The sequence below is a fragment of the Lagopus muta genome, chromosome 1 (assembly GCF_023343835.1).
Source record: "Lagopus muta isolate bLagMut1 chromosome 1, bLagMut1 primary, whole genome shotgun sequence".
Lineage (NCBI taxonomy): Eukaryota > Metazoa > Chordata > Aves > Galliformes > Phasianidae > Lagopus > Lagopus muta.
Window position 1 is genome coordinate 114,708,016 of NC_064433.1, and position 59,500 is coordinate 114,767,515.

At 37.7% G+C, this 59,500-nt stretch overlaps 1 protein-coding gene across 7 annotated transcripts; it reads right to left on the minus strand.

Annotated features, from left to right (window-relative positions):
* Positions 1-9,295: 9,295 nt before the first annotated feature.
* Positions 9,296-46,220, minus strand: GK (glycerol kinase). 7 transcript variants are annotated; one of them, XM_048929718.1, is made up of 22 exons: positions 46,010-46,220; positions 38,233-38,306; positions 37,496-37,602; positions 36,870-36,947; positions 35,796-35,875; positions 34,653-34,790; positions 33,065-33,174; positions 32,430-32,496; positions 31,579-31,596; positions 29,958-29,993; positions 29,326-29,393; positions 27,750-27,792; positions 27,070-27,150; positions 25,452-25,530; positions 23,470-23,566; positions 21,676-21,760; positions 18,726-18,846; positions 17,502-17,645; positions 16,449-16,529; positions 14,859-14,945; positions 12,871-12,954; positions 9,296-11,791 (listed from the first exon to the last, which is right to left on the minus strand). In XM_048929718.1, the coding sequence occupies exons 1-21, from the start codon at positions 46,085-46,087 to the stop codon at positions 12,914-12,916; spliced, it is 1,713 nt and encodes a 570-aa protein (XP_048785675.1). In that variant the 5' UTR covers positions 46,088-46,220; the 3' UTR covers positions 9,296-11,791; positions 12,871-12,913. The 7 variants fall into 7 exon arrangements, with proteins under 7 accessions (XP_048785675.1, XP_048785701.1, XP_048785683.1 ...); XM_048929744.1 differs by lacking the exon at positions 14,859-14,945; XM_048929726.1 differs by lacking the exon at positions 12,871-12,954.
* Positions 46,221-59,500: the final 13,280 nt, after the last annotated feature.

Below are 59,500 nucleotides of genomic sequence, written 5' to 3' on the forward strand. Positions count from 1 at the left end.
CAGAGTTTAAAAATATATAACTATACCTGCAAGCAATAATTTTAATCCAGAACTCTATAAGCTACTACTATAAACTTGTATTAAAATCATTAGAGGTGACAACAGTGGCAATGCCATTAGAACCGTAGGATCTTAGAATGGTTTGGGTTGGAACAGACCGTAAAGATTATCTAGTCCCAACCTCCATCCCTGGAGGCACTCAAGGCCAGGTTGGATAGGGCCTTGGGCAGCCTGAGCTGGTGGGGGGGCAGCTCTGCTCATGGCAGGTGTTGAGATGGTGTGGACTTTCAGGTTCCTTGTCCCCAAACCATTCTGTGATTCTATGATTCTGTGAATCTCTGTCACACAATGTCAAAGGATGCACATGTTGGCTAAAATTCTGCAGAGTAGTCTACTGAGATGTAGACTGAGTCAAAATCTTGTGGAAAAACAAGCATTCTGCAAAATTTCAGTGCACTTGTCCACCACAGTCTTCTCCTACCCTGCCCCCAAAATTCAGGTTGTTTTCCAGATTATACACCTTTGACAACCCAGAATCAAGCCAACACAAGTCCTTCGCACTGCCATAGCCTCAAGCAGTATCAGTGAGTAGGAGGGAGGCTCCAGAGCTGCACACCAAGGTCTGAAACCTCAGAGCCAGGTTTTGTGTGTGGAAAAAGAAGGGAAAGCTTCTAACTCCTAACGCAGCTAACTCCTGATGTAGAAGCCACAGCTTCACAAGGAGTTTCCTGGGGCTTCTCTCGCTCTTGTTTCTGCTCAGGGGCCTCACGCAAAGGGAGGGGACATACTCCAGTGGAAAAGAAGAGCTCCTGAATGTTACACATCTGTGTTTTGCTTGACAAAATATTGAGAGAAGAACTTGCTTAGAAAATAAAGTTCCTTTTTGCAAGAAAGCTGTAATTCAGAGAATGTTAAGGCAGAACAAGGAAAAAGAAGCAATGGCTTTGAGCAGGATACAGAAGGCACTGGGGAGGGGAGGGAAGGGAACGTATTCCTGGAAAGTGGTGCAATGAGAGCACCACCTCCCCTCTCCAGACGTAAATGATGCCCAGCTGTTGCTCACCACTGAGAATATTACTTTCCTCCCTCTGAAAGCCATAGTAACACATTTTATTAATCAGGGAGCAGTATGAAGTGGCTAATATCTATTTCTACACAGACATTTCAGCACTGTATTTTTATTTCTCTCATTCCCCCTCCATCAGGAAAGCAGCAGAGAAGGCTATGTTGAATAGCCTTAGGTGATTAATGCAATTTAAGCCCTAGCATTTTCCATTTAAACCCTTTTTGCCAAGGTTTAATTATCAAATCTGGTTGACTTATTTTATATATCAAAATAAATTTTAATTAAAATTTCTGTAGTGTTTTAAATCAGTGCACTTTACAGAAATTACTTGATAAACTTGACAAATATATACAATTACAGCAGTCCGGATTTTTAAACTGCTTTCATTTTGTCAGGACCCCGTAATGGGTTTTCAAATGTCACCTGGGTGGAGGTGACATGATGTGAGAAGGGCTGGGTGGGAGTCGTCTGGCTGTTGTGCTGACTGAAGGCTCATTCTTTGACTAAACTGCTTGTATCTACAAAACAGGCTGTGAATGAAGGAAAGAAGATGGTTGGGTGGGATCCAGAATGCCCGGTTATCAGACAGTTGAGCTGCAGAGTGCTGGTAGAAGACCCGTATCCTTGGAGGTTGGTTGTCCTCTGACTGGTGGTAAGGTTGGGAACTCTTTCAATATCCAGAAAACAGGTAGCTACCAAAGCACAGAGAGTTGTCTCGGTGGGCACCCTGAGACCAAAATAAGTGGTGAAGATTCAATTGGCATCAAGAAATGGCTTCTGTGCATAGGGGAAACAGAGAAAGACTTTTCTGCCCCTGAATAACTTACTGTGTGAATATACTAAGGGCTTCTATTTGTCATACTGTCAAGTAAGCACTAGTAATTATATATGAATTGAGCTTTCCTGAGAAATTAATGCAGTCAGCCTGTCTTGTTTATAATTTTAAACAGGTGCTACATGCTTCATTTCCGCAGTGGCAAAATGTTATTAAGAAAGCCAAAACAATTCTCTGCTCCTTTGTTCAGAAAATGCAGTTTATGCTTTAAATTTCTCGTCAGTCTAAAGTTTCAAATTCCATTTGAATTCATAACCAGGCAAACATTTTTCATCCAGCCACTGTTCATAAACTGCCCAATAATTCAGTATTTTCTCTCGTCACTTGTGGCGTTAATTGCTGTCCACGTAGGCAGTGCTGGCAAATGACAGAAATGTCAAGAAAGCAAAACAAATTTATGTTTGTTGAAAATGAGCGTAATAAATACCGCATTCGTGTAAATGGATCCTGAGGACAAAACATACCTTAAATAGATAGTAAGAGTAACACGCATGGCCATAACTCAGCAATGAACAGAGACACCTACAGCTACATCAGGTTACTCAGAGCCCTGGCCTTCAGTGTCTCCAGGGACGGGGCATCCACTGTCTCTCTGGGCAATCTGTTACTGTGTCTCACTACCCCCATTGTAAAAAAAAACCCAACAACTTATTTCTTATACCAAGTCACAATCTCTCCTCTTTTTGTTTGAAACATTTCCCCTTGTCCTATCACAACAGACCCTGCTAAAAGAGTCCATCCCCTTCTTTCCTGTAGCTCCCATTCAGATACTGAAAGGCCATTCTCAGGTCACCTCGCAGCCTTCTCTTCTCCAGGCTGAACAGCCCCAGTTCTCTCAGCCTGTCCTCATGGTGTCCCATCCATTGGATCATTTTTGTGGCCCTCCTCTGGATGCACTCCAACAGGTCCATGTCCCTCCTGTACTGAGGACTCCACATCAGGACACAGTACTCCAGGTGAGGTCTCAGCAGTGCAGAGCAGAGGGACAGGATCTCTTCATACAGGTGCATGCATCCAAATAAAGTGATACAACCATTTGAAGGCTTTTTATTTAACCCTTGCCATTAATTCCTTTCTGATAATCTTTAAATGTTTGTCTTCACTGAGGAGGTATTACTTTAAATAATCTTTATTTATTCTACAGTGTTTAAATTAGAAGTACTCTCTGATCTGGCCTGAGCAAGAAGCTATTGAAAGTGTTCTGCTAACAGTCTTTTTTCAAGCCCAAGATGCTAAGGCTGTGTCTGTAAATGCAGAATTTCTTAATGTGCAGAAATAAGAAAGCAGTAAAGCAATTTTGCTGTGGTAATAGAGAGATTTCAGATCAGTGCCCATCTAAAATATCCATGTTGCCAATAAAAGCACAGCATTGCCACTATCTGGTGTGTGGGACTGCTAGGATACCATCCAAGCAAAGCATCCTTACCTCTGTGGGTAGCAGAGCTGTGCTGGCAAAGGGCCGCAGCGTGGGCCTGCCTTCACCACTGGAGTTGGAACAGAGAAGGAATGTATACAAACTCAACTATGCTGTGTATCATACATAAATATTTTTTTTCTCCTCCTGATGCTCATTTCCTGGCCAGGGACCAGAAGCAATATTCTACTATTGTCATGGTGTAAACCAGACCCATAGAAAATCCTACAAGATGCTATCCTGAATCCCAACAGACATCCAGTAACATGGACTTCAGTGCAACTCTTCATCATATCACCCCTCTGCACAGTGCATCTTTTGGACTGTAGCAATGGGCTATGGCTGCCTGTCAAGATGTAAGACGAGGAACACCTCTGCAAAGGCAGATAAGGAGTACAGGCGCTGCAGAATGACCCAACAACATTAGTAGCCTTCCGGGTGGATGTAAAATGCCTTCATTTTTGCCAGGGCTAGAAAAGAGAGAAGGTAATAATGAAAGGCTGTGAAAAAAAAAAGAAAAGGTGTTTGCCACCGTTCCAGTGGGAGGTGCATGAGGGAAATCAAACAGAGCCTGCAGGATCCAGAGATAGATGAAATTCAAGGAAAAGCAGGCAGCAGGGAAATCTGAAAAGTGAATCAAGGGCTTCTCTTTTAGCTTTTTATTTTCCATAGTACTTAGTTTTAAGTTTCTGGCGTGTTTCAGTGTTTAAAAAGCTGTTTTCAGAATAAAAGACAGGAGACACAGGGAAGAAAGGGGGAGAGGTATCTCTGAGACTCCTGTGAAGAAGTTGTTGCTCAGTGTAATTGCCAATGAGCCTTCAGAAAAGTGTTGTGTGGAGAGAGAAAAACCAAGGGGAAGCATCATCATAAAGAGAATTTGTGCTTCACATACTGCAAACCTTTAACTTCCCTAAAAAAGTTAAAAAAAAGAGGCATGGGTCTCAGTTACATTCATTTTCCTCCCTAGGGAACATCAGTTCATTCCAAGGTCAAGGTGATGTCCGAGATAAGGACACAAGATATGGTTTAGTAGCTTAGTGGTTAGTAATGCTGATAGGAGAACGGTTCGACTAGATGATCTTGTAGGTTTGTTCCAACCTTGTGATTCTATGATTCTATACGAAGATGCCACAAAGAAAAAGAAATGACCTAGTTCTAACAGCTCTGCTGTGCAGTTGGACTGTTAGGTCCATGTAGTGCTGGAACTTTGTGACCTTGGTGTGAAAAATGCACAATGTTAATAGGGTGACTCCTGCACAGAAGAATTGCCACTCCTTATGTTTTTTTTGTTTCTTTATTATGAAAGAGTTCACCGTCTTTCTTCATATGTGTTTAGTGCTACATACTTGCTGCAAGCTAGTTTGGTGTTACGATACGCAGCTTGTAAATGAGTTGCTCTTACGCTGATCTTACTGCTGTTTCTATTGTAAGGTAATATGGCTGTGACTCATGCCTTTGCATAAATATTTAAATGATGGTTTCAACATTTTCATTTTGAGGACGCTGTGCCAAATATTGCAGAGATAGCTTCAAAACATGCCACTTTGAACGGCAAGAAAGAATGTTTTTTTTCTTTTACATGAAGCTGTAACAGAATCCTTCAAGATTTTCAGATTACAAGGGCATTCTGCAGGGCAGCATCACCCCACTGTTATGACCTTCAGCCGTCCTATTGCTTGCTGAAGTGATCACTGTTGCGTTACACTGCGATCTGGCCTGCTGAAATTCTTGTGTTTCTTCTGCCTTTCGTAACAGCTTGTCACATGCACCAAATAATAAGGCCATACCGGGTATTCCAATACAAAGAGTGCCTCATCTACACATCAGTTGAGATGTTTCACACACTCATTAATAAACAGATAACACATTTCGGGATTAACAAACGAGATCTTTCAGCGCTATCATAATATGTTTCATCTAATGAATTGATGTATTTAATATGGAGATTCTTTTAATTAATGTAATTGAATATTTAGTAGCATGACACTTCTCATGCTGTGTACTTCCGTTTGTTGGTCAGTGTCAGCAGGAAAACAAAAAGAACAGCAACCATTGAAAAATGATCACACGAGCTGAAATCCAAACCAAACGTGGAGCAGAGAGCAATGGAATAGTCATCATGTTGCATGTGCAGTGGTTTGAACCTCCTTGAAGACACCAGAACACAAACAAGAGTACAAGCCTATTTCCTGTGGGGAGTGTCCTACGGAGGCTTAATAATATGTCTTTAGTTTGACAGAGATACAGTGATAGTTATTTAGAGGACAATATTAGAGCTATCATCTCATATTTTCCTTCATGAGAAGGAAGAGGTTCTTGCACATTCCAGACATGTCACTAATCATCTCTTTTCCCTTTCTTCATTAAAGTAAAACCAAAAATATTGTAGAGCAACTGATGCCTCCAGTATTTGTGGTGTGAAAGCATTACAAGCTTTTCTTCTTGCTAAAGCTTTTTTTTTTTTTTTTTCTTCAGAATTGACAAATGAAGAATCAATGATTCCCCTGAAGAATCAATGCTCTTACAAACCTGTCCGCAGTTTGGTCATTGACCTTCTTGGAATCTTCCACAGAGCGTGCCCTGTTCTGATTTTTCTGAAAATGCAGTCTGCTACTGAAATAGAGGACAGGCAGATGAAGAGGAATGTTGTAGATCAGTTTGGGATGCTGCTACATTTTTGTGGAGCAGTGAGATAAGTGGGTGCTGGTTACTGCTGAACAGTGTTGGAAGTATGACACAAAGCTAGGAGTAGGGAGGCCACTTCCAAGAGCTGCCATAAAGGCGGACAAGCAGCGCTGCCATGTCCATTTATAGAAACAGTTGTCTACTGAAGAGTTATTTTAGATTCCAGTTATAAGCAGATAGAAATTGAAGCCATATTTTTATAGTTTTTCAAGTGACCTTCCTTTAAGTGGGGCAGTATACTCAGCTTTAGTATTTATGGAAGAAAGTGAGATTAATACTGAAACATCATGCAGATTATGTGTGTGTGCCTTAATATTTGTGTCACACATCTTCTCATTTTTAAGTGGATCCTACTGTTGGGCATGCATTAATATACAGAAGGCATTTCTGTATCATTCTTGTATTCTGCCAATGGCAGTCTACAAGCCTTGAGCCCTTCTGTATCAAACAGCACGCTTTATGTCAGATTTTCAATAACCTCTCCACCTACAAGGCAACATATGCAAGAAAGATGGATAGGTCTGATGTAGTCAGAACATTTAGGAAAAAAAAAGGAGCTGAAGCAAAATCCTCAAAAGATCCTGAAGTTGTTTGTGAAGTAGTATAGGAAACGTGGGTGCTGTTGAGCACACTGACTCATCCATCCTGTTGCCAAAACAAAAAGATGACAACTCCTTTAGAGCAGGGAGGGAAAAGCACTAGACAGCGACAACCAATCACCAAAGTCATCCTCTCTGCAAGCTCTTTTCTAGTTGCACAAGGACCAAGAAGTTTATCTGGCAATCATCATGCTGCTTGCTCTTCAGTTCTCAGAGCACTTCATCCCCACAGAACCCCACAGTAATGATGCAGCACATGCTCCTAACCAAATTGATTGGGCTTTCATGGACAGTCAGGTAGGAAACTCCCAGCTCAGCAGTCTACGGATTTCAACTAAAACACAAAAATAAATGGCATCCAAATTGATGTCTAGACATAATAAAAGTGTAAGGAACACATATTTTTAGCTTTTGACAACCACAATTTTCCTATTGTGTCTTTAGAAGTGAGTTATCCCATACTTGCCCTTTGGACTGCTTTGAACCATCTGTTGGTACTACTCCACGTGGAAAACTTAGTAATAGGATAGAGTGATTTGGAATGTGAGAAATATTCCCTCTACTTAAACTTTCACTAGTAACTGCTTAGAAACTTAGCTCTCAAAATTAAAACACAGAATAATAAGCCCAAGAAATAGGGCAGATTCTTCCAAAGCAAAATATAGATAGGATAACAGAGTAATAGTTTGCTGGTTGAATAATGCAATAGTTGGTTGAATAACACTGAAATGCAACAGAGGGTGAATACCAATTCATACAAAACGATCTAGTTATGTACAAAATAGCATTTCTACTACCCTGATCTTTAACGTCAGCTGGCTCAAGTCATCAGCACACAGTGGAGACAAAATTGTGACCTAATCGCAGACTCAAAAAGCAGCTGAGACTGAAAGCATCTCTGGAACTCATCAGGTCCAACCCCTGCTCAGGGCTATGTCCACTCAGTATTTGAAGATCTCTGACGATGGAGATTCTACAGCTTCTCCAGGCAACCTGCTTCAGTGTGTGTCCAGTCAAAGTGTATCCTTACATTTAAACAGGATTTCCAGTGTAAGACTCAGTTTTCCTGATAGGAGTCCTAATGGCTTTGTTGCCACTGAGCATCACTGGGAAAGTCTGGCTCTGTTGTCTTTTCTCCCTGCATCAAGCATTTATGTCTCAGCCCTCTCCAAAATGAGCAGCCCCAGACCTTTCAGTTTCTCCCTGTATGACAGATGCTTCAATCCTTTAGTCATCTTTGTGGCATCTCAGAAGACCAGCTCCACCATGTCTATGTGTCTCTCACACGAGGGATCCAAACATTGGATTCAGCACACCACATTTAACCCAGGGCTGGGGAAAGGATCACCTCCCTCTACTGATGTGACAGCCTGCTTGATGCAGCTCCAACTGCTGTTGGCCGTCTTTGTTGAATTTGCTGCCTCATGCTCAACTTGGGTCCACTGCCCACTCTGCTGCCAACAACTTGGTGTCTGCCAGGGCCCTTCTGACAAACCTGCTTCCCAACTTGCTGGTCCTCAACAGCCTGAGCTGTTGCTTGGGATTATTTCTTCCAAGGTGCAGGACTTCAACACTTTACCTTGTTGAACTTTCTGGTTTTCCTGTCAGACAATTATTTCTCCAGCCTGTCAGGGAAAACCATTTCAGCTATGTTCCTGTGTCATTTCTGAGCTCTGAAGGGTCACAACCTATTTGCCTGCCCTTATCTCTAGCACTGATACACATTACTTTCATAAATGGCAGTCAAGTAATAATAACTAGAAAAAAAAAAAACAAAAAACCAACACACTGTATTAGTTTTTATTGAAAAGATGCACATTAAAAGTATCATCACTAACTACACTAAAGATGTTCTTATATCTTAATATGCCAGTGAATGAATCACAAAATTTGATTATGCTATCGCTGAGTGCAGCTAATAGCAAAACTGCAATTTTGCCATGTGAAAGAAAGACCAGAACCTCATGAGCAGATATGGTCTGATAATGAATAACACATTGCCCAAGGCTTCTGTGCTGATACGGTAGTTAAAGGATTCTTGTGTTTGTTTCTGACTCATACAACTGATGTTGACACATGGACACTATGTAAAGACTATGGATGAAGGGCATATCCTTGGCATAATTAAGCACCAGCAGATGTGTAGGATACAACTGGGAGCTACAGAGACAGAAAGAAGAAACTGGCAGGCATGCTCCATAAATGCTCCCTTCACATACACGCATTCCTTCACACTTCTTTCTTAAGAGAAATGCTGCATGATTTGAGATAGCGTAGCCAGCAGTGGTTTCTAAATCATGAACACCCTTCCACTCTGGCTAATAGTGGATTTATTTGTAGCAGTCACCAGAGAAAACTATTAGATGATGGGCCGTTTGGCCTAGTGGTCATTGATGTTATTTGAGACCACTGGTGCCTACCTGTGTCAGGTCTGTGCTCCTTTTTGCTGTTCTCCTTGCATCTTCTTGCTTTTCCCTGAACTGCGAGTCAGTCCTAATCCAACCCTTGACACTGAATAGACTACTGAAAGCAGAATGCACTAAAAGATGTGTCCTAACTGTATATTTGAGCAAACTAAGGCATGTGCCTGTGATACTTAAAGAGGGGCTTTCTTTAATATGCCTCAGCATACAGTAGTGTCTTACGCAATAAACATTAGTGAAAATGTTTCTTAAAGATAACGTGCAAGAATAAACTGACAGTTCAGAACAATTTATTCATGGTATTTTAATACCAAGTAAATGCATTTCTCAAGTAAGAATTTATAAATCTGGCAATTTATAGAAAAAAATAAATCACAGCTTCACAAAAAGCTAACTTTCAACAGTTTGCTCCCCAAACCCCCAACACACAATTTACAATATAATTCAACTGTAGGTAGAAAGTTAACAGCGGTGTGAAATTCTTAAAAAATATTTGCAACAGCAATTGAAAATAAAATTATGATATTTACTCAGTGAAAAAGTAATAGGAATTATGTTTCCCAGTAAAGGATACATCAGAAAAGCAGCAAAAAATCCTCCTTCTACTTATTATGTGCCATCTTTCTCCCTGCCAGAGACATCACTGGCAAAGGCAATACTTCAGTATTAATCATTGCCACGTTCAGTGTTTTTGGCAAGAAGTCATACTCAGAAGTCCAGTGTTTGAAACGTGTTTTGTCCTCACCCTGTGTGCTCCAAAGGTTGCTTTTATTCCTGTTCTTTGGTGCAAGACCGAATCAGTGACAGCTCAGAGAAAGGTAAGTATAACGACTTTCCTATGGATTCATGTCCACTGTCCACTCTTTCTTCACCTCCCCAGCACAAACTGGAAAACCCAGAAGTTTCAGTTTCTACACCTCACATTTGAGTACTTACAAAAGATGAGGGATTTGAATGTTGGTATTATATTTTCACCTGTGCACAAAAACCCAATGCAACCAGAGGAGGAAAAATGTTCCTCCTCTAACTGAATTAAAAATCACATTTTCAAAGGTCATTGCACTTGATAACAAAAAGGCAATTAATATGCATTTGATATTAAATATATTGTACAGACCTAAAATTCTGTGCAATCCATTGCTTCAGACACACACATACTTAACATTTTTTTTAAAGCTAAGCTCCTAGTTGTAATTTACTGAAGAAAAACTTTTTAAAGAGCATTTTTTCAAAGACAAAAATTCCTAAGAACACATACACACACACTTATACACTCCCTTTAACTCCTAGTGCATTGAAACAGATCTCTGTTTTGAAATTCTCCACGTTGTTCCCACATTGAACTTTGCTCTCATTCTAAACCAATCCAGTTGACACTACACAAGAACGCTTTTTCTCTGGCCTATCCAATAAGGCTGGCATTTATCATGCTGTTGGTACAGACACGAAAGCTGAAGATTATTGCCTCGCTCCTTTACCTGAGGAGGATTTAAAGTTTTCCAAGTGGACGCAACTCATTTTTCGCTCCTGCTGCCTGCAAACTCCAAAGGCCAGTTTCAGGTGCCAAGTGTTTACTATCCCAAAGCCAGGGTTTTGGGTTGTCTCTGCAAATTTTGTGACAATTTGCTGTTAAAACCACAGACATGGAATATGAGAGGGAGATATTGGTCCCTGAGATATACTAAATGAGAACAACAACTAATCACTGATATTTAATTTGGAGTGGACCCTCTTTAAGGAAAACTACGTTAGCTTCAACTTTCGAAAGTTTAACAAATAATCACTAAAAATACCCTTAAATTGGACAACAGAATATATACAGTATTGGTCAAGAAAAGCATATTGTACAGAGTAGTTTTAAGAGTTATCAGTTACTGAGAACTAAAGATCTGTCCTGTGAATAGTGTGCTGTATTTCAGATTTGTCTTTCAGGCAAATGTTTGTCTTTCAGACCAAACACAAAAGGCTGAGAACAACAAGCATGACCTTAACCAAAACATCTACTTACTCCTACTTCTTTAAATGTACAGTTGCAGGACTTAGTGTCTTAAACACTTATAATAGGCAACTTGACTACAATTCCCAGAAGCCAAACCAAACTTTCAAACTTTCTGATTGATCAATTCAATAGTGCTCTGTTTGTCATATCAGTAACCTTTTCATTGCCAAACCAGTGGCAATGTTTCTTGTTGTCAATACATTTTGAGCTAGTGCTCGAAGAACTTCTACCGTTGAGGGTGTTTCAGAACAGAGGCAACTAAAACAAAACATCTTTGGCAACCACAGATAGATGATAGATAATTCACAGCAGCTGGAAGAACAGTAAGACCTTTACAAAGTCCTATAGTGCACCATTCACTTTTTGCAGTTTGTTGTATAAAGTACCAAAACTCTGAAAATTTTAGCTAAACATTTGAAATATTACCTATCAAGTTGCAGGGTTTTTTATACCAACTTTCTCAAACAATGCTAGGGCTTGTGAAATTTGAAAGGGTGATGTGAGATAGTCCACACAAAGGCCTCCAGTGCAGTTGGAGTTGATTGGGAAGGGAGCAGAGAAGTGATGGGCTAAAGACTTAAGTTTCAATGTACCACTTAGAGGTTGCTCAAGGACTGACAACAGATATATTCATGAATGAATTTAGTCACACAAGTAGTATCATCACACTGGTAGTGGAATCTCTTCAGACAAGGAAACAAAATGAAACAAACAAATAAACAATTCAGCTGCATCCAGAGAGTCCATTAAGCAGTCTCATTTATCTGTACCTTAAATAAGAAAGAACATCCATTAGTAACATAGAAATTAGTAATATTACAATACTCTGAATTGTTTTTAACACACTATAACACAGCTGAGCTATAGGAAGAACTCGGTATAGCCATCTTTTGTTTTCAATTAAGTCAATTATAAATTGAATTCTGCAAATATAAGCTAGTTCTTTGTGTGTATGAGAGGAAAAAAACACTAATAAAGACGGGTAAACTTTTAACAAGTAGAAGAATCAAAATATACTATGTTTATTTTTTTCTGAAAATGAGCTTAACTTTCAGAAATGTGGGAAATACTGCAACTAACTTGTATAACTTCATTGTGATGCCTGTATGTAAATTAGTACACAATGCAGCAGTAGCTATCACAACTCAAGAAAAATAATTCTTAAAAAAACAAATCAACAACAAAGGAATGTTTAAGCAGCAAAAATATGGTAGTACTATCAGCATTCTGTGAGAATAAGAACTTCATAATCCAGATGTAGCATAAGATGCCACTCACAGCCAATCTTTTGGTTTTAGACCTCATTTGAGATATGCCCACTTAAAAGCCTACAAATGCTTTTCTTTAAATTTGAGTCTAACAAAAATTGTCACTTTCAGTTAACCTTCACCTCTCACAAAACAAATCAAAACAAAACAAAACAGAACAAATACAACAACAAAAAACCAGCTATAGCACATGCTGAAATCTCTCAGGTGTCCAGATCCAACACACTTAAGCGAATCTTAAGGACCCCAGGTGCTGCATACAACTTGCTTTAGTAGTTAAATGAAGCAATATATTGTCCCCTTCTGTACTGGGGGAAAAGAATGAAGGTTATAAAATAAAGCGCAATAATTGACCCAATTTTGATGAAATTATGAAATGCAGTATTGTTCTTCGTATTCAGCCATCAAGTGCTGCGTGAAAAAGCAGTTAGTTCAGGAGATCTCTAAACAGTTTTTTGCCACGTTAGTGTTCTCTATTCTGCCCCAGCAGATTTCTGCTTCACATTTCAGCAGCTGTAAAAGCATGGCTCTGACCTACAGAGGCATGTTCAACAACAGCACTATTGCCATGCAAGACTTACTGCTGTTTCAGCACATGAAGGATGAATTCAATCCTCAGTAGATTCAATCCTCAAACTTATTATACTGATGACTGTGTTGCAGTTCTATTGTTTTGTTAAGAGATAAAATGTAACAAGTTAATTAATGGAGTCACAGTACTGAAGTTAGAAGGAAATTCTGGTCAGCTAGTTCTGGCATTTAAAAGCAAAAAGGTATTTACCATAGAAAATGTCTCAGGGGGACGCAGCCTTGCTTCAGTCAGCAACACAAACGTAAGGTACCATGTTCTACCCTAACTACAAAGCTGAGCAAAACTACTTGTAGGTATCATCACTAATGCTGTTCCTATTTAGATAGTGCCATTTTTTGGAAAAAAAACACAAGAGCTGGAAATTTCTTGCAACTTCTCCTGTCTCAAGCTTACCATGTGAAAATAAAACAAAATACTCAGTAGATACTGTTTGAAAACAAGGGTAAAAAAGGTTCTGAAGGCCACTATTTGATGAGATGTTTTCCACTTGTGGGTCTGAAAGGCACAGACAAGCTTAGGGAGAAGAAAAAATCTGCTTCTTTGAGATCCCACAGTGTAAGTTTAGATACATATGCAGATTACTGATTAGTTGATTTTAAAAAGCAGTAAATCAAGAATTTCAGTTGCCTATTTGCCCATTTAATATTGATCTTCATATTAATTCAAGCATCCCCATGTCAATTCTAGGATCCTCACCTAGAATTAATGCTCAAGTTGCTTAGTTCAGCTTGTTAAAAATTTACCCACTTATCACAGTTGGTTTTATGTTATATTTCGTAATCAAGACTGTTCTCATTCACAAGATACATTCCACATTAGTAAATCAATGTCAAACCATTTATTCAGTTTGATTTTTACTTAGCATTTGTTTAGTTTTATTTTAGTTCTCCTATGAGCTCAGACAGTCTCTTCCATGCAAGGTAAATTACAACTGAGTGACTAATTCAGGCTGAGTTGAGTAGAAACGGAGACAAACACATCATAACATCAGCATGCTAGAGTCCTCAACAGCCTGTTTAATAAATATCCCATCTCCCCAGAAAACAAAATAAAGAAAACTAAATAACCACCCCCTAAACAACCACCTAGAACCAGTGGTTGTACTGTAAAGTATTTTCCTTGAAAAGACATTCTGAAACAGAACAACAAAGAACAAATGACATCACCATATAAACTTCTTTCTCTTACCAAATGAGTATCTTAATGCAGTGTTTCATTTCTGGCATAAGTACCATCATCCATATTAAGAACTTTCTTTTAAGTAAGTATATTAATAGGTTGAAGATGCATCTTCATTGCATATGCACACACAGTCCCTCTACACAGTTTTTGTAGGTTTCAACCCCACTTTACTGGGGTTTCTTCTCTTCATACCTAATCAATTCATTTATCCACCAGAGTAAAGCACTAAAAGAACATTCTAAAGATTAAGTAGATGAAGGTTTCTAACCATGCAATAATTCCAAGGACAGCAGAAAAACAAAGGGTTACATGAAGATAGGTTCCAAGAATAGAAGTCTTCCCTTTACTTGGACCAGAGCCTCAGAATAATTAAAAAGGTTATGAGAAGAAATGCAAGACAAAGGATGGAACCTACTTCTAACTGCAGTGCATACTGCAATGCAGATAATGCAAAATTCTGCTAGGTTGCTCCAAGCTATATCCTTTTTATAAACTGTATACAGTCTGCATAGCTAAACAAAGGGAAGTGATAGCATTAGGATTAAAATGCATCCAACAACTATGAATTCCATGGCACATAAAGACGAATTCAAGATGGCATTCACTTTGTTCCCTTAGGCACTATATGACTAATTAACACCCTTAAACATTTGTGTGCATGAACAACAAAAAAGCATCAGTCATTTTTGCTGAAAATAAACAGTGGGGAAAAAAAAAAAGCCCAAAAAACCAAAACCCAACACTTAAACTAGTGTAGATAGCTTTTTAAGTGATCTAGTTCAAATAGTAACTAACCTGAGACGAACTTTGCTCCGATTAACATTATCATGCTACTCATAATAAAAAAACCCAAAGGCAGACTACAGAAGATACTAGTGTCACCTGATGTCATCCAGAGGAAGGTGTTTCCAGTCAAGCAAATCAAAAGAGAAATATATATATATAAATTGCAATATATGTGTTAAAAAATCATATGAACAGCAAAAAGTAACAATAGCAGTGACATTTGTAGAAAAATTTAAAAAGTTCATGCATAACCCCCCACAATAATTCAAAACAGGCTCTCAACAGGAGGTAAAATCCAAATTCCACCAACAGAACTATCTAGGTTGAGCCCATTTCCAGTATTATTCAATCTTACATGCTTCTAGCAGGCAGAAAACAAAGATCTAAGAAAAATGACTCTTTTTGCCCCAGTGTTGACACAAATAATGACTGAGGTTATGTGCTGATAAACATAATCCTTTTCTAATTAGCTGAAGAACTAATTTAATTTTCTGCTAGGCAGATTTTCTAAACTTCAAAAGAAAATAAAGATATATAGGTAAGATACATATCGAGCACTTGAGACTTTGGGAAATGTAACAGAGAATCTAGATATAAGGTGACTAAATCATACTACACAGTACTGAAGTGAATCTTCTTAGTCATGCTGTTACCTATTTCCCTTCCAAACAGCCTACAGGGAATTGTTTCTATAACCCTGATGTCAAACAAAATACCTAAATTTATGCACAAAATTTTAAAAGGAAATATTTAGCTTTAGCCTTCAACAATAATGTAAAAAACTTAGGCTGCAAGTGTGGGTTTTGGTGGCTGGGTTACATTTTGTAGATTCTTTACTTAAATCTCTTAATTTGAGTAGTAACTCCAAAAAAAGTGAAATGAAATGAAATGAAATGAAATGAAATGAAATGCAAGTCAAAGCCCACAAATTCTGTGCAGTAGGATGATTCAGGCCTGAAAACTTAACCTGAATTAGAGCTTAAATATAAATTCAAATCAGAGATCATAGAAGACTGCGAGTTTTATTTAATTGAAATCTAACAGACGGAAAATCTCTCTACTTCAAAAGAAAGATCTTTTTATTCACTCAAAAGCATTTGTAATGTCCTATGTTTGCAATTCTTCACTTTATGATAACTTCCTACTCTTAGTTCTTGTGGGTCAAGCAGGTTGTGGTGTTATCAGTACCTCCTTTATATGCAGCAAATGATAAAGGAAAGATACAGCAAGAAAAATTACTGGATGAAACTTTTCTCTTTTGCAACATGAGTAGAAGAAAGTTCACAAGATTCCTGCATTCTCTCTTCTTTTACATAAGAATTTTTTTTCTCTCGTAAACCATCACTATTCTGAAACCTACAGTTAGTCTGATTTAATGCCCTCTGATTCTAGAAGCCTGCAAAATATTGCTTGTATCATCACTTCAAGAGGAAGACCTATATTCCTGATTTGTTTCCAAAGTGTTTTTAAGTGATAATTTTCAAATAACTGGAAAAATTGATGGATGGTAGGAATGGAAAAAGTCACCAAACTCAAGATTAATTAACTAGGCTAGCTGACTAATTAATAATATTTGATCTGCAATAATGTTTATTTTACCATTTGAAGGAGCTTCAGATGTTTCCCAGTCCATAGATTTCATCACAGCTTTCTTCCATCTGGCATAGCGATATTCACTTTCTGAAATTCAAAAATAAACAGAAAAATCTGTTAGTGCCTATGAATTCAAATTTAGGTATTTAAGCTTCAAGGATTATACTACTAGCTTTTCATCCTTTTCCATAATACAATTTTTTTGCCTCAAATAAGTATTATAAAATATTATTTTGAATGCATTACATTAAAAAAAAAATAATAAGCCTTACAACAACCAGAAAAAGAAAAATCATAGTAATGTACAGTAAGGAGAAATAAATTTCAAAAACACTTTTCTGAATGTTCAACAATTAGAAGATGTTCAAGTAAGACAAAATGAAGCAAATGTTATCCATGCAGAATCCCTTCAGCATTGAAAATACTGTCTTGAAGTAGGAATCCTAGAAGTAATTATAGTCAAAATGGTAGGACAAAATTCTGCACAAGAAGTTAAAAAATAATTGGAAAGACAAAATGTGTTTATCTTGCACATGGATTAATTATGTCAAGTATGCTCTTTTTGCTTCTATAAGCACTTACGAATGATGAAAAAGTTAGCTAAAATAATGATCAGAGTAGGCTTTTTAAAGACAAAATAGGAGTCTCCCACAGGTACTCTGTCCTTTCCAAATCTGTGAAAACACATTCACAAGAGCTTTAGGAGACATTCTTCTCCATAAAAAAAAACCTTCAAGATTTCTTTGATTTCCTTCCTGAAAGTCAAAAGCCACTAACTAACTAAGTGCCAGGTACTGAACTTCTTTAAAAAACTAAAAAGAAAAAACCAAAACAGCTCAACCCTGTGGGGATGTATTGTTTTAACCTTTTCCCAGTCCTACCAGTCGAATGCTCTACTAGTCAACCCTAAATAATCGAACCAGCACGTGATCGTTAACATTTGTAAGGATATTTACATATAGCTTTTTATATGGGTATGTCAGAATGCAACAATGAATAACCTGATCTGTTGAACATAAAACAGTTTACAGATTCTTAGAGTATATTCAAAGGTTTTACCCTCTGGGTTGATCTGTGGTTCAAATCGTTCACACGTCACTGCTGTCAAATCTCCAGGATTCAGACTCCAAATTCCAACTCCTTCTGCAGCTCCTGCTGCCATAGCAGCTCCTAGAGCTGTTGTTTCAGGCATTGATGGCTTCACTAAAGTGAATCAGAGAGAAGGCCATGATGTTTTTTAATGAAAGTCAGATGACATCAGAACTAAAGACTTCATATGTATCTATATTTTCTATAACTGCTATATTAGCTTCCCTTACGTTTACCAACTGCAAACATCATTTTACTGCCATTGACATGATTATTAAGTTAGTTTCAACTATGAATCTTCCAACTTGTTGAAATACCTCGTATCACAACTTCCCTCAACACTGAATCATGCAATTGCTCACTTTCATATCATGTGTAAGGCTTCTGACCTCTACCACCAGTTTCTTCAGCATACTTCTGTTAACACTAGGATTATTTTGTTGTTCTTTTCCTCCCTAAAGCAATGACCAGTGGCAAAGTTATCCAATTTGTTCTCATGGTCTAGATGTTTTGGTATTACAAGTGTTTTTATTCAGAACAGGCATCTTAAAAGATGTTACATGCCAGTACTTAATATCCTGTTTGCTTTCCACTGTCACTCTAGAAGAACATTCAACCCCCAGGCTGTAAATCTGTGCCATTCACTGTTTCATGCAGGGAACTCCTTAAAAGCTGATCTTACTGATCATGCCCTTTCAACTGCTAAATTTAGGCACTAATAGTATGGACCCTGTGCATTACATACTACTAAAGGCAAGCTATAACATCTCTATTTAAAAACTTTCCAATACCTTGCTATCACTGAAGTGTCTCACATGCTCATGCATAAAAGCAGAGAAGGTACAAAGCTCTGACTGATCTCTGTCCAAGATTCTCAAGGTCAGCAGTCAGAGCTAACGATTTCATCAATTTAAAATTTGTCAGATGGTTAGAATTTGGTATGACAACTTCAGAGTTCAATACTATCATAGTGCTATAACATTACAACACGAGATACGAGAGTCTGAGGTGCTCTAGAAGAATGAATCTTAAAACTTGATATAAGATCTAAAAATATTTCTGAAAAGAAAAAAAAATAAGAAGTCCATCACTCACCACACTGAGAAGAGCAATCTGAATGACCCTCATCAGCCATTATGAATGAATGCTGCTTTCAGCTTTAAAAAGAAAATAGGACTCGTAACTTTATCTTACCTACTGGAATACAGAGGATGTCTGACTGGAGTTGCATGAGAACTTTGTTATTGGTCATTCCTCCATCTACTTGCAACTGACTTAATGGTATCCCACAGTCCTTGTTCATTGCATCTAAAATCTTAAGAGTAATATATGTTAAGATTTAATTGCAGAAAAATCCATGAAATTCTCAGAATGTAAAATACTGATAAGTCAACATTTGCTGCAGTGTTAAGCAGATAATTCTCCTTCCCATATACATCAAGATGGCAAAACAATAGTAATAATGCAGTTTTGTTTCATGTACAGCAAGTGCATTCAATTTATCACTGAAATCCTAATGTAGGATTTGCTTATTTGCTTATTTATTAGCCTTTTGCTTATATGGTCTGAAAAGAACTTTGAAAAAGAGCTGATGATCACCATGAACTTTGTTAAAACTAACAAGGAAGGAAGTCCGCAGCATTATCCTACAATCATCTACATGCAGAATATTGAGTTTTATATGGTCTTGTAATAGTATTCAATCAAATGGCTGCCTTACATTTTTACTGTTAGAATATCATTCTTGAGAAATGAACTCTGCATTAACTACTGCAGAATGACTTTCTCTTTGTAATTTTTAATTTATTTGATTAAAAAAAAAAAAAGTGTGCTTTTCTCAGCTTTAAATGACAAAGCAAAATACATAAACCACAAAAAAAAAGAAACTTCAATGCATGTTACTACTATTCTGTAGTTCACAAGGCACTCAGTTATACAGTCTTTACTGTGAAAGGTCAATCTATTTATATGGAAAAACAAGTGGGTTTGTAAAGCATGAAAAACTATACAGAAGTCAGTTATCTAGTAGATTTTTATCTAGTCCTAGAAAGAAGGAACCAGAAGTATTGACATAAGATATCTAATAGTTAAAAAGAAGGTAAAAGGTCAGTTTTCATTGTGGCAGGAACTATATATAGGCCTGCACATTACATGTACATTACAAATAACTTGGAAAATAGGATAAACAACAGGTTATGACAGCATGGCAGCTGACAGCACTAAGTAATAATGCTCCTCACCATTTGTTTCCTTCAAGTGTACCATTGTACATTCAGCTATACTGAATTTCACCTGCTTTTCTCTACCATTCAGAACTTCAGCAGTGCCTCATAATCTCAGATTTATGTGTACTGTTGGAGGCTCCAACTTTATCAACTAGTGAGACCACGTTGAATAATGTGATACACTCAGTAGAGATTAAAAAATGAAAAGAATGCTAGAAATGAGGAGGTGATGAAGGAACAAAACAAATCATGATCATGCTGTTACTATCTCTACTGTAGTGAGATTAGATTAAGAGCAAGGCACCCAGGTAAACTGTGTCTAATGACAGCCGTGCGCAGCTCTTAGAAGGAAAATATTACCTTTTTTTCTATAATGCTTTCTGAGAGAAAAAAAACATAACAAGGATCATCTGATCACACAAAGGGTCACCTGATTGCACTTTCTGGATAAAAAAGGAAAAGAAACTGGATGGTACAGTAAAAACAAAACAAAAAAACCCAACCAAATGAATACAAATTTTGAGTCTTCCTGAAGAATGTGTGACTCCTATTTCAAGGGGAATTAAAACAGAATAACCTTGTTTCTGACAAGACAAAGCTAAGAGTATATTTCTGAAAAATGTATGTTTTATCTCTATCATCATGACATAATTTACTAACATAAGCACTTCCAGAGACCTAATAAGGAACTCCTATATCTGTGAAGTGTTAGGTGTTAATATGTCCAAAGAGTTAACTTCACCTTCAGCCAGAAAGCTTTATTCCCCTCCCTTCTACTACCAGCCACATGCTGTCTCTTGTTGTGACATTTGCTACAGTCCTCTGCGAGGCAGCTGAGGTCATTAATCCAGTAAAAAAACAGCTCAGCAAAAGAGGGATAATTTTTTGCTGGAAAGTTCATTGAGCTGTCACGTGAGATGGAATGGATAGGAGGAGGGATAAGGAAAGAGAGGAGCAGACAACGAACTAGGCTATCACTTCAGTTGGCTGTAATTACACTTTGACTTCTACTATCAGAATTAAGTGATATAAACTAAGTTCCTTTCATGACTTTCTGAGGACTCAAAGGGTGTTAGCATAGCTTCAAAAACATCTGCCCTGCTGAAGTTTCTGGCTTTCTTTTTCCATAGGACTATGTCTTACTTTACTCATTGTTACGAGAGAAATAAGAAGGCTGTTTTCTTCCTCTTACACAGTGTTAGCTGGATATTGTTTTAAAACAAATTATGTTTACATAACACCATCTTAAAAGCATGAAATCATATTAAGGTTTGACTCCTACCCCTTAGAGTCCATGATTTTCATTTTGTCATATACTTTTACAGAACACAAGGAGCATAAATTGATAGTAGATGGTGATAAAAATATATTAATGCTTAGAACATTCTGATATCATGCTTTTTAATTAGGTTCGAGGATTAACTTTGAGTGTGAGATTTAGTTTTGTTTTTGCAGAACGTTGGCAAAGACAATTAGATATGTAGTGAACAGGAAGTGAATATGGATTTCCCTTGATATGTCTGCTGCTCTTGTGTACTGAAAGTAACATCAATCATATCTGTCAGAGCACAGGCTATAGAATGTAGTCTTCTATGATGTAGAACTAATGCTACACTTCAGTTTTGGCACTGCCTTGCCATTTTAAAGTTTGTCTGTTCTGCATCTCATGACATTCACAAAATGTGTTCACCTTATTTTAAGTGTTGAGAAAAACCGTAAAAATCATGTACCACCCAACCAGATCATTGTAGCAAAGTTCACAGGAACAATTCTTCAACACAAGTATCATGTAAATTAGCATACAAGTGTGGTATGAAGCACCAGACTTTCAGTAAACCTTTTTAATCCTTTTTCTGAAGATTTACAGTTAATATTATCATACTAGTTTACAATGAATTTAACAACTAATTTGCTTTTACCTCTCGTGTTTGGAAGCAGACTGCTTCTAGTGCAGCAAAGGCAATGTGGTTTTTGTTTGTAAACTGGGTAAGGCCACAGATAATGCTGTTGAACAGAGGAAAAAGAAAACCAGCAGTTAGAACATCTTTTCCAGAAAATACTTCAGACTTAGGCCTTTTAATTCACAGCTCATTCAGTTCTGTCATATAAGGACTGCTTTTTAATGTTAAAAAGCTTGTTTCTTTTTAATCTGAGTTCTCTTATCCCTGTAATAAACTGTTTTCAGTGTTCAGTCAATACAATTCATTGCCATAATTTACAAAATTATTGTCAATGTGCATGCATAAAGAATGCATATTCATACACACACATACAAATTCAAGTGTTCTTCTCTTAAGGAATGTATGATCTAGGACAACTTCTATTTAAAAAAAAATATCAGTGGTCACTGAAATCTTAATAATTCTCTCATGCTTTCAGTTCTAAAGGAAAAGCCTGGCTGGGTCAATGCTGTGTATTTGGTGCTGGATACATGCAAGAACTGAGATATTAAAGGACATTTTTAGTTACTGCCATTTCAAAAATCAGCTTATAATAGTTAAGAAGCTAAGGACTGTGATCTGAAAAATTGTTAGAATACCTATGTCAGAGCTTTTTTGTTCCTTATGTACTAAAAGCACCTAATTTCTAAGAACAGGACTTCCAGGTGTAGGGAACTGGATATTCTTAAAGATCTCTTTTTTCAATTTAGGAAAGTTATTGTATATGTATTATGCTTCTGTGACTTTCATGGCATGCTCTGATTTCAGCAATAGCACACAAGCTCACAATAGTAGAAAACAACAAACAGAAGGTTACTACTTCAGCTAGTAGATCTAACTAGTACCAGACTGTGAAGTCTTAACAAAAGAAAGGGATTGGGAGGCATTATACTGAAGAGTGTTTAATAGACATAAATCAAAGAGGAAAGGGAGGTGAAATAGGGAACAATTTAGAAGGTTGAATCATTTGATATAGTGAATGCAACAGCTGTGGGAATGCTGTTGCTCAGAAAAATAAATCACCACTAATTTCTTAATTTTCTTCTTTTATTGCCTGACAGTTCGCAGGTATACAGAACCAGAAATGTGTGAAGTAAAAAAAGCTGGCTCTTTCCATGTCATGAATCATAGAATCATAGAATGGCCGGGTTGAAAAGTACCACAATGTTTCCATAAAATGTTTCCATGTACCATAAAGTTTCAACCCCCTGCTATGTGGAGGGTCCCCAACCAGCAGACCAGGCTGCCCAGAGCCACATCCAGCCTGGCCTTGAATGCCTCCAGGGATGGGGCATCCACAACCTCCTCAGGCAACCTGTTCCAGTGCGTCACCATTCTCTGAGTGAAAACTTCCTCCTAATATCTAAACTTCCTCTGTCTTAGTTTATGAATGATAAAACTACCCTTGTTGGTCCCTTCCAACTCAGGATATTCTATTGCTCTGTGATTCTGTGAACTGTCCTCCAAAAAGCACAACCTTGTCAAAGTGTTTTCCACCCTCCACCCCCTGCTTCTTCTTTAAAATTTTTAGAGGTGGGTGGAAGGATGATTGGCTGAGTCAGCAAGTCCTTGTTGTTCTATCAGTAGCAGTTGCTGTTTTGAACAGATTAAATACGAAGGAAAAACTGTGGTTGCTTGAAGATGCTATGGAGAATCAAGAAAAAAAAACCAAAACCAAACAACAACAATTTCTCATACATGAAAGGACTAGTGTTAGTATTTGTAAAATAATTAAAATTTTCCTGCAAATGTGATGCTTATTCAGATCCTTACCCCCTTGCACTGGGTTCCCAGTAAGGTGCATACAGTCCTGAAAATGCTGGCACAAAGTAGCAGCCATAAGAAGTTCCCGCTTCTGCAGCCAGTTTTTCTAATGCACACACAAATAGTCTTCACTTAGCTTTTCACAACGACACCAGCATTTAAACATGACACTCAAAGATATTATTATTTAAAGAGAGAGTATTTATAATATGTTAGGTAGCTACAAAAGCAATCAAGCTGTTACGATTAGAAAATACAACTAACTGGCCATCTCTTCATCTGTAACATGATGTCCACTTGCAACAATATGAACGGAAGATGGGGCATAGGAGGCTCTGGTAAATGTAAAATCAAAAACAAAAATGATTTACTTGACATTCTGACCTAGATTCTTTGCAGTTTTCAAAGGGTATGCTGCAAATAATTCTACCTTCAAAGGTCACACTTGCATTTAAGTCAAGGCAAGCATGTAAAACTGGATCAAGACCAAAGAGAGTTAAGAACTAAATTCCCATTAATTTCAAATGGATTTAGAGTCCTAAATTCTCATCTTAAGTATATAATCACCCGGCCAACTACAAGGAAATGTGAAGTTTCTTACTATCTGAGTAGTAATATCAGATACCTGAACTCCCCAATATTAAAATATGTAATTTTAGAAGTTGTATTAAAGCACTCAGCATGACAAATGAAGTATTGTTAGTGCACAGCTCCTTCCTATAACAAGTAAAGAAAGTATACTTTTTCAGCTTTTGAAAATTTCTTTTGTTTGCATTGATCAAACCATAGCAACAGAGAGGAAAGGTAGGGAAATATAGTCAGAAATTCCTTTTCGAATGATACTTTCACACAGAATCCACTTAAAGGAGTGAAGGGAGGAGGAGAACATTTTCAAGGAAACAGGAAACGATGACAGAGTCCCACAAGATTCTAACAACAAGGACAAGATCAAAGTTCTTGAATCCCTGACCTTTCAGTGGTCTAATGAAACTTACGAAGCCAACAGGTACTGTGTTTCAACAGGTGGCTAATTCTAGTGACAGTAGCTTGTATTCTTCTGTATACAAATACAGGTGAGAGTGAGTGTTTCTCATAGAAAAGCAGATTGTTTTACATTTCTGCTTAGTTTTAAGTCCAATCTGAATTTTGTTTTTTTCCCACTTTTCAAAAATATATCAAATTATTAAAAAATTTAATGAATTGCTTTTCAATCATAAATCTCATTGTATCAGTCACTTTGAAACTCATAATGCATATTTTTGATGTTTTCTCCTTTTTCAAGGTTTGGTGGGTTCATAGTTTCTCTGTTACACACCAGTTTATTTCAGTTCAGCTCAAACAGAAAAAATTAGCAACACAAATTCTGAAGGAATTATAGCCAAAACAGGCAGCCATTATGGGTATCTGCTCTAGGATTGATTGGGGCTTTCAGTAAATTGGTCTAATGGGAAGTGTCCCTGCCCATGGCAGGAGGGCTGGAACTAAATGATCTTAAAGGTTCCTTGATTCTATGATTATGCACAATTCCTTAGAGTCAACTTTGCAAAGATTTCTACTTCAATGGACATGAATACTTCTGCATCAATTGTTGCAAATTTAGGGCTTCAGACTGTCATGTTTATTACAGCAAAAAATATGTTTCTTGGTTCAGGATCTTACTTTGGATTTTGTAACAGAGACATATACTCTTGGCTCTGTAAAACTGAATACTGCACTAATATTGCAAGTTCAGCATCTTACTGAGAATCTGCTTGCTAGGGAAAGTCGACAAAGGTTTTCAATGATGTTAGTGATATGCTGCACGACATATCAGTGAAAATTATCAATAAGCGGGCTGCGCAGCATAATGTATGTATGCATCTTCCAGCTATTCTTTACTTGAATATTTTGAGCTTTCATTCCATAGTAACACAGCCATCAGAACTCAACAACTCATCAAGCAAGTTAAAAAGAACACTTGAAATTAACAGCTCCAAATTGCAAACACTCACCAACTTCCTGTGAAGTTTTAACAATACCTAGATTGTCCCTCAGCCAACGAACAACGGCACCAGCTATTGCAACAGATCCCTGAAAAAAAACAAGATCACTACAATTACATGCAATTTTTCCATGGAGAGGAGTTGCCTAACTTCCTAAGCAATCTTCTGGGCTCCTCTAATTTAGGGACAAAACTAATTAAATAGAAACAGCCAGAGAGACAGAAAATTTAGTCTCTTTCATTTGACAGCAAAATTCCTCTGTTGGCTCAATAAATGTCCCTGAATAGTTCCATCTTATCAAAGATAAAATTGCATGCCCCCCATTTCACAGTAAAAACTCATTTGGGCTTCTATACAAGACAGTCTCAAGTCTACTAAACTAAGCTTCAAGTGAAATGGGAACAGCATTATATTCTCACTGTAAGCCATTGCTAAAAGACAACAGGTGTTTTCTAAACAGCTAGCTCTTACAGTTAAAACATATGGGTTTGATTAAAACAAGAGCTTGAATCCCTATTTTCCACTCTAGAAAGTGTCTTAGCCATAAGATTATTCGAGTACGAATGTAGGAGTAGAAAGAACACAGTATCTTCTGTTGAAGACTTTTTTTCAGACAATATCATTAAAGATGATGATGAAGAAAAACGTGCATAAGCAAATGTGAGCGTGTGGAAATAAAAGTCACTCTCAAACAAGATCTAAAACAAACCAGACCTCTCACATATATGTACAAAATGAAAATCCCAAAGTTGCCAGAACGTGGCAAATACAACTTCCCACATCCTGGTAACTGTAAGCCACAAATTATTTTCCCAGAGAAGAAAATCCTGTGTGTTGTCTTGGTCTCTTCAACACAGGAAACATAGGCTCTCTTCAAAAGATCAGTGGTAGCAGACAATTCAGGATGCATTTTTAAAAATAACTATTAAATCAAGCCCACAAATCAACAGAGATGGAAGAATAATTCTGCTGGACCCAATGAAGCACTGGTGTCAAACAGATGTTGAGCTGTTCTGTGCTTCAGAGGCAGAGTTTTAGAACTATGAAACTTTAAGTTATAGGTAAAGTCCAATTTTCTACAGATTTTGGATATCCTCAGAGTTGTGTGGAGAACTGAGGAACTAAAGGAACTGGAAATAGGCACCCATGTTTTAGTAGGTAAAAAGAGCTTAATTGTTAGATGTATCTTGTCTCAGAAATTTGGCTCCGATTTTTAAGTTTGAAGTAAAAACCATTAGAATGAAATTAAAAATAGAAGACATCTAGTCATGCTTTTTCTTTTTTGTCAGAACAGCTAAAACACTCAGTATATTTTCCTTTTTAAACTCCATCTTGGTTTGTTTATTTACTTAGAACATTTATGAAAGACTGTGAAACTGAAAAAAAATGTTTCAGACATTATACCCAGAAATTCAATGTAGAATTATTTTTTTTAGATTAAGTGATCTGGGTTGGAGATAGGATAACCAAAACCACATACAAGCCTTGAGGCGCAAAGCTATAACAGAAAGCCATTTTAATTTCTGTGCAACTGAATGGTTTCACTGGAGATAACAGAAAGATACTAAAAAGCAAAAGTAATCATAATTATGTATCTCTATAGAAAGGAAGAAATTATTTTACTTACTTCTAATGCATAACAAACAGGTTTGTCTCTGCCCAGTTTGTAAGCTATCGTGGTTAGAAGACCATGGTCAGAAAACACGGACTAAATAGGGTAAGAAGAAAGAAAAAACACAGGCAGAAAATATTTACTTAAGCACATGCAAATGATAAAAAAAAAAAAGAGATAAAACTGAGAAAAAAAAAAAAAGATATATAGAAAGTTTAAACCAAATAAATTATAGAAACAACTGAGATAAAACCCTTGAAATGCTGTGTTTTAATTTTTCATTTTCATTAACTGCCCTGGATCTTTCCAGACTTTCTATACCAAATAACTAATAACTAGTACTACAGAGAAACAAGTGTGAAAGAATAAAGAATAAAATAGCCAAGACAAAGAATAGAGCATGTAAGTTACACAACACTCAGCATTTTTTGAGTGAGTTTAAGAATTATACACAAGGGAAGTGCAAGACACTATGAGAAGTTCACTAGGCAGCTAGGAAATAAGAATCTTACTGAAACACCTTAAACAAACTATTACTTCCTTTTCTTTTCGATTTCAATATGCAATTCAATATTTTCCCTTACCTCCAGCAATACAATTATTGCTAATAAGATTATGATGTATTTATAGTTATACTCAACTATTTAACTGAAGTTTGCTAAAAACAAGTGAAAAATGAAAAAGACACAACTGACCTTCTGACCTGTATTGCACAGCAAGAAACATCCTGTCCCATACCTAGCATGAGAGCAAAGAAAAGTTAAAGCTAGGACATTTAAGAGATAAGCAGTTACTGCAGTTCTTGAATTCATTACTCCCCTAGGGAGACACCACATTTTTTCCTCTCAAATTGTATGTTACCATTAATAGATGATGAAACCATTCCAACACAGTTTATTTAAATGCAGCTTGAGGCTGAAAAATCTAGTTCCACACTTCTCTCTCTGATTATTTCTTGGACAGTAATTATCATGGAGCAGACAGAGCTGAAAGCTGAGTCTGAATTCTTCTTTGCTGGTTGTGTTTACTTACTTCAGTTTAAGCTGATTATGAAAGCCACTTTATAAACTAAATATTTCACAACATTGAGTTCAAATTTTTAAAGGTGAAAATACAACAAACTTTGTTCCTGTCACAAAGATTGCTTTTTTTAAAAAAACACATTCAACTTCTAAAAGTTGCATGTATCTCATTTGAAGCACTACATGTATATGTGCTCACAGACATACAAAAACATAGTTTAGTAGCCTCATACTCTGTGTTCATTTATTCTAACTAATTAAGAATTCATTTTTATTTAACAGTCTGAAAATCCAAGGCTTATAAATATTAACGAAAAAGTCTTCAGTTATATTTGTAGAATAAAAAGGATAAAGTAGTATCACAAATCGGCTAGAAATCTCATACTGAGACATAATCTGATACTTAGATTTCGGAAGGTATTTTTCCAAACATCTCTTATTTTATCAAAATATTTTTTATAAAAATACTTTGTGAAAAAATTGCTCAAAAGCATGTTTGTTTTAACAAAATACAAAGCTACTAACTTTGATTTGTGCGTAAGTATAAAAGATAACTTGAAGGTTAATTAGCAACAAGTATAAATTAATGTGTAATTAAATCTGTGAAAGTCCAATGCTGTGTATATACCTAGATGTTCATTTAAGCAAGAAATAGGAAATGAAACAGTAAATCACTTAAGCATACAGCTTTTCCTCAAATAAATATCTGATTACACCACTTGCCTGATTTAACTGATCAGCTACTTTAAACAAGGCAAAATAAGATGCTGAGAACTAGGAAAAAAATCAGATTTAAAATTCTCCATGACCAATACACAGAACCAAAGCTAAGCACTGTAACTTAGATGAACATTTCCTATCTAGCAGTAGTGTGTGGTTTTTGTCATTGAAATCTATGCACACTGCCTGTATTTGTTTAACTTTAGATCACACTATTTAAATAGCAACTACTTAGCTCTGTGTTTTGGTGTATTTTAAAATTAAAAACCTTCTTTCACACAGAGATATTTCCTCACAGTGACTTTGTTCCAAACTGCACATCACAAACTATTTTACTTTAATATCTTCAATATTTTATTCAAAAGTCAGGACACGGTTTAATTTCTAGATCAACACAGTTGAAAGGTAGAGCTGTAGTTATGTGGTAACTACAAAAGTATTTGGCATTTAGCTCAGAAGAGAACATAATACTAAATTTAAAACAGAGCAGCGACCTACTGTTTATCTCACAACATTCATCATAACCTACGTGTTTTTTGCCTGCCCATCTTGGAAGCACATTTGCCCAACAAGAGCAGCAGACTGGTCACCCAAGCACTGAAAAAAAGAATTTTTTTTTTAGCAAATGTCTTCATATGAATCACATTCACCAACAAGTAACATGAACAGATATATTTAACCATAGCTCAAACCTATTAGGAACACACAGCTAATTGAAAGTGAGGAAAAACCTGTATAGATAATCCTCTTTTCTCTGTAAGAACTGCAAATAAAATGTGTCATGATGCTTATGGTAAACTAAAAATTATTTCATGCATGTTGTGGAAAAAAAGATGAGAATCTGCCTCAAATTTTTGGATTATGTATATACTGAATCCCTTTTACATATAAAGCAGAGCTTGGTTCTATTTTGTAATGCTATTCATTTCCTTAGAGAGTCTCAGTTTTGAATGTAACTACACATAAGCGTTAGAGTTGACAGCTGTACTTCCACAGCCAGATCTTCTTCAGTATAAATTCCACTTCAAAATTTATTTCATGTTAAATATGAAGTTAAAACACTTGGAAACCAACAACATTTTTGTAGCAAGATTCATTCTTCTTAAAAATTTTTGCAGTGAAGTTATGTCTCACAACAAAATTGTTCTAAAGTTGACTTACCCCAGAAATTGGTACACCTGTCAAAGCTCCAGATTTCTGAGTCATAAAAAGAGAAAGAAAAGCTCCAGATCAGCTTTGCATTAATACAGTTTCAGGCAATCAAAAAGAAGCTAAACTTGTATTTGACTCGGGAGATAAAAATTTGCATGCATAAGGAAATAGATGAAGTCATACAAAAATGGATAGCCACTAATGCTGTAGAAGTTGGCTTCAAAGTATGTATTTTTTACTATTGCAATTCTATTAAAAATCTCTACTAAGAGACAGAAAATGGATGTAAGATATTGATAAGGGAGACAACATCCTGGAGAAAAATACTTCTTCTAGGAGAAACTTTTTTTCTAGGAATTTGTTGAATGTAGCATGAAGTGAAGAACTACAGCTATAACACACAAAGACAGATTTCTGGGAGGAAACAGAACAAAATAACACGTGAGAGAAGTAAGAAGGGAAAAAAATTGAGTAAATTCTGTTAAGTTATATATATGAAAAGCGGAGATTCATAGCATAGAGTCTCTACTACTTACTGCTTAAAATTAACTACATCTTAGTTAATACAAAGAATGTAGAGGTAAATGAAACCCAGAGCTTTCTTCTTTTTATATCACTATAAATAGAAATGCATTGTGCTTGGTTTAAAGTCAGTGAAAGAAAAAAAGTAAGGAGGCTTTCATGCCTAAAGGGTCAAATAAACAATATGATTGAGCAGAGTTGCACATTGGACTTATGCAGCTCATTAGGGTAGGAAATAGGGCAGGAAAGAGTCACATGAACTATATGGCTGAGTTGCACACTGGACTTCAGCTTCACGCAGCTCATTCCTAAAATAGAGTAGGAATTTTACAGGTACACTTGATGTCATCTCAACAGTTCTTAATACATATGTTTTTTGAACAGACAGTGTACAGAAGACAAGGTGCAGTGTAACATGCAGTCTGTGTCAAATTTTAAATGTGGAAGTGTAACAGTAAAGTGAATAGAAAAAAAGTAGTTGTTATGCAAAGACAGATGCCTGACTTTAAGATACAGCATTTCAAGTGGATTAGAACCTCTTCCAAACACTACCACATAGCTTTTCAGTTGCATTCTCGCAGTAGGTATCATAATAAATATATATCTTGACAACATTTATCTCTGTCTTTAATTTTTTTTCTTTATAGAACTGTAAAAATGAATTTTCAGTGAAGCCATGCAAGTGCATTTCCAATCTGATTTTTTTTTATTCACACTTAATTTAACTGGATTGAAGGTAATTCACTTTAAAAATGCACTAAAAACCCCAGTGTAATTCAGTATAACTCTTATTAGACAATAGATCTATTTTTTACTTCAATATGAAAATAAATATTCAGCAGCTCGCAAACTAAAGCACACACATACATAAGCAGTATATTTTAGATTTTTATATATTTTATATTTAATATTTGTATATTTAATATTTTGTATTTTAGAAACAATTTTGGTGTGAATGCTCATTGCCATATCTCAAATCTGGAAATACTTGCAAGTTTATTGGACTAGGAAGTGTGCTTTTACTAATCCTAAAATCAATGGAAATGCATAGCATATAAACAGAGTGGATAACATACAGGTGGTGAGCCTAATAGAAGCCTTTACTCACCAGGCTAGGACAGATTTTCTAGTCAGCAAAAGGAAGAAAAGAAAAAAAAAAAGTGGGAAGAAAGGGGAAAAGAAACACAAGTACAAATTTAAACTGACCAGCTATTCTGCTTCAGGTGCCACAATGTAGTATCTCATCTCTTATTACCTTACTGCCTAGAAGTATTTTGTTTGCTCCACTCATTCAACTTAATTACAACTCACACTTATCTGATGTTTCAAATTAGTGAAATTCAGTAATGATTTCCAGCAGCATCTTTAATGACATATTAGTAAAATTATTTACGTTTCAGGCAAGTGGGATTTACATTTTAAATAAAAATATTTTAGTTTGTCCTAATTACAAAATGCTTGGATGTCCTTAGAAAACAACGGTGTGAAATGCCAGGAAAAAATAAAGAAATCACAATATCCAGTTTATCCTATTTGAAGGATATTCTTATTTTAGGAATAAATTATCTGTCACTTTAACAGAAGAGTAACTGCTACATCATATTAAATATGAAATCTCAGGCCCATGACAAAAATCCATTTTTAACTCCTAAATAAACTTCACATTAAAAAAAGCTCATTACTTTTGATCTTTGCATTCTGAAAGGTAGTTTCCACAGTACTTGTCAACAAAAATCAAATTTTGCTGCTTATCAAAAACCTCTCCCATTTGTTTTGTCTATTTGACACTTAACATCTGGCAGATATTTACCTTCATATAATATCTTACAGCAGGACATATTGACATACTAGTCATAAATCAAACAATATTAGTCCAGAGAAAGCCACTAGTTTGAATGAAAATTCTCTCAATTGTTATTAACATATTTTTACAAGATAAACACACATGCACAAACATACCATCAGGCCATAAATCTCAGATGAGCTTCGTACTTTTGGAAGTATTTCCATAGGAATATCAAAGAATCTGAGCACAATACAAAATAAGGTATAGATATGGTCAGTGCTAAATCAGGAAGGATTTTGTATTTATTTTCTTAAATAAGTTTAAGGTATAAGGAAATAAAATATAAAGGGAACTTAAATATCTAGGATTTCATGCATATGTTTCTCTATTTCTCATAAATGTGACACTGAACTAGAAAGTAAAACAGAACATATTTGGGTATTTTGAAGACACATTTAACTCTTCCATATGAGAAGTCATTCCTCTTCCAACACTACATTTATAATATAGTGATTAAATTTAAACTCAAAATAGAAACACTATCATTGCAACTGAAATTAATGAAAAAACAAACTATTGAATTGTTTTCATGAAATAGTCTTCTACCCACAGAAAAATTCAAGGCTCTGCTGTTTAAAATTGCTTGTAATTTGGACATTTGGTTAACAACAAATCTTACATATTAACAGTAAATACATCAGTAATTGCTGATTATTATCTAGATACGAAATTCTTACTTTTGAGTGTTTTTTAACACATCACTTACAGAATCCACTTAAATAACATTATTACTATAAAATGAGCTTACTGGCAGAGCTCAGGATCCCAGTCCAAGGAATGAATGTTGAACAACATCGTTCTACTGGCATTAGTTACATCTGTACAGTGAACACCTCCATTCTTCCCACCTGTCAAACACTGAATTAAAAAAATAATAATAAAATCAACAGTATTTAGCATGAGAAGGTACAAGTTTACTACAACAAATTACAAACAAAATCTAAATTCACACAGCTTTCAGCTTGGGAGTGGGAACACCGATGCTTCTGCAACAACTATCACAGATCACAGAATCACCCGGGTTGGAAGGGACCCCAAGGATCATGTAGTTCCAACCCCCCTGCCTAGCAGGGCCACCAACATACATATTCAGATCAGGTTGCCCAGGACCCCGTCCAACCTGGCCTTAAACACGTCCAAGGACGGGGCATCCACAACCTCCCTGGGCAGCCCGTTCCAGGGCCTAACCACTCTCCTAGTAAAGAACTTCCCCCTAACATCTAACCTAAATCTTCCCTCCTTCAACTTAAAACCATTTCCCCTAGTCCTGCTGTCGTCAGCCCTTTTGAAGAGTTTACTCCCCTCCTGGGTGTAGGTTCCCTTCAGGTATTGATAGGCTGCAATGAGGTCACCCCGCAGCCTTCTCTTCTCCAGGCTGAACAAGCCCAACTCCCTCAGCCTGTCCTGATAGGGGAGGTGCTCCAGCCCCCTGATCATCTTAGTCGCCCTCCTCTGGACCCTTTCCAAAATCTCAATGTCTTTCTTGTACTGAGGGCTCCACACCTGGACACAGTACTCCAGGTGGGGCCTCACAAGAGCCGAGTAGAGAGGGACAATCACCTCCCTGTCCCTGCTGGCCACCCCTCTCCTGATGGAGCCCAGGATCCCATTTGCCTTTCGAGCTGCCAGAGCGCACTGCTGGCTCATGTTCAGTCTCTCGTCCATCGGGACCCCCAGGTCCTTCTCTGCCGAGCTGCTCTCAAGGACCACTCCTCCCAGCCTGTACAGGTGCCTGGGGTTCTTCCGGCCCAAATGCAAAACCTTGCACTTTGCCGTGTTGAACCTCATCAGGTTCACCCGAGCCCAGCCCTCCAGCCTGTCGAGGTCCCTCTGAATGGCATCCCTTCCTTCCACCGTATTAACCGCACCACTCAGCTTGGTGTCGTCAGCAAACTTGCTGAGGGTGCACTAAACCAGATACAGTAGAATAAAGGCATGGGAAAGATAGTAAGGGTACAGAAATATCTCCTGGATTCTTATTTTACAGAAGTGGCTAATACATCTTTCTAAAGTTCAAGTTTGTAAGTATCAGTAAGTATCAGTGCTCCTGCTGGGATCCCAAACCCCTGCCTATAAGTTCTGCTACAAACTACACAGGCTTTGATCAGCAAGTGAACTTGCAGAACTTCTGTAGGATGCAAAAAATCCTTTTTTTCTATATAAAGAAGACTATGCAGTTGATCAGAAGATGACTGTATGTTGTTACAAGCAGTCAGTAAATATTAAAAATTTTGTTTTGTTTACAACTCCAGGAGAAAATTTTTTTAGTAGGAACTTGCATACAGGAAACTGAAATCCATTTTTAGAAGAGTGATAATAAACTCACAAATACATACCCATATAAGCCACGAATCAATAGTTCCAAACATTGCTCTTCCATCATCAACTGCTTGCCTAATCTCTTCCACATTATCCAAAAGCCACCGAAGTTTCACTGCACTGAAGTAGGTGCTAAGTGGAAGACCAGTCCTAAACTGCAAAATAAAAAACATAAATTGAAAAAAGAAAAAAAAAATATTAACATAATGCAGAGATATTTTCCACAACTACTGTTGCTAAATATAAAAAGAACCTTCGTTAAAGAAATACCCAACACCCAAAACTCAGAGAAAATACGAACTTTTTGTTAAAATAAATAGTAAGCTTTCAATAAGCAAGTCTGAAAATATCAAACCCAAAGAACTACTGCATAATGGGCAAAGATCAAAGCTGCACAAAATCCAGGCCAAAAATCCTTCATGTGGAAACAGCTGCTAGCAGAAATCCAGAGTTATCTAGGATATCTCAATATGACCAGACAGAAAGTGAATTTGACAAAGACGAGCAGCACGCTACACAAAAGACAGAATTTGTATTCTACTTGAACTTAGAAGCAAGTAAATTTATATACTCTCCACATTTGTTTGCTGGCTGTAAGAAGACATATAAAATATTTTATATAATCAGTCAAGGAAAATGTAAATAGAAGAATTATGATACTATTCTGCAAGCATTTATTTTCAAACTTTGATACTCTTATTAGAAAGAATATTGCTTCTTATAAAATATCTTTGCAGTTCTCAGATTGGTTGCAAATGAGTTCAATACTACAACATATGATGAGAAATGATAATGAAATATTTAATATCAATAAATGATTTTTGAACTTTTTTTTTTCCTACTTGCTCTTCCTTTTTGGAGGAATATTTAGTTATTAGACAGGAAGCACATAATGAAGTCTCACAATTGCCCATCTAACTTCTCTACTGAAATATTTAAGGCGTATTACCAATTTACTTGAGGAAAATAAATATTTTCCAGTCTCAGACTGGTGTATAGTAAGTGTATTATGTACATTTTTTATTATCTGAAAAGCTGGAAGCTAGGACTGACTGACTTTGTTTTAGGGAATTTTTCAAGAAATACCTCATGACACTATATAATATCTACTATAACAGTAAGAGTTGAGCTACTATTTAATATTCGGTAATCTCTCTTACCTTAAAAAAGGATTTGTTATTTCCAGGAATTCTCTTAAGAAGCCTTTCAACTGTTGACTGAGTTCTTAGGTCAAGCCACACTAGAAACATGAATAAAATAAATTAATCAAATGATCTATTACAACAACAGTGACATGAGTAAGATGTTTTCACAAAACTCAAGTATTTGCCAGTAAATTCCTATCTTTACTCCTTTTTTTTTCTTTTTTTAAATACAGAATTAATATTACATTGCCATTGTATTTTTAAAGTACAGTTGTAAAAAAAAAAAAAAAAAAAGATTGGATAAACTCATTCAGTTTAGAAGAACTCATGATTTGCAATATCAGACATGATTTTCCACATAATAGAACACATATTTTTCTCTGCTAGAGCACAAGTGAATGACTAATACTACTTCACTTATAGCAGATGAATACTATCAAATTAGAGGATTAAAACAAACAGTAGGTTGATTATTTACTGTAATTATGAAACTTTGAACTAAAGTGCTATGCCAGAGTTATCATGGTAGAGCTTACAATAAAGCTGTAAATAACATGCATTTAAACACATCAAAGTCCTAGTCTTTCAGTAGTACAATGCTAAATTGCCTAGCATTTGACATAGGCTGAGTGAACAAATCTAGATAATCACAATTTCTCAGCAAGCATAAGCAGAAAAGCCAAGAAAAGTAAAAAATACAACTCCAAATCATTAAGTACTCTTTTAAACTCAAAAAATATTTACTTTAAAGTTAAATCCCAAGAATCCTGACCATTTAGTAAGCTCCTTCATTTCAAATGAAGTGGCTTCGCATACGTCAGGGCTTCAAGGCATGCTAAGATGTCCAAAACCCTTCAGGAACTTTGCTTTTTGTTAAAAGCTTATTAGGTGTTTTATTAAGTTATTAGGTAACAGTTGTAACAGAATGTGGCACTTATGTATACAAACATGCAGCTAACGATGGATCTCAAACACTCAAAAGAAGTTAGTAGGCCAGGCCGCAACGAGATGCGCATAGAACTAGGAAAGCTTTTTTTCTACAACACACTCACTTTACATGATTACAAGTCCAAAAAGTATAGTAGTTACCAATAGCGTTATAAAGAGGTTCTCCAGTCGTCTTGTCCCAAACCACTGTTGTTTCCCTCTGGTTGCTAACTCCAATGGCTTCAGGACAAAATAGAAAGAAGTATCCTTTTCAGAGGGTTTATTTTCCACTTTTTGGGGGTGTGGGAGGGAAAGGAGAGGTGGAGATGAGGGTGGAACATGTAAGGAGAAGAGGCAAGTAAATGGGAAATAAAATGCTTCCAACTTTTTCACATTACAATCTAGAAAGATTACTTCTAAAAATTGAGCATTCATCTTTTACAGTGCTCTAAATCCTTTTTATTTTTCCACAAATTAGGACAACATGAACACTGACAGTAAACTAGTTTTCACCAATAATACTTGAACAGTTTATCTTTCAGAATTTCCTCATTCATTGCTCATGTCTGTGATTTTGCAAGATTACGTAAGTCTATTCTTGTAGATTTTGCCTTACTAACATACATGAGCAATATCTTTTCTTATCATTCCTCCCAAACAAACTACTCTCAATATTTTCTTTGAGTCTAGGGCAAGCCGCCACCTTTCTCTTTATTGGCTTAAAAAATAGAGAATCTGACTTGCTCAACTATGAGCATGTTAAAGCCACCAGTTTCCTCTTGGAATACCTTTTATGTTAGTGATGTCTATGTTCAGTTGCTGCAGTTTCTCACAGGTTCTTTCCACACATTCATGGACTGACTTTAAGATTTCCTTTGGATCTTGTTCCACCCATCTATAACAAACAGAAAATATCAGTTAATAAAACAAAAAATGCAAGTCAAAAAGTTACATTTAGAGAGAGAAAAGAAAAATCAATTCTGAACTAAAATCAGCTGAGCATTTTGTCACAACCACAGCTATGGATATGTTTTACATATCCATAAAATGTTTAATAAATTTCAAAGCCTTTTTAAAGAGTAAATGGTATTTCATAGCAAAACTGTCTGCAGAAAACAATAATTCTCTTCTATCTCGGGCAGAGGCCTTAGGGGCAAATGATAGATATGTCAAGAGCAAACAAACAAAACACATCTCAGAGAACAAACTAAACAATCTCTATGAACTAAGCAGAAGAATATGATTAAACTGTAAAAATAGGTAGCTTAACCTCTTTAAACAAGACTGCAAGAGAATGATTGGCCAGAATGAAAAACTAAGTCTCTTTACTTTTCACAACTCATAACTCATATTGATGCCCCATGTATTTATTTTACGTCATGTTTCCTACCACAAAGTCATTTATAGCAGATACTCTTTTCTCAGTAGTTATTAATCAACTTAAGTTTTGGTCATGCCTACATGGCAGTATATACAGTCTATCAAAATGTACACAAATGAATAAAAAGCTACAGAAAATTCATACCCTTCCTTAGGGAATTTCTGCTGTATCTCAACTTGATGGTGACTCAGAAGCTCTGCTGTTTTTGCATTAAATACCTGCAAATAAATTACACAATTGGATTTTCTATGAACACAGAGGTTTAAACAACAATAAATGCATTATTTGGAATATAGTTAAATCATAATTGATAGTTATTATCTCATCTATCATTAACAAAACCAACCAAACAAACAAAAAACCCAGACAAACAACCAAATATCCATAAACTGAGTTCAGATGTGTGAATTCGTGCAATTAAGGAGCAAAGAATATTTTGGTAAGCTTTGCTGTCAATTATGGGAAATAACCATATTCTTTTCTTGAGGAGGTTTTAGAAGTTAAACTAATGACATATATTAGAATACACTTCTCAGTGAGTATAGTACCAAACGCTAGTGATAACAACTTTTCTTTGGCTCCTGCTCTGTTACTCTGATGCCACAGATATGGCAAAAGGAGAGACTGCTATCATCATGTCACTTTCAGGAAAAGTGACAACTTTTACGAGACAGATAATCACATCCAGTTTAGAGCCAGTAGAAGGGACCCAATTGTGAAAAATGAATAAGCACCTCGACAGAAACCTATTTGTTTCAGTGCAAATTGCATATACAGAGCTCACAATCTCAGAAGAAAAAAAATGACTGCAGCAACACAATGCATTAAAAAGGAGAAGATTATGCAGAAGGGTGACTTAGATTTGGATACATTGCAATAGATGAAAGAGAGGAGAGAATCCTGAGTGCTATACTAATAGCCATTCTTTAGGAAACATGCCTTGCAGTAGAAACTGAAACAGAAGACACGTTAACTTTCATTAACAGTGGCCTGATTCTGAAAGTAATCCACTGTGCCAAGCCAAAATGACATCAAGTAAAACATTCAACTTGATTGTATAATGAATAACTGACAGGTCAACAACAGTGTTCCTAGGAAAATAGTTCTTTCTCACTAACACCATTCAGAACCTTTAGTCTAAAGAACATTCAGAAACCTGGGAAATAAAATCTAACCAGAGAATCAGGTCAATTGGAGAACATGGCAGCAGGACACCACCCTATCTTTTCCCAGTAAGCAAACTGAGCAGGATTAGATTTAGACAATTCCTCTCATACTCAAGGTATAAAATTCAGTTATACCCGCCCATTCCCTAAGATACAACTGAATCTTTTCTAGACTTGCTTGGAAATCTTCTCATTCCACAAATTTTAGTAACTTCTCTTAAAGCTTTTAATCTATAAATTCTTGATTTCATTTAGATAGTACAGTCTACTTTGACACTACTGGACCAACTACTGCAAAGAACAGATGATTTTCTGATTCTCCAGTTTCTCTAAGACCTAAAAGTGTATCTTTAGAGAGAAACTGGAGTTTAGAAACATTTTAGTTACAAATTTAAATCACAGAATAGCGTGGGCCTTAGAGATGGGTAGCTACCTCTGGTACGGCCACCTGCTCAAAGCAGGGTCACCTATCAGATTAGACCAGGTTGCTCATGGATTTTTTTCCAAGCAGATTTTGAGAACCTCCAAGGATGTAAACAACACCACGTCTCTGGAAAACGCTAATACTCCTACTCAGCTCCACAGAAAAGAATTCTTAAAGCGGTACAAGTTCTTTATTTTCTGTTACCACCTAGAGACATTAAAGAAAAAAGCATCACTGTATTTTTTTTCACTGTATTTACTTAGCTTATTTCACCTGCAAGCTCTGCTTTGGCATGAAGCTTTCCTAAGAGGTAAGCTCTATAAGTACTACATGCTTGGAAGGAAGTAGTATAATTGGATAAGGGTCTTAAAATGCCGAGCAATAGAGTTAATAGGAGAGATTGTCTTGCATGCATGTAGATAGACAATTTTACTTGACGTTCCCTTTTTACCAAAAGTGTAGTAACATTTACAAAGGTTTTATAAAGATTGAAGATATTATATTGAACACAGGTTCAATACATATTTATCTAACCAATGTTAAGTATTTATTTATATCTATGTATCTATATCTGTATATCAATGTTAAATATTTATTTATATTTATCTACCAATGTTAAATATCACTGAGTAATCATTCACCATTAATCATTTAAGTATTCTTTGAAACAGAAAGCAGTACATAATGATTCCTACTGTTAGCAGGAAATAAATACAGACTCAATGAGACAAGGTCATTCATTAAATCTAGAGTGTATGGCCTGCAGATAATTAAGGGTGAAGCCCTAGCAGAGAAAGGCTTTTTGTCCCCTTTTGTTCTAACAGGAGTAATTTCTCAGCAAAGCCAGTGTCACTACAAGTGCATAGATCTTTCCAGTGCCCATAGAGAAGAACTAGGTAAACACGCTCTCCTAATCTATCACAAAGAAAACCACAAACTTCTGACATCCTCAACAAAAGCAGTGGACGCTCCCTGTACCTTAGGGCAATGATTAAAAAGTTTCGCTGAGAACAACATTATGTTATACTGTGGTAATTCTGATACACAGAAGGAAGCCAAACATGAATGAAACATTACATTTAAACCTAGAGGAAAATGGTAAACGATGCAGGAAAAAAGCTGAAGAAAACAGAGCTCCGACTCCCCACGAACTGTAGCCAAAAAGGAAAAACTGTGTCTTTGTTTTTCACTGACAGTGGTGAGAGAAAGAAAGAGGTGACAGTGACTAATTCAGATAAGGCCAATCACATTCCTGTTGAGACAGGTTTGAGGTGTATTTGCAGCACTGCTTTCCTTCCTTTCATTTTCATTAATAACTGATTTCAATATACGATAGAGATCTCTCAATTCTTGCAGATTCAAAAATGTCAGTCAATTTTGCCCTCATTGTATCAGCAGTATTTACAGAGGAACTGCCTATGCCATTTGAATACGTGTTGCTACAAAGGCTGCTCTGAAAGAAATGCCTCCTATTCCGTTATGTTGGCCCATGATGTCAGATGTAGATGTCGGCAGTGTGGCACTAGGGGTCAAACCTTCCCACCAGTATTCCATGGTGTGTTACTGCTGTGTGACAGATGGCAGCAGAGGGACAGTCTGACGCAATGGGTCTGACGTGGAAGTGCGGATGAAGCAGAGGTGTGTCACTGAACTCCTCCACGTGGAAGAAATGTCACCCACTGACATTCATCAACATTCGCTGAACATCTGTGGATGTTAGCAAAGTGTGGCAGTGAATGGTGCATTTCTGCAGTGGTGACAGCAGTGGTGCAGATTTTTTTGAGCACAGCATGCAGGCTCTTATTCATCACTGGTGAAAACGCATAGCTAATGGTGGTGACTGTGTTGAAAAGCAGTATTTTGTAGCTGAGAACTTATCAAGTAGTGTTATTGTGCTTTTTGTAGCTGTTGTATTTTCAATGGAAATAAATGAGAGGCATTACTTTTGGAGCAAGCTACAAGTTTGATGGAAGGCAGTGAACATTCAGAAATGTACTGAATTATCTGGTGGGAGATTAAAGAAAAAGGATTAAATACTTTCCTTCTACTCACAACTGATTTATCATACAAAGAATATGAGCTAGAGCTTTGAATCTTACAACAACAAAGCAGAAAAAGAACACCTAAACAGCTACACTGTGTGTAAACAAACAGAAGGGCTGATCATTTAACTCAAGCTCTTTCTAGAATCTCACCAGTGATGGAACATTAAGGAGTGCAAATAGTTGCATGGCATTACATTTACTCTTGACTTCTTAATAGAAAAGATCTCATCAGTTGTAATAATTGTGAAAGAATGAACAGAAACATGAGGCAAACAAATATGAGGCTCATACACAGGTAATTTATAACTACTCATAAGCTTTGCTACTTATGACAGCTATGTAACTGCCTGCAGAAAGCTACGTTAGCCTATGCTGTATTTTCATCAGTTTCCATTAAGCTGAAACAGCTATAGATTTGCTGGCAAAAGCTTAGAGCTGGAGTTTTGAAATTGCATTGAAATCAACCCAAGTGGGGAAAAGATGACAGACAAACAGTAATTCCACCCCCAGCATTTGACTGGAATTAGTGGGTCGATTTCATGAATGAGCACAGTTTAACTTGTCTCCTAGAAATTATCTTGTTTGGAAAGCTCCTGTTGAATAGCTCCTCTCCCCCTCCACCCCCAGAAGCACTTAAGATTATGGGAATAAAAACCAAACTATAATGTATTTTAAAAAGCTAAGAGTGAGGGAAAAATTAAAGCATTTGCAATATTTTTAACCCTTCTCGTTAGCTATACAATCAAATTTTGTTCTTTCCCGAAATGCTGGGCTACTTCCATAGAGAAGCAGAACAGTTTCCCCTCCACAGAGCAAGCTCAATGGATGCTAATTGTTATCATAAGTAAAGGCAGTTTTTGTTTACTGAGGAGTTGTTACAGTGTGATATATTTTTATTTGCAGCCTTTCTTCTGGAAGTGAAATAAAAGTAAAAAGAAATAGCCCAAGGAGGTGGAAAAAAAAAATCTGTGGTTGACTGACACACTGTACGTGTACTTCACTGTGTAGGCCCTCCAATGAATATTTTCAATTCTTGCTGCTTTTGGATAAAATGCCAGAAAGACTTTATCTAGCAAAAACCTTTCAAGAGATCAGGCATGGGTTCAAATGGTCACTAGCTCAAAACTCCAAAATTTTTAGCAAGAGTAGCAGAAGTCACAAAGAGTTTCATGATATAATTATTGAATAAAATAAAGTGAAATGAGAGATGCAAATATTTGATGAATGTGTTTGGCAAAACATCTAGATCAGAACTTAATCATTCAAGTACATGTGTTTAGATTATCCATTTTGTTTTCCAGCTTGGCTATCTTAAGAAAATGAGCCGAAGCCATTGCAATGCCATTCAAAGTACTGAGCTCTGAAGTTAGTAACTAACTCTGAACTTGTTACCCATATTCATCTCAACTGAACAGAAGAAAAAAAAAAAGAGAACTCACTTGAGTAACTACAGTCGCTCTTGCAGAAGAAAGTAGCTTAGAAAAAATCCAAGTCAAGGTCCTCTGATGGCAAGACCACACATGAGCTAAAACTGCTTATGTGTATTATGTGTGTAAGAAATACAAGGATAAACAAGGAGTGATGGCAACAGAAATGTACTTTTCTCAGTTCTGCTGTTTCATACAGCCTCATTCACATGAGTGGAATTTCACAAATCTTAGTTTCTATTCATATATAGAATCTCCGAATAAGCAATGCTGGAAGGAATCTCCAGAGTTGTCTATCCTGACTCACTGGTCAAGTAAGATTATATTCAAAGTTAGACCAGGCTACACTAGGCCTTCTCCAGCCAGGTGTTAAGCACCTGCAAGGATGGAAATTCCAGTCTTCCCAGGTGCCTGACCTAGTGTTTGAGTCCCTTACAGGGAAACATTTGTTCTTTACATCTATTGGAAATTTCTCTTGCTGTACCCAGTCATCACTGCCTGTTGTCTTTTCTTGTGCACTTCCAAGATTCTGTCTTCTCTACAAACTGTGTTTAGATAACTGAACCTATTACAGTGCCCCTATAGACTTCCCATGGACAAATAACCCTGGGTCTTCCAACCTTGCCTTGCATGCTGCATGCTGCAGCCTACAAACCATGTCAGTGACCCTCTGCTGGACTAAATGGACTTTTTCAGATGCTCTGTTCCTCTGTGGGGACTGAAACCAGACACTCCACTTTCAGTGCTGTCTCATCAGAGGCACACAGACAGGAATAATTAGTTCCTTTGATTTGCTGGCTGCACTCTTCCTAATGTGGTTAATCTTCACCAGCATAAGGACACTCTGCTCTCTCATGTTCATCTTGCTATCCAGCAGGACCCCAGATCTACTTCCATTAAGCCTTCTTAGCCTTCTGTCCCAAGCATTAGACTTTGTTGAACTTCATGATACTTCTGCCAGGCCAGTTCTCCAATCAACTGATCCTCACAATCCATGACTACCTGCAAACTTGACAGTACATCCCAAACCATCATCCAGGCCGTTGACAAAAACTTGCTACCATCCTCTGTGGAACATAATTTGTAAATTAGCCTCCATTTAAACTCTGACCTATTGATAGTATCTTAGCCAATTTTTCACCCAGATATCTTTAAACTGATCAAAAGTCATATGTTCACTGCCTTAAAAAAAATAGGAAACAGCTACACAGTCCTGATGAATACACAAAGTAACAAACAATTTGATTTTAACTGGTGACTTAATGAAAATGGTGGGAAACGTACAAAGATCACTGAGGAAGGCATGCGGAACAACTATCACAGTGAAAAGATCAAAAGGTAACAAGAGAGCCAAGGAAATATCTCAGACAGAAAGAACACCATATTACATTTTGGCATAAAGTGCTTGAAAGAAAGGTCTCTCTTCTAAATCTGGTAATCTCTCTCTAATACAAGATTCTCCAGGTACATGCATTATTGTCTGACTGACTGACATAGCTTGTAGCAGATCCCTGTTTGCTTGGCCCTCTTCTTCCTCCCTACCTCACATTTTTCTTTTAACTCGGTGATAAAAAAAATTCTTAAATTTGTGTAACTTTATTATCATAACAGTTTGATCACACTGCCAAGTTTAAGAGAATGCTGTATTTTGAAAATAACTTAGAGAAACTGAGATGAATACATGAAGAATTGAAAGAAATGACAAATACTATACACTTAAATTAAAAAAAAAAAGTGAAAAAGTATGGTTTCTTATTTATTTGTGAAAGCATCCTGATCCCTGAACAGAAACATTCTCATGCAAGACAAAAAAGCCAAAACTGACAGTGTACAAACTACCGATGAATGTATCTAGCATGAGAAATTTCTTGTTAAGGCCTATAAACAGTACTTGTAAAAAGACACTGAGTACAAATTTAAGGCTGGAAGTGTGTCTTAATTGTGCTGGTGTTTTATTTTTACACTAAGACTGAACTCAGCAGCACGCATAAAGCAGACAGAATTTATTTTCAGGCATTACAGGGAACTTTTCCAATGTTTTTTTTTTTTTTTTGAAAAGGGCTCCTGACAGGCATTCCAGATAGCCCACTGGTGTCATTTGTCAGTTTGGAGTTTCTCTCCACCCCCGGATCTGTGCTTTGTCATTTGACAGTCCCATGAAGGTCGTGATATTGAGAAATAATTGTAACACAGGTCAGGAAGATACTCAGTCTCCTGCTTCAGGGAAGAAAATTCCACGCTAGGGATTCCACATTCATCTTTCCAGCTCAATTTGGCATTTTATATCTAATGACTATTTCACTTGCACAGCGGAAGTTATCATCGGCGTCAATATCAAGTTGCTATGACTTACTGTCTGGGAGGCAGGACAGCATTTGCAGACATCTGCAAGCAGGAAGCTTATATACTAAGTTACATATATGGGAATAACATTACCGTCTATTGCATAACAGGGAGATAGATCCTTAAGCTCAAGGGCTGTTATCAGCCACCCCATCCTTACACAAACCGTGCCCTCCCGCAGACTCGGACCCCCCGGCTCTGACGCGGGTTGAGGAGGGGGCTGCAGTTCAGCCACGGCTGCGCACGGGATGCGCTGACACGCTCCTCCCGCAGGCCCAAGCTTTCAGCTGGGAACTCGGCACGGTCACCGCGTGCTTGAACGCTACAGCTCATCGCGGTCACCCAAAGGACAGCTCGCGGGGTTCCGAGCCGTCCGATTCAGACCCAGCCGCCCGCAGCGCCGGCTCTCCGCAGCCCCTCGCTCGTTCCCCACGGGCGGAGCGAAACACCCCGCGAGGCTGCCGAAAAGCCGCCGCCGCCTGCCCGCCCGCAGCCCGAGCTCCGCGATGCTCTCACCAGGAAGCGGCTGGAACTGGTGCCCTGATCGATGGAGCCCACCAGCGGCCCCAGCACCATGCGGTCCGACGCGGCCATGGACCCCTTCCGACACCGCCAACGCCGCTGCCGCCCCCTCAGCACCTCGGGCGGGTAACGGCCGCGCTCGCTCTACACCACCGCCTCGCTGCCACCGGCGCGTGGCTGCCGGAGTGAAGCCGGCGGGGCGGGGTGGGGGGCGCTGCCGCGCGCAATGCCAGGGCGCAGCCAATCAGCGCCCGGGGCGCGGCGGGGGCGGAGAGGAGAGGGCGGGGCTAAGAGGCCAGGAAATGGGCCAGAGGCAGGAGGGGCGGGTGCGGGGGTGGTTGGGGGGTGTGTGTCACGTGATGAGCGGCGCGCGGCTCCTCCCTACGGCCGCGGTCGGTTGGGCTGGGGGTGCTGAGGCGGTTCGTGAGGGGGGCGCGGGAGCCGGCCGTGCATCTGAGCGTGTCCCTGTTTCTCTGGCAACGCGGGAGAGCCGCTCTGAGGAGGAGTCTGGCGGCAAGCGCTCAGGAGGCGACGGGGCGAGGCTTCGCCGCCCTGGGGGAAGATGTCCGCCGAAACTCGGCTGCTCGGATCGCCCGTGGCCGAGGAAGGACGAGGGGTCTGTGTCGCTGTGTGCGAGCTGACTCGGCGTCCCCGCAGAAATAGCGAAGGTGTACGATCTCGATCGTCCTTTCTCAGTGCTTGATGCTAACCAGTGCTTCAGGAAAAGCTGCCCGTGTCGCAAGGCCCGTGGTGGAGTTGCAAAAGCTGAAAATGCTGACTAAATCGTACAAGAAGTCACAAAGCCTTGCAGTAACTGGGCTTCCGCAGGCTCCAGTAAATAGATTATGCTTGTCTGCCGTAGTTCTCTAAAGTTTTCATATTTTGTCGTTGCTGTGGTCTGATTAGTGCTGCTGGTTGGTAATGCTTGCTGTGCCATCTACAGCGCTTCCCACATAGCACTGCTGTGTCGGAGCATCACGGTTTTGGTGTGGGTGCTGTCTTCTGTGTAATAACAGCGAATGACTGCGTTACAGCCCCAGCTACAAAGTCTGAAATGACTTTTTTTTTTAAGGAGTTTTTGGCTTGATTAAAAAATGACTTTTTTAAAAGTTAAGAAAGCACCTAAATGTTAGACTGTTAGGAAGGATTCTCTGCTACCCTAAAATGTAATATTCAGGATTCTCATTACTGTAAACTCCAGAGGCTGTGTTGCTGAGGGACCTTCTGCAGCCCATACCCAGTGGGGTCCCTCATCTGCTGCACCACGCTCTGAAGGGCACTTCTGCCCCAAGGCCATGGGCAGTGACGGCTGTTGACTTTAAAAGTTTCCTTGGGGCTACAGCATCTCTGTACAGGCTGAAGCTCAAGGAATTAATCGCAAGGGATCTTAGCCAAGTCTCAGCTCATCAGTATAGTTACTAGAAAAGGTATGTTTTCTGTGGTTTTGGTTTTGTTTTTTTTTTTTAAACTTGCCATGGGTGTTCCTGATCTTAATACTAGGTAAGACACAACTATTTAAACTATATAAAGATTGAGGTCTGTCGAGATCCAAAAAAAATGAAGAAATAACATCATGACTAATACTTACGCAAAACAGTAAATACCTATGGTTGCATGTTTTCACATTTACCTGAGTAAAATTTACACAGGTTACAGAAAATCACTTGGTTACAGAAAATTCCTCAGGGGAGCAAATTGTCAGTTTTCACATTATCACAGAATGGCCTGGGTTAGAAGAGACCTTAAGGATCATGAATCTCCAACTGCCAACCACAGGCAGGGCCTCTAACCTCCCAGTTTAATACTAGACCAGGCTGCCCAGGGCCCCATCCAACCTGGCCTTGAACACCTCCAGGGATGGGGCATCCACAGCCTCAGCCTGTTCCAGCACTTCACCACTCTCATAGTAAATAACTTGTTTTTGTACAGATGCTCTAACAATATTCTCTCTGTTTTCATACACCTGGAAAAGGAGTGCTGGCAGTGATAACCAAAGCCATTTTTGTAACCCTTGAGCAAGACAGGCAGAATCAAAGAGCTTCGGCAGACACCAGAAAACAGAGTCAGTGGGAACAACTTATTCTTCCTATTCCATGCAACAGTGCACTCTATCATTCAGCCTTTATTTAGGTGTTAATTTAGTGTTTGAACACTTTAATTTAATTTCATTTTTCTATAGTTTTAAATTTCTATTTGCAGACCTGTTAGTGGGTCCTGTGCCAAGAAGGCTGTTTGCAGAGGAGGAAGGGTGGAACTGTGACCTTACCTTTATGGTAAGGTGATGTGAGGCTGTACTGCTGAGATGCTGTTAGAGGAGTTAGCTTGGAAGTGGAAGCAGTGTATCTGAAGGAGCATGGGTATCTGCATGGACTCATTTGCTCTGCTTCTGGCTTGGTTCTTGCTTCTGGCTTGGCTCAGGCAAGTCTATGAATGCTGCTTAAATGATCAGTTCCCCCATCGAACAACATACAAGCTGAAGAAAAAAATCTTAACTTGTAAAGAATTAGTATTCATGGTTTTGAATGTTAAATATACTCCTCTCAAGTCTGGCAGAAATAATGGAGAATCCCATTACTTACAGAGAACTTAATTACAACAAAGTTTAATTTGATTCCCAAACCCAACACACCTCTGAAGATGATGCTTGTTTTCAAACTCCCAAGGGAATTGAATTACTGCAGATTTGCTTGTATTCCAAGTACAACTTTTTGACCTCTTGTTCAGCAGACTAAATTTAATAGAAAGTTTTCTCCATTTCTGAATATATATAGATTCAGTGGTTATTTTTTTTTTTATTATTTAATATTTTTAGGTAACAAATACATTTGATATATGTTGATTATAAACACAATTGTAAGCACCTCTATACTTAGAATACATTTTTCAGAAACAAGGAACTTTGTTTGTAAAGAACTATTCTCAGTGGCAAATAACTCCTCTCAGTCTCATTTATTTATTTATTTTATATTTACTATCAGCAGTATGGAGGGATATTGGTAACTAAATTCTGCTCTTTCTGGCTGATTCTGTTGTTTGACCTCAAACTGGGGACAAAATGTGACTCTGTCAGGCTACTCCAAGCATGTGATAATGTGTGAAATAAAGTGTGCATGCCAGATGTCCATGTCTTTCCATTCCGCCCGTAAGTGACAGAGATAACTCGGCAGGCTGAATCCTGCTGTACCTTACTGATGACCTCCAATCTTTGTGTTCCTGTAGGAAGAGCTGAAGTGAACTATTTGGAGTTAGCCCAGAGCAGGTGTACATACGTATGGTGTGCCAGGACCTCAAGTCAGGCTGTCACATACACCCTTTTGCCTACTGGGAACATGAATGGTATGTGTGAGTGTGCAGATGCTTGCATGTTTGAGTAAATCTTGTCTCTCATACCAGCCCAGGGAGTAAACGCAAATAGATTGTGACCTTGGGAACCAGTGCCCTCCCATCTGAATCCAGGGTTTGAAGCACAACTATGCAGGGAGCCCTTCCACAGATATAAAGGAAGCAGATCAGGAGGAGCAGCTCTGTGTTCTCTATACTAGGTTTATTTTGGAAGGTGTCCACAGTGCTTTGTCACCATTTGGCAAGAACGGTTTTATTGTGAAGCCATGGGCTGCAGTGATGCAATAGATGTCTTGTAGGATGTGTTCTACTTCTGACCTGATATTAAACAATACTTTCCCCTGAATTACATTTTATATTTAGAATCACTCTCACACTGTTCAAAGCCTGAGCAGTCGTTGCAGTTACTGTTTCTTATGTGGACAGAAGGAAATTAAGTAAACTCACCTTTTAAAGACAGCAAATACTGACAACTGTGAAAAGTAGTTTGTAAACCAGTAAATCTTTACACGTATCATATTACTAAAAATGGAAAAATGAGAAAAAAATCCTCAAGATTTTTATATAGCATTCTTGAGAAATAAAATGGTAATTCAAGAAATAGAAATACTCATTAGCATTATAGTTGATAATCCATGCCTCAAAATCCTTAACTCTGAGATGCCCGGTTTTCCATTTCTGTATGGAAATTTATGTTTCCGTATAGAAATTATGGCAACTCACTGCAAAATTTACTCCTGAAGGAAAATAGACACTCCATTGAAGAGGAGCATTAAAATTGAGTTTGTTTTCTACTGATTTCCTTATAAACTGTGTTTTGCTGGCTGTCTTTTTATCTTTTTATTTATTTATTTCTCTCAAATGAATTGATCTGCTCTGTTCTCCATAAATGGCAACAGCTTTTCATGTGTATCTTTCTTGTACTGGATATTAGGTATTTCTAAAAATAAGCACAAGTGAAATTACTATGTAGAATGAAAGGATTGGGTGAATTTCTCTAAATACCAGTATTTATCACTTTTCTACCTGAACGCTGGGTCAGAATTGAAATTCTATTGGCACACACTCTAGACCTGTGCTTCCAGCTGTGGGTATGAAAAATTCCAGGACAGCCGCATTGAAAACACTAAGGAGCATTGGTGCAGTTGCATGAGAATCTGGAGGCTATCACTGCACTGGATTTAAGCAATTTCTCTTAATTCTGCACTAACCTGAGCTCTTACATCATACAGTACAACTAAAACTAATTACAACAAAATAATGTTTCAAGGGAGATACATCCTGTATCTAGAGAGTTCAGAATGAGAGGGTTGGTTAAACATATAATCAAATACATACTATTTTTGTAGAAACATAATTATAGGAAGGGAAATGTATTTTAGTGTGTTTGAGGAATTGTATCCTCCCCTTCTGGTTCTCTATTTCAGTTTGATTGTTACATGGTGAGTTCCCAACATCCACACAAAAAGCATTAAGGATTTAGTACTGATAATTCCACGGTGGTCCAGTTTATTTACTGAAGGTAATGAAAAGAGCCACAGGTCCCACAGAATCCATAGACTTCTTTGTCTATGAGCCTGAAAAACTTTTGACATATCTCTGCAAAGCCTCTTGCAGCAGTATAATGCTTGCTTATGGCCTTTATTTTACACACAGGGAGGAAGGCTCAGAGCAGCCCCACTGTTCACCATTGGCATGCAGCAAATGCTCGCCAGAGCAAACGTGAAGAACAGTGCCATGAAACACTGCTCTCCTTATCCACCACATTGCTCAGGAACCAGTACCTGCATTCCTGTTGGCCTCACAGAGAACAGGGCTGAATTATCAAATAATAACCAGCAGAGGCACAAGTTAAGTTGAACTCACAGCAGACAGTACTAATAGAAGGTGCTTTTAATGCTGCCATCCCATTCCTGCCTGTGCACAGTTTCTGCCTCTTGTGAAATGGGTCTGGTTTTTCTTGGATCACTTTTTGAGTTGTCTGAGCTCATTAATATGGCAGAAAACAAACCTAGAGAAAATAAAAGGGCATAGTTTTCTGCCAAGAAGCTGAATTGGCTTACTTACAGTGATGATTGCCAGAGCTGGTGCAAGAGCAGAAATTTTCACAGCTAAAAGAACGGGAAAGGTTAAGAATAAGTAGGAGATGGTGTGGAGGAGACTAAGGACAGGAGGAAGTATCAGCAACTGCAAGCTTAGATTGCTCATGCAAGGACCTTCAACCTCCATATCATCAAATCAAATGTTAGCTGCCTGCCAGGAAATTCTGGAGTTATGAACAGATACACTATTGTCAAGAAAAACTGAACTATATTGCCTGTTTTTTACTACACTGCTATTTTCAACTTTATGTATGTTTACATCATATATCTCAGTACTTGTGTATCTGTGTCATAAAACCAATGGGAGAGCTTAGTTATGTCTAGATTTCTTCTGGAAATTCTTTATGACCTAGTTATACCTTAAGGCAAAACAAGGGTTGCTATCAGTAGCTAGAACTCTTGGGGACTGGTAGGTAATGAATGAGGAGAGGCTGAGACTTCTGTTTGCTCGGCTGTGAATCAAGAAGGCTTGGAGACATCTTACTGCTGACTGTACTGAGTAATGGGAGATTTGGAGGGGATGGGTCCACTCTTTTCTCAGATATGGTATGGTAGGAGGACAAAGGAGAACAGACACCAATCAGAACACATGAAATTCTGATTTGATGTAAGGAAAGACAATGACTAAGCAACATTCTTCGTTCCTCTGAATGAGAGCTGTCAAACACAGGAGCAGAGAGGCTATAAAATATCCATCCTTCAAGATACTAAAAATGTAACTGGACAGGTCCTGAGCGACCTACTCTGACTGCTGCTGCTTTTGCACAGGAGGTTGGACCAGCTGGCTTCCACAGTTTACCTCCAGCCTACATAGTTCAGAGTTGTTTTTCAAGGATAAATGCTCCCAATGAGTACTTCTGGCCATTCTCTAGTTCTGCTCCCTGTAACTTCATGACAGGTCTGTAGATAACAGTTAGCCACATGCTTTCTGTTCCTCTCTCTTTGTAATTTGAACAGGGAAACAAGTTGGAGTAGGATGTAGAGAGAGAAGACATAAAGAGTGTACAAGTGGATTACTTCAGAAGTACTGCATGTCAATTTTCATGTGACATTTCTCCAAGCAGCATGCAAACAGTAAAAATAGTTAAAGCAAACAGTGACCTCACAGTTGCTGCTACTATCCGAACCATGTCCAGAGGCTTTAGCAATTATTTAGTGCTTCACAAAGTGGTTTAATAAAGAAGTCTGAAGGGGGTGTCCTGTAGATTTTGGAGATAAAGACAGTCATGAGATCATTTTAAGACAATCTGTTACTGATTGGCACCATTATCTTAAATACCCAACTCAACAATATCTCTGTATGAGAGTGGGTGTTAGTTAATAGGGACAAATGATACTGGAGAGCATCAAAAAGTTTTAAAATACAAAATGGCAAAGCCCCACAGAAGGCCAGTGATTCTTCCATTGTAGAGACTGGGAAGCTGGGAAAGCATACAATTTAAGCTTATCTGCTAGTAAATACGACTGCATTCTTGTGGTGAAGCATGGTATGTGTCAGAGGGGATATCCCATCTGAAGAACAGACATGTTGGACTGATCTTCTTTGTGCCTGAATGTTGGCTACTTTGGAAGCACAACTGCTGATAACTGAGCTGGTTACTTCTACACACAAGTCACCAAGGACTCAGAAGTGATGCAAATACCAGCCTAGGATTTCATGATATGAAGAAATTTCTCACCAGAAGTGGAGTGTAGAATGTGCCTTTGCTTCAGTTTCTAACAACTGAGGGATATGTAGAAATTGCTAGAAGATTAGCAGTAACTGATGCATAACCTCTATTCCTCAACCTAAGCAGATCAAAATAAAGTAATGGGGAGCAAAACTTTGATATGGTACTCAGGTAGCATGGGCTTAAGAGGAGCTGCCATTTTATTTTTTTCTTGCTTTTACGGCTCTAAGCTCTTTACGCATTTTTGAGTTTTCTAGCAATTTCCCCAAATGAAAGAAGATAGTGGGTGTTTAAACAAAACAGCGAGGACTTGATACAGTCCACTGCTTTTGAAGAAGGTCGCCAAGTAGGTAAAAGGAGTCCAGCAGAGCCTGATTTATAGGTAAAGGGATTCTAGAGAAATGGAACGATTGTCCTCTAAATCATGTTCAGTATTGCTGATCCTCTCCAGCAGTATCAAAATATTTGGGAATATCCTCAGTGAGACAATGAAACAGCCCTGAATTTATTCTGTGACTAGATATTCTGTATGTAGGGTGAGAAATCCTTTCTGATTGATAGAAGAGGTAAAAGGGCCATTTTCCTGAAAAACAAAGCAAAAACAACAACAACAACAAAAAAACATTGGTTAGAGATGCAGGAAAAGAGTGAGCTTCATAGAGTTCTGGACTAACCACCACCACAGTCAGGACTGAAGGGGTTTAACAGCTTGTGTGAGAAGAATCTGTGCAGTGGTGGAGTCTGAGTTCCTGACATCCCTGACTTCCACTGCTCAGAAAGGAACAGTGACAGCATTTTTCTTTTAAAGTGTGGACTGAAAGATGTGAAGTGTCAAATATGATTCTGAAGGATTCCTAGAGACTGAATCCTGCAGAAAGCCTGAGAATACATACGTAAGTCCAGGAAAGGTTCCATAACCCCCTGTGCAGCAGTACTAGCTGATAGGGCAGGAATTTGCTATCAGTGATGCTGGTGGATCTGTAAATGGTTCTAGGAGCTGAACCAAGTCAAGCACTTGGACCTTCTTTGCTTCTCTTTTAGTCCTTCATTGTTAATGGCAGAGGACTCTGAAGCCTATCCTAGGGCCTCCTGAATGAATGACCAAAAGAAAACATATTCAGGCAAGATCCAGGGGTTCTGGAATGAGAGACTGGATAAGATTTTAGTTTTACTGATGATTCCAGGAGCCAGAGCAGAAAGATATTGATTCAGAGTATGGATCTTGTCTAGTTCTGAGGTCTGACATTGACATGAAGGCACACATCAGTAGATATTCTTGAATCTTGTGCTCTCTGTTTTGAAGTGCCCTATGTTCAAAGCAATGCTGACAGACAAATAAAATTCACAGGTTTCTTCCTGAGATAGAAAAAACTCACTTGCCTTATAAGCTGTCAAAACCACCTCACTGGGGACACTAAAATGAACATCAGTCTTTTAGAACTTCACAAAAAGTGACTTGCTGTGTTTAACTGGGAATTGAATTGGATGTGAATAGAATTGGGAAGATATTGCATAGATTTCTTTCTTACATTGCTAATGCAGAATTCTAAAGCTACGTTTATTGAAAAAACTCAACAACAAAACAAACTCGAAAGACAAAAAACTCTCAAAATTGGAATTTTTGAGAAGAGGTAGGAAGGGAGTTGACCAAGCTCTCAATGAAGCTGCCTAACAGAAAGGTGCTCTTCAGCAGTGGAAGTTGTGAGGTAAAAAACAGAAGTAGAATAACCTGAGGAGAGTTTGAGAGAGTTGAAACTTATCTATTACAAATCAACACAGCAAAAAGCCCAGTCATCCAAAGAGAAACTGGATATGCAAACTGTTCTTCAAGGACTGAGTTTGACAGTTTGATAATTTGATAATCTGCAGAGACTACATATTTTAAACATTACTTAGGATAGCTAATTAAAGAATGCACTTCCCTAGTGTAATGGTGGAGAAGGACAATACACAACACTTAGGGAAATCATTTGTCCCCCAGACCAATCAGTTCAGCTTGTTCCTCTCCTGCAAGCCAAGGATGACCTGCACCAGACCAGACTGAGCAGAGGAAATGGCTGGCTGCAGTCAAGGAAAGCTAGGATAGTGCTAGTGGAAGCATCCCATTCTGCAAGATCCAGCTGGATTATAACCAAGCATGGAGGCAAGAGGCAAACTGAAGAGGTTTTATTTTCCTTCAGTAACGATAACAAAATACTTACCTATGAAGCATCATAGGGGACTAGAGTGATCAGATTTAAGTACTGGATTCTGAAGCACTACAATCTTCTTCATCAAGACTTGTTTGTTACAGATACACATACACAACATAAAGATGGCTCTAACTGTGCCATCAGATATAGGCTATTTCAAAAGGTTATTAAGTGGTTAGATACAAGGTCAGATTACATGACTTGTATAAACTGTTTAGAATCATAGAATCACTGAATCATAGAATGGCCTGGGTTGAAAAAGTGGTTTTCCAACAGCAGGTCCCTGATTTTCTTTTCTTTCTGAAGACAGTTTTCTGCTTAATTTTTCCAGAGTAACTTCTTGAAAACTACAGCCCACTGTAGTCACATGTGGTATTCCCTCATGTTTTGAGGCTTTTGCAACTTCAGTCTATCCAGCAGTGATGCACTAATAGAATATATATTCATGTTGCAGCTACTTGGTATTGACTTCTGTCTACTTCCAATAATGCTCTTGGTACATTTCAGAACAGTTTGTTTATGTGCATTTGATTCTCTTCAGATCATGACACTCTTCTGCATGAGCAGAAGCTCCTTAGTGGCGGAGTTGAGAGCTAGGATGGAAGCCGCTCCATCCATCTAGCTTAACTGGCCCATATTTGTAAGTAATTGCTGTAAGTACATTAACTTGCAGAAGCTGAGTTGATCGTTCTGCAAAATTTAATAAAATTCTCATAAGTATGAAAGAGTAATTTGTCTATATGTGCTTTTTATTGAGAGCATTAGCCCTCAAAAGATATTAGGTGCATAGATAAAATTGTAAGGCATTCAGATGATGAACATCATTGTAGCAGTGGTAAAATTCGTATACTTACTGCAGAAATAGAAGAATCACCTTTCTAATGACATTAGAATGATCCTATTATTATAAGATAAATTCATAGCTGACTTCATTCTATATGAAATTATATTTTTGGTATAATAATACAAAGAAATTTAATTGCTCTTTTGTACATTCATTTCTACTATATTATTTGAGATAGGAAGTCAGTCTGATGCAATGCACTGCTCAGTGGAATTTCTTATGCTGTGTATTTAAATTTTTTCTATCCCTTCTATGCAAAAAAAAAAATTGCTGTCTAGTTAATGACCAGGGTACCACACAGCATCACACAGCATGTGTGTGTGCATCATTGCTGAATGTTTCAAAAATATCTAAGAAAATTCTTGCTCTCTATGCAGTCAGAGGGAGATTTTGCAGTGAATTTAAGAGGAAAATAAGATGGATGTTTCTCCCATGGATGCCCTTAAATATGCTTGGTGTTTGTGTACGTGCATGTTTGTTTTATATGTGTTGTTTTGTCACTGCTTACTGAACAAACTAGATTAAAGTTTTAACATCAAACTACATTTTTCTTGGATGTCTTTGCCTACTATCTTTGTTGTATTTTTGTAAACAAGATAAGAAATGAGTAAATGGGGAATTCTACTTCCATGATGCATTTTGTAGCAAGTTCTCCAGTGATTAATGGTGCAGCATGTAAGTGTGCTAGAACAGGAATGAACAGAGTATCAGAAATCTCAGGGGCATCTGAAATCTAGGAAAGTTCATTTCCGGTTGATTCCCAACTACTTTAAAAAAGACTTGAACTTTGAAAATAAATGGAAATAAATGAAATTGCTGGATGTTGCATTGAGGGACATGGTTTAGTGGGAACTATTGGTAATAGGTGAACGGTTGGACTGGATGATCTTTTAGGTCTTTTCCAACCTTGGTGATTCTATGATTCTATGATTCTATGAAATTGTACTAATTCTGAATGATTCCAATCACAATGAATGCTAATGATAAATGTATATGCATATGATACTAAGCAATTATAATTATTTAGTATGTATAATGTACATATTTTAGCAGATAACATTACATGAATATAAAATATATATGGACGCATATAAGATTTAGCATAATAATATACCATTTCCAGACACTGTATTTAAATAATACAGTATACATCAAATAACATAAAGTAGTAAGTGTTGTTGATGTTGTTGTTGTTTTTAAGAGCTTAACACCATTGATCTTCAGAGAAGAGTATTAATTTAGTCTAGGAGGGAACTCAGAAGGTCAGCTCATTACCCTCTTCATACTAGAGTTTTACATGAATGGACCAGGCCCTAAATCTATATTGTGCTTCTCCGAAAACATTAAGCACTTTCAACTCCAAAAAAAAATCAATGTAAGATTAGAAAGTGCTTTTTCTTGTTTCAACATCATAGTCCGTATGTATCTTAAGTTAAATGGTTTGGAAGTTTGATGAAGGAAGGTTCTGAATAAACTGAGGAAATTGGGATTTGACCCTTCTTCTTTAAAAGTACTATTGAGTCTGTGATCTACAGGAAAAATAAAACTCACATAGTTGTGTAAAAAAAAGCTTTCCATTCCAAAAAGTGGTAGAAATAAAATAAATTGAAAGAATGAAAAGATTCCTGATTATTTGAACGAAACAGTATTTGAGGATACCAGATGACAATTATGTGAGCAAATGGGGCATGTCTGCAGCTCTCACTCATGGCTAATAGAGGTGCTTGAATCGATGAAAAAGAGTGATGGAGAACTCTTTGGAGACCTTGGACAGAATTGCTCAGGAAGTATATGAGATTGGTCAGGTATTAGAAACCAGAACTTACAGCAAAACATTTTTGAAAACAGTATAATTAAAGCACTATAACACTTATTCAAAGCAAAATAGCAGTGTTATTTAAACTTTCGAAATCTCTTTTGATTTTAATACTTTGGATACATCTTTTTCTGTTGTATTCTTTGTGATTATCCCTTGCTAGCCACATGAAATAGATGAAAAAAAGATATACCTGGTCAGCAACAGTACTTTTTGTAAGATTAAAGAAACAAACTTTTTTTTTTTTTTTTTTCTCTAGAGTTTCAGTTATGCTGTGGTTTAAGTGCATAGAGTACACAGCATCTAAATGAGGGCTTTTTTTTTGAAACCTTCTGGAAAGGCTGATTCTGTTTTGCTTTTTGCTTCTTCCTTTTAAAAATGTTGCAGTAATTAGAAGGCTGACATAAATCAAAGAGCTCTTCCCTGCCTGAACTGCTATGTTTTTTTTATACACCTCAGCAGGAGGATTTACTTTTTGTCATTTTGACAACTGAGACAACGTATGTGAAGCAGGTGATCCCAGCTAACAAAGCACATCTCTCATGACAGCTTACAGGGCAGGAGAGGAAGGATTTAGGAACTGCATTACAGAAATAACCACTGAACATTTCAGATGCTTTAAAATCAGTTCAGAGCTATATAGTTTGTCAAATAATGGATAGATTTTTTTCTTCCAAATGGATTAACTCAAGGAAGTTAGCATGGAACCTTAGACTCTGTTTTTTAACAGCATGTTTCTAATGCTGCCATCCCAATCCTGCCTTCAGCCCACACCTGGAGAGCTCTGCTGGGCACAGCTGTGATGTAGAAGGGCAGAGCTGCCACCATGATATGCAGCAGCAGGGCATGGGCATGGCCTGCATTGGGCCACAGCTGTTCTGAACTACATAACATTATACAGATGTAAAGCTATTGCAGTTGGATGTGGGTTGGATGATTTTCAAGGAAGTCTCAAATATTTCTCCCTATCTCTCCCCCTCTCATAGGTGTAACCACTGCTCTTCACCAGATTTTGCTTCCCTGAAAGGGCTGTATCAGTATATGTTTTATAGCACTAGACAAGTAACCAAGGCTGCATTTCAGGCAAAGAAAGAACCTTCACTTCCTTTGCTTCTGCTTTCATTTCTGTTCAATGTCTATGGAAACCAAAACACTGGGAAGGCTCATCTAGAAGATGTGGTTCTTTGAGGGGCAGCTGCACTGAGATCTCCTCTCTTGGAGTAATACTACCCACTACGTGACAGTAGTGACACTGCAGTGACACCATTGCTACTGTGAAGGAGCGTATGTGAAGAAGCGTGGAAGTTGGCTGGAGGACAAATGCTGCTTGGTGGGTTGTGGGCCGCTGATTGGCGGGGTGAATTCTTGAGTCACTGGTGGGCAGCAGTAGGCAGATAGTTGTATTGCCACCTGCTGCCTATGAGGGGGCATCTGTAAGGCTATCTTCCTGAAAATGGTTAGAAATGCAAAAAATATGGGGCTTCAAAGAGTTCTGGACTGATCACCACCACTGTCAGTG

Bases quoted from the DNA above. Each gene is read 5' to 3' on its own strand.
- GK (XM_048929718.1), bottom strand. From the start codon at position 46,087: ATGGCCGCGTCGGACCGCATGGTGCTGGGGCCGCTGGTGGGCTCCATC. The intron at 37,603-38,232 runs GTATGAATTTTC...TGTTTGTTATAG, and splicing joins CAGAAATTCCCTAAGGAAGG to ATGGGTGGAACAAGATCCAA. The intron at 25,531-27,069 runs GTAAGTAAAATA...GTTTTTTTTCAG, and splicing joins CTGTTTGTTATGCATTAGAA to GGATCTGTTGCAATAGCTGG.